Raw genomic sequence first — 72,089 nt, 5'->3', positions numbered from 1 at the left:
CTCTCTCTGGCTCGATGTTGCCTTCAGGTCAGCTTGGCTTCTACTCTCTACTCTCTGCTATTAGCTTCCTGTGTCTCTTCGCTGTCTACCTCTCTGTATGCTGCTTTTCTGTATGTTGCTTCTCTGTATGTTGCTTCTCTCTGCTTCTATTAGTTTATGGGTTTAAAGCCAGTCTGTTCTTTTGACTGTTCGTTTCCGCTTCCCAGCCTTCTAGTTTCCTTTCCTTTGTCCATTCGAATTCCTCTACTCTGCGTCATCATCATTGGGTGATGCCTCACAGGGAGGTGGCCACCTGTTTGATAACGAACTGGGTGTCAGATTCCCTGAATCATATTCGAATGGTTGTTAAATCTGTTTGCTTCAATATCGCCTGCGAAAACGAATCATTCGCCAACTCATAATCCACGTCGGACTTCAAATCCCCTGTCATCTTGCTTTTTAACCTATCAAATCCGGTCAGTCATCAGGACGTATCTCCGTCGTCGATCTGGGCCCCCCAGATCCTATGGTCGTCCTTCATATCGGGCGGACAAGTCGCACGGTGTTTACCCATCTGATGCGGGCGGTTTTCTCTCTCATTTGTCGGACGCGTGTCGCTCGATGTGTGGCATCAGGCGGGACTCAGTCAAAACTGCTTACCGGCTCGAAGCCTTCCGATATCCTACTGGTTTTGGGGAATCCCGCACTACGGAACCGAAATAGTTACTTTTCCGAATTTTATAGCGATTTCGAGTCCGGGCGCTTCGGGGCTTTCCTTCACTGAGGGGGACGCCCTGCGCGCTAATCGCGTATCAGAATCCACCTCTATTCCCCAAATTAGCCTCGGTTTTGCCAGTTTTGTGCCATTGCGCTTTACCATGGGCCAACGGTCTGCGCGCTTGATCGAATGTCCTCATTGCTCCACTCTGGCCACAACTGCAATTGTTACGAGGATCCTTCTGATAGCTTCGATATTTTCTAAGACATGAATCTTTTAGCATAATTTGAAACAGTCATGAAAACTTAGAGAGTTTCTAGGATCCAATTCGAATCACAGCCTTCCCACTGAAAAAGCTTTTGGACCACCAAAAGTTGGTTTTCTTTCAAGCATCAATCAAGTGAGGGTATTGCTTCCTCACTTGCTCAATTTCTATCCATTTCGCACTGCTTGGCTTTGAACCTTTGAGTCTGATCCTGAGGTACTCAACATCCCCTCTGTGTGTAGTTCTTAGTTCTTACCTTCCTGTCCAGAACTGTATCTTCCTGCAACTCATTAAGATATTCAGGTAACAGATCATCAATAGAAGGCAATTGACTCTGCTCTTCAAGATCTTCAATTAATGAAGATTCAAATAGTCTCAAGTTGCTTGCATTAACAACTGAGTAGATGTGCATGTAAGCTGGTAGATCAAGGCGAAAAGCATTCTCACCAATTCTCAAGTATCTTGAAAGGTCCATACCTTATTGGCTTCAGCTTCTTACCTTCTCCTTGCATTCGGTCTTTGCTAATATACAGCAAGACTTGATCACCAACTTGGAAACTTTGCTCCATTCGATGCTTATCATGCCTTGCCTTATACTTGGCTTGGCTCTTTTCTAGCTGTTCCTGTACTGCCTGGAGAATCTCTTGGATTTGTTCAATGAACTTGGTTGCCTTGTCCACATCATTGTGTCCATCAACTGCTATGTCTTTACCAAAGACAAAATCCAAGGGAGACCTTGGTGTGAAACCAAAACAGGTCTCAAAAGGAGATCTCTGTGTAGAAGAATGTTTAGCTCGGTTGTAAGCATGCTGCACATAACATAAATGTTCATCCCAAATTTTGGGATGCTTGCTGCAATAGCCTCTGAGCAACTGGATCACTGTCCTGTTGACCACTTTTGTTTGACCATCTGTTTGCGGATGAAAAGTTGTGCTTTTCTTTAGCCTGGTGTCCATCAATTCCCACAAACTTGACCAAAATTTCCCAACAAATCGAGTATCTCGATCAGATATTATGGAAGTGGGTAATCCAAAATGAACCCATACATGCTGAAAGAACAACTTTGTAATGTGTTCAGCTGTAATATGTTTGTTACAAGGTATTAAAATACACATTTGTCTGATACCACTTGATCTGGAATTTATCCACAACAACATATAAATAGTCATGACCTTTCCTCGATTTAGGCAGTCCTCCAACAAAGTCCATGCAAACACTTTCCCAAGGATGAGAAGGAACTAGTAGTGGAGTGTACAAGCCTAGTTTTCTATTGTTGGGCTTGCTTTTAGCACACATGGTATACCCTCTTACATATCTAGAAACTATCTCATTCATTTTTGGCCAATAACAAAATCTTTGCAGCTATGCAACCATTTTACTTACCCTAAAGTGACCTGATATTAGAGAAGTGTGTGCTTCTCGGATTATCTTTACTCTTTCAGTTTGTGGAATGCATAGCTTCCCACAATGATACAAGAGTTGGTCCTTAATATGATAATCCAATTCTTCTACTCGTTTGCCTTGTCTTAAAGTTGCATATACATCTTTAAAATCTATATCTTGAGCATATTGTTCAATGTAGCTCTCATGCAATACTGAATTATGCTTTAGTAGATGCATTTATAATTGGTCTAGATAACATATCTGCAACTTTATTGTGTATGCCCTTTTTATATCTGATGACTAAATGAAACTATTATAGAAAACCCATCCATCAATAGTGTCTTGATTGCTGCAACTTAGTTTGGGAGTGTAGATATTGAAGTGGTTGATGATCAGTATGTATAACTATCTCTTTGTCGTTAAGTAATGTTTCCAATTTTTCACACTCTGTACTAATGCATACAATTCTTTATCATATGTGGGATAGTTAACCACTGCAGAATTAAATGTCTCAGAATGATAACATATGGGTTTACCGTGCTGCATCAACACTACTCCCATGGCATAGTCACTGGCCTCTGTTTCAATCTCAAATGGTCTTTGAAGATCGGGCAGTGCTAGCACTGGTGTTGTACTAATCTTTTCTTTCAAGGTGACAAAGGCTTTCTGTTGTTTGCGTCCCCACTGAAACACCTTGTTCAATCCTATTAAAGCATGTAAGGGAGCTGCAATTAAGGAAAAGTTAGAAATAAACTTTCACCAATATTGTGCTGCTCCTAAGAAGCTTCTAACTTCTGTAGTAGATTTGGGTTTAGGCCAGTTTACAATGACTGCAACCTTAGAGGGATCTATCTTCATTTCACCACCCCCTACTATATGTCCCAAATAATTCAAAAATGTTTTGCCAAATTCGCATTTTGAGAGTTTAACATAAACTTTTTCTCTTTTCAAAACATCCAGTGTTTGCTTAACATGCTTTAAATGTTCTTCCCACGTTTTGCTAAATATAAGAATGTCAACCAGATATATAATAACAAAATCATCAAGAAAAGGTTCGAGTACATCATTCATTACTCTCATGAAAGTAGCAGGAGCATTAGTTAAGCCAAAAGGCATAACCAGCCATTCATACAGTCCCTGCTTTGTTTTGAAAGTAGTCTTCCATGCATCTTGCTCTGCAACTCTGACCTGATGATAACCATTATGCAAGTCTAACTTGGAAAAATAAACAGCTTCTTTCAACTGATCTAATAGATCATCTATGTGAGGAAGGGGATAACGATTTTTTATCGTTATCTTATTCAGTGCTTGGTAATCAATGCACATTCTCCACAAGCCATATTTCTTCTTCACCAAAACAATTGGAGACCCACATGGTGATGTGCTAGGTCTGATGAACCCTTTCTCGAGCAGCTCCTGTACCTGCTTCTTCATTTCTGCATTCTCTAAAGCGGACAACCTGTACATTCTGATGTTAGGCAATGGAGCATCTTGCTGCAAATTAATATCATGCAATATTTCCTTTTTGGGTGGCAGACCTTTAGGTTCTTGAAACAATACATCATATTCTAAAACAACTTTTTCTAAATCAGCTTGTTGTTTAGCATCACAGCCCTCAAATACATTGGTTTTATCAAGTTTCTTTTCCTTTACAACCATTAGTAAAAAATTGTTTGCGTGAATTTACAAATCGTTTCATCTACCCTGAGTTTATGAAAGTATAATTATTTTTGAGCTTATGAGCTCTTACAATATATTTGATTCCATATTTAACGAGTAGATACTTGTTCTCAGCTCTATAGAAAATAGCGTTTCTATCATACAAGTAAGGAGTTCCTAAAACAATTCCACATATATCCAAAGGAACTATATCTAACTCAACATCATCAACAAATGTTGACCCAAAAGAGAACTTAAGTTTACATAGTCTAGTCACTTGTAGCTTTGCTTTATCACATAGCCAACCTAATGGATATGGTTTCTTGTGAGGTGTGGCTAGTAATCCCAACTTCTTTACAATTGCTTTAGAAATTAAATTTACTTGTGAGCCACTATCAAACAAATTATCAACCTTTTGATGATTGGAAATAACTCGAATATGAAAAAGCTCACGTCTTTTTCTTTCATTTTCTTCATTATCAGTAGATTGTGCAGAATTACTAGTAGACGCTTCAAAATTTTTACCTTTTATACCTGTGGTTGTGATTGTTGCTTCATCCCCTGAGTCTGACCCCAAATCCTTTTGAATAGTTGCAGTGGTATTCTTCTTCTTGCCCTCGAACTTCTTAGGTTTCAGCTCTGGATGCAGAATCCAGCGGTGTTCATCATCATGCCCATCCTTCTTATAGTGAGTGCATGAAGACTTGTTTTTTTGTACAGTGTTTGTCTTCCTCTCTTTCCATTTCTGTTTTCTTTTCTCTTTATTTTTGCTTGCAGTGGGTTTGGATGATCCCCCAACTTCTGGGTTCCCATTCTTACCTCTAGCTTCGAGATGCGTAGCCTGAACGGATACCTCATCTATGCCGGTGGGATTAAACATGAGGATAGTGTGCCTCATGTAGCTATGTAGACCACCTATATACTTCAACAGAGTCTCAGGTGACTCTAGAGAAATTCCTAGAATCAAAGCTCTTTTCCTAAATTCTTGGGTGTAACCTTGTACACTTTGCCCTTTTAGTTGTCGAAGATTTTGCCAGCTCATCATGGCTTGCTGCATGTAGGCTAGTGGATAGAATTGCTTTTTAATTGCAGAAACAAATTCACTCCAGACAGAAAGAATCTTACCATGTTTCTTCATGTCAGCTTGTGTCCTGCCTTCCCACCATACCAAGGCAGTGCCTCCAAGGCGTAGGCTGGCCAGCTGAATCTTACTCTTGTCTGAGTCAATGCTCTGCACTCTGCAATAAACATCAATCTATCTAATCCAATTATCCAGCTTCTTTGCATTCAACTCTCCATCATATATTGGTAAATCAAATTTAACATCTAATTTAATCAAAGATGTCTTTTTTTTATTTTCAGGGCTATTAGGAGGCGTGAGAAATTTTCTTCTTTCCCTTTGCCTTTAGAGTGGTCATGGAGGAGAGATTCTTCTACTCCTTTGTCTTGTTTGGAGCTTGATGAATCTTCATCTCTATGTTTCTTAAAGTCGCTATACATTTCCTCCACCATGGATCTCAGGTTCATAAAACTATCCATGAACTGGGGGTCCGATTCCAAGGGATTTTCTTCTGACATTTTCCTCTTAGAATAGACTCTTCCAATTTCCGGGCTACTTTCAGCCAATTCTCCTTCTCCTAATTTAAGCTTTGATCTAGTTACCATTCAACTATAAGATCGAGTACAAGCTTGTCTAACCTTAGTAACCTAGAGCTCTGATACCACTTGATCTAGAATTTATCCAGGCCAAAGAATTAAAGGTATTACAAACTCATGTGCATAGATGTGCCTATGTTACTTATGCAACGGATAGATAAGATTGCTAGAATACATAGACACTGAGGCAAACAGAGAAAACATAACAATCAAACATGTAAACAAAACAAGTTTAATAAGGAGTTCACCCAATGCTCCTGGGCTACGTCTCCTAGTCCAGCCTTTCAGTGGTGGCCTCTCTATTATGTTTTCAAGCAGAGTTTTTACAATAGTGAGTTTGATTTGAGACTCACTAAACAGAATGGAGCCAGTAGGAATGGAGTGCACAGACTCTCCTTACTGAAACTCGACCTCTGAGGGTCACAGTAGTATGACAGGCCTATGCCGAGGAGTTTGCTTGAACCTCTCAAGCCTTCAATGGAGTACACAGACTCTCTCTGACTCTCTCTGGCTCTATCTGGCTCGATGTTACCTTCAAGTCAGCTTAGCTTCTACTCTCTGTTCTCTACTATTAGCTTTCTGTGTCTCTTCATTGTCTGCCTCTCTGTATGTTGCTTTTCTGTATGCTGCTTCTCTGTATGTTGCTTCTCTGTATGCTACTTTTCTGTATGTTGCTTCTCTGTATGCTGCTTCTCTCTACTTCTGTCAGTTTATGGCTTTAAAGCCAGTCTGTTCTTTTGACTGTTCGTTTCCACTTCCCGACCTTCTAGTTTCCTTTGCACTGTCCGTTCGAATTCCTCTTCTCTGCGTCATCATCACTGGATAACACCTCACAGGGAGGTGGCCACCTATTTGCTAACGAACTGGGTGTTAGATTCCCTGAATCATATTCGAATGGTCGTTAAATCTGTTTGCTTCAAGATCGCCCGCGAACATGAATCGTTTGCCAACTCATCGTCCATGTCGGACTTCAAATCCCCTGTCATCTTGCTTTTTAACCTGTCAAATCCGATCAAACATCGGGACATATCTCCGCCATCGATCTAGGCCCCTCAGATCCTACAGTCATCCTTCATATCGGGCGGACAAGTCGCACAGTGTTTACCCATCCGATGTGGGTGGTTTTCTCTCTCATCTGCCAGACGCGTGTCGTTCAATGTGTGGCATTAGTCGAGACTCAGTCAAAACTGCTTACCGCCTCGAAGCCTTTCGATATCCTGCCGGTTTTGGGGAATCTCGCGCTACAGAACCAAAACAGTTACTTTTCCGAATTTTATAGCGATTTCAGGTCCGGGCGCTTCGGGGCTTTCCTTCACTGAGGGGGATGCCCTGCGATACGCGATTAGCGCTAATCGCATATCAGAATCCACCTCTGTTTCCCGAATTAGCCTCCGGTTTTGCTAGTTTTGTGCCATTGCACTTTACCATGGGCCAACAGTCTGCGCGCTTGACTGAGGGTCCTCATTGCTCCGCTCTGGCCACAACTGCAATTGTTATGAGGATTCCTTCTGATAGCTTTGATCTTTTCTAGGACTTGAATCTTTTAGCATAATTTGAAACAGTCATGATAGGATACAATTCGGATCAATCTGTCCTTATCAGCCATGCATACCCATCCTCATGCAACCTATAGGCAAATGATAAAACTTTAAAAGTGCTATATAAGTTCAAACATGCGCATTTTGAAGGAAATGGTTAAGAAACAATGGACAATAAAGTTGGTTGGGGAGGGATGTGTTGCCACAAAATCTAGCAGGCCAGTGCAAAGCCCACTAGGCGGAACCAGACCTTATGGCAACATGAGAGGGTTGCCACTGTCACCTCAGCAACCGTTTTCCTGCTCTTTAGTGGTTTTGGACTACAAGGGAGGATTCCCTAAATAATCTCAAGCATATTCAATTACTATGGATCAATGTGATATATGAGAGGTTTATAAGATGGGGCAATGTACAGACCAATCCTAGAAGGCCTAGATGCTCTATGCCGAGTTTCAACTACTCTTTTCGTAGACCAAAAAGATGGTTGCTATAAGTTATGGTTTTGCTGATTTGCAATGATATTGTACTAGATGTTATAGCAGCCAAAGAAAAGGCCCTTCAAGGGATAAGCAATGAAAGGAAGTAAGGTCATTCAATAGACACCAAGGGTTAATATTTATTAATGGAATTCTATAGCTGAAAACATGCATAAAGAGCAAATTCATAATGACATCAGCCCTAAATAGGAGGGTTTTATCATGCAATAATGATAGATTTTGCCTTTATATAATTTATTGATGCAATTCTTACTTTATGAACCATAACTATCAAAAAAATTAACTTTTATGAAATTTTCCACATGAAGCCCTAACCGCTAACCCTAAACATCTAAGAAAAAGGTAAAGCAGAAGGAAAATAATTAATTTAAATAGTGATCAACAACACTTATGATTAGTGTCGTATACAAAATGGGATATGTTGCCACACAATCTAGTAGGGTTCCTAGGAGGGGAGCCCATGGGACAACTACTAGACCAAATGACAACAATTGGACAAAGACCCACTGTCACCTTAGTCAGTGTCCCCTGCTCTTTATAGACTTTCATCGATGGGAGGAGTCCCGATATGGAGGAAATCACTTGTAATGAAGAAATCAATGATAAGGTATGAAGTGATTCCCAAGGCCCATTCAGAGAGAGACTCGAATAGGGCTCAATGCTTCAAAAAGAAGCTAGAGGCTCTCCAAAAAAGACCTAAGACGAAGATATAGACCTAGGATTAGATATATTCAATGATGATGAGTAAGCCTAGGTTCAAGGCTTCCAATGTGATATAGGACCTCCCTAGAAGCTTTGCAAGGTAATTTATCACTTAAAAAGGGCTTTCGCTTCACTAGGGAGACCTAGAAAGGGCCTAAACAAGACCTAGGGTTTATGAGTAATCGTGGGAGGAGCTCCTCCACTATGCTCACTAGGAAGGGAAAGGGTCAAGAATGATCAATTCCTTTGAATTCTATTGTGCAAATGACCCTCAAGAAGACCACCCAACCTAAGACGTTCAAGAAAGACTTTCAAAGTCACAACTAGGGCACAAGTTTTCTTGCAAACATGAGAATTCCTTCAAACTTTGGGATTCACTAGGGGAGACACCAGGGCAGATTCCTATCTAAACGGATTCGAAAAATTTCTCCTCTAATGAATTTTGTCGGGTGCTCTAACTAGGTTGTCTAGGAAAGAGGCCGAAAATTTTAGGGGAGAGAAAAGAGAAAGAAAGAAGTGTAACCACCAATTTTCCTTTGACTCCCTTCGCTACGGAGTCAATGATGATTCAAATTTTGCTAAAATATTCCTGAAGAAGGCTAAAAAGTGATGCCTTAACAACCACTTTTCAACAATTACCCACCAAAGATCTATGGACTTTCATGGAAGGAAAACAAATTTCAGTCCGCTAGGAACATTCATCTACTTGTTATTGAATTAATAACATGTGCAATCTACAAGCCAACAATCGTCACAATGATATTCAATATAATTAGGGCACAAAGATCCAGCTAGTTGCAATGATTCCACACATCAAACGTTACTTCAAGATAAAATTTCAACAGATAGGACTTACAAGATAACAAGAGATATATCCAACCAAACATAGATCAAGAAGCAACTCCAACAGATATCAAAATTAGCTCCCAAAGATATTGAAATGCATCAAAGACATCTAATTTCATCCAAGAAGAAGTTTGAAATTCTTTACAAGAGAGATCCAAGTGTGATGATGTTGATCTCTCACAATGGGAGAGATCTCTATTTATATGATCCTCTATCTAATTCGAATAAGCCCAATAATGTGCAAATAACATGTCCTTGGTGACAAGCCCACCACATAGCTCATAAAGTGATGAAGAAGCCATCCATAAGAGAGCCAAAACAAGGAAACCATAGTGTAGAGGGGTCGTTGGAAGTCCGAAATGAATCCCCTGTAATAAGGGTAATGATCCATGAGAAGAGTATATTGCAACTGTTGTTCATCTCCTATGGACCCTACCCAAATATTTTTAACTCTGGGACTAAGGCTCTACACTGCCCACCTCACTTCTGGAGGTATAGCTGTATACATGGCGAAAAATACCTCTAGCTTGTAGAGATTTTTAACTTGAACACCAATTTGTTTTACTTGTCCAATAGCAACATGCTTAAGATATCCCTTCTCTATACTGAACACTACATCATATCCTCTGTCTTCAAGTATAGCTACAGAAACTAGATTTTTCTTCAAGCCAGGGACATATATTACATCTTTTAGCTGAAGATGAGAGTATGACTCCCTCTTAGAGGTGATAGTGCCAATCCCTTTGATATTATACCTTATATCATCTCCAAGCTCTATGTGTAACTGTAGGCCCTTCTCCTCTAAGCTACTGAAGAACTCCTATTTCCTGTCATATGATATGAAGTACTAGAGTCTACGTACCACTCACTCCCTCTTACTGTGCTTGCCATGCAAGCAATGAGGGTGAAATCCAACTCGATTTGTTATGTGAGAGCATCTCCTCCGACAACTGTTCCAGGCTCCTTACTGGATTTCTTTTGTGGACACTTGGTTGCATAGTGTCCATATTCATGGCAGTGAAAGCATTTAACTTTACAGAAGTCTTTCTTCTTGCCATGGTTCTGGCTGGATTCTGCCTTGCCTTGGGCCTTCTTACCCTTGGCCTTCTTTCCTTTGCTTGCCAAGGCAAAGTTTTCTTCCTCATCAGTTCTGGATGTGACACCATCTCTAATGTTTCTTCTGATCTCCTCCCGCACCAAGCCAGACAAAAGTCTCTCCCAATCTGGGTGCTTGTCTCTTCCATTAACCAAATCATGATAGTTGTGCCAAGACTTCGAATGACCAAGGAGTGTTAAGCTCATAAGCTCAGATGGTGGCACAGTCTCTCCTACTCCTCCAAGTTCATCTTTGACCTGAGTGAATCTGGATAGGTACTGAACAATGGTTTCATTTTTATGCATTCGAATGTTCCTGAGCTCATCTTTTAATGCCAATTTCCTGACATCACTGTTGCTTTCGAATAAATATGTGAAAGTTTTCCACATTGCATAAGCAATCTACTTGCCATGCAAACTCGAAACCACATGATCTCTGACTCCCTCCAAGATAATCCTCCTGGCTTTTGCAATGTCTTTCTTCCACCGAGTCAATTGTTGTTCATCTCATGTTGTTAGGTCCCTATAGTACTAGTGTAACCCTTTATTGTTATTAGTGCAACCCCCTTATTGTATTATTGTGCGCATATAGTCCCCATGTTGTTATTATTATGCCCCATAGAACCCCACTATTGTTATTGTTGTGCCCCTACAATATTATTGTTATGTAGACTCTGATTGTATTAGGACACCTTAGACTCCTATATATAGAAAGGAGGTCTTATCATTTGTATCATCCAAGAATTGTTCATTTGTGTAATGTAAAGGAAGTTCCCCCCTCGAAGAGGCTAATTTCTAAGTCGTTGATCTACATTTGGTATTAGAGCTTTGGATTCTAGGGTTTCGTTGCTCCAAACAGGTCATTGTAGCATTTTGCTATAATTTTTTCACTACGAAGTTTCAGAAGCTAAAAAAAACCCCATTTGAGCCAAAATCATTCTGAACCTCGGGTACGAATTTCAGATCTTGTCTCGCTGTATTTTTGGAGATATGATTTGAGGAAGTTAGGGTTTTTGCAAGCTCCAGAATTCCATCTCAAACAGGTCATCGTGGCATTTTCGCTATAATTTTGTTTCTATGAAGATTCAGACTCTGAAATTAAAACCCATTTGAGCTGAAATCTTGGTGAAGCTTGGGCCCGAATTTCAGATCTTGTTTCGCTATATTTTTGGAGATATGGTCCAAGACATTTAGGGTTTTTGCAGGCTCCCGAATTACATCCCAAACAAGTGACCTTGGGAAAATCATCATAACTTTCTCTCTGAGCATCAGATTGAAATTTCATAAGAAGTTACAGAAAGAGGATGGATTGTACTTCTTTGTGTATCATTTTTAGGTTCGAAGGTCGAAACAATGACACGTGACACTTTGTACAAGTTCACTCTACTGAAAAAGTATATAATCAAGTCATCTTGGGAGATTGGGCATAACTCTTTCTTGGAGAATCCAATTTCGATCAGACTTGTGGCATTGGAAGGAGGATGTAGAGGGCTACCGCAGGTCACAATTCCAAACCTTGGAGATCCGAACTTTCAGAGATACAACATATTCAAGATCGAGATCCTAAAAGCAAGAAAAAGAATGACTCGAATCAAGAAAATAGAAACACCTAGTAATCAAAATTGGATGGATGATTTGAAGAATGTGATCGAAGCTAAGATAAATAGTTTTATCTATGCCATGGAAGCTGATATTGATGGTATGGAAGCATATTGGAAGAAAGGCATGGAAGATTTGAAGAAAGACATGGAAGGTTTGAAGGAAGGTGGGACAAAGCTGCTACAAGAAAGGCCTCCTAATGGCGAAAAGGTAGTAGAGGAAACTCATGATGAGAACAAAAGTAATGTTAATCATGATTTCATAGAATCTAACATTGGATTGAAGACCCACCATATTCCAAAGATTGATATGAGGAAGTTTGATGGCAAGGATCCCATAACATTAATACTACAGATGAAGAAATATTTTGATCTACATGATGTGCAGCTGTTACAAAAGATACGTATTGCATCTTTATATTTAGACCCGAATCAATTTTTATGGTATAAAGGGATTTGCTCTCGTAAATCACTTGTCACTTGATCAATTTTCACGGAGGAAATGATAGCAAATTATGAGGATACAAAGAGCAACACCTTCTTTAGCCAATTGATAAATCTCAAACAAAAGGGTTCAATGGCAGAGCACATTGAGGACTTCCAAAAATTGAATATAAGGTTAAATGATATTCCAGAGAAGCAGAGGATTGATGTCTTCATAGGGACTTTAAAGGATAACATTCAACATGAGGTTCGCCTTTGAGACCCTGATTCATTAGAGAAGGTATACAGGTTAGCAAGAAAAATTGAAAGCAAAATTATGGCAACAAGGAAGCCTACCACTCATAACTATAAAGATGGAACTGTTGTTGCCCCTAGCCTTTCACCACCTACAAGGTTGACACCGAAACAATTGGAAGAAAAAAAATCAAAAGGGCTTTGTTACAATTGTGATAGAAAATACACTAAAAGTCATAAGTGTGCTGAGAATAAATTAATTTACATAGATGGGGAAGAGGGGCAAGAAAAGTAACAGGAAACGTCGAAATAAGAGGATATACACCAGGAACCAATCCCAGAGAAAGAAAAAATAATCTCACCATATCTTGTAATGCATTGACAGAAATTACCACTCTTCAAATTCTCAAGATAGAAGGACATATCAAGAAGAAAAAGGTAATAGTGTTGATTGATTCGAGTAGTACCCATAATTTTATTCATTGTAAGATAGCCAAGGAATTCAATTGCTTCCTATATCCAGCACCAGAGTGTCAAGTAATAGTTGCAAATAGAGAAACCATAAATTGCTCTGGAAAGTGCCATAATATCAAGTTATCCATGAGAGAATATGTCTTGAATAGTCCAATGCTTTCCATTCCAATGGGTGGTGCAGATGTTGTACTAGGAGTTCAATGGCTACAATCTTTGGGTACGATAGCTTTTAATTTTCAAGAACTTTTCTTGAAATTTTTTTGGGAAGGAAAGGAAGTTGAATTAAGGGGTATCGCAAGGAAATCGGGAAAGATAATCAGCTCTAACAACATGAAAAAGCTTATAAAGAAAGAACAATGAGGCGTAATTGCACAATTATGTTCACTAGAGGTTCCCACATCGAAATCATCTATTTCTCTAGATCTCCAAAACATTTTGGACAATCATTCCAAGGTATTTGAGACTCCCAAAGGCCTCCCACCTATTCATGATCATGATCATGCTATTCATTTGATTCCAGGAAGTGTTCCCCCAAACATCAGGCCTTACAGATATCCATATGCCCAAAAGAGTAAAATTGAACGTATGGTTGCAAAAATGCTAGAGGTTGGTATAATTCAACCTAGTCAAAGTTATTTCTCTGCTCCAGTGGTATTGGTACACAAGAAGGATGGATCATGGCACATGTGTCCAGATTATAGGGAGTTCAACAAGCTTACTATTAAAGATAAATTTCCCATTCCTGTCATTAATGAATTATTGGATGAATTACATGGAGCAATTTACTTTACCAAGTCAGATCTTCGTTCAGGATATCATCAAATCATAATGAAGACTGAAGACATTCCAAAAACAACATTTAGAACTCATGAGGGTCATTATGAATTTTTGGTCATGCCTTTTGGCCTTACCAATGCACCTTCTACATTTCAAGGTTTGATGAATTCCATTTTCAAACCCTTCCTTAGAAAATTTGTGTTAGTATTTTTTGGTGATATACTAATCTACAACAAGTCTTGGAAGGATCATGTTCAACATGTTGACAGGGTGCTCAAACTATTGGAGGAGAAACAATTATATGCAAAAAGCTCCAAATGTTTCTTTGGAGTACAAGAGGTGGAATATTTGGGTACTCAGTTAGCTCATAGCTCATCTTATCATCCTCAATTTGATGGGCAAACTGAGATAGTGAACAAATGTTTGGAAGGATATCTTCGTTGCTTTGTATCTGATAAACAGACACAATGGGTCAAGTGGTTGCCTCTGGTTGAATGGTGGTATAACACTTCCTTCCATACTGCAGCAAAAATGACCCCATTTATGGCACTTTATGGATATCATCCACCGTCCATCACATCATCTTTAAAAGAAAAATCTAAGGTTCAAGCAGTGGAAGATCACATCGAGCATCAACAACAAGTTCTCAAACTCTTAAAGGATAACCTCACTTTGGCGCAAAATAGAATGAAACAACAGGCAGATCAACATCGCAACAAAAGAAGTTTTGATGTAGGTGACTGGGTATTTCTACGACTACAACCATACAAACAAATGTCCCTCAAGCAAGCTAAGAAGGATAATAAATTATCACCAAAGTATTATGGTCCGTACAAGGTGTTACAAAATATTGGTATTATGGCATACAAATTGGAGCTTCCTGCATCTTCCCGAGTGCACCTAGTTTTCCATGTTTCATGCTTAAAGAAGGTTATAGGTGAGAAGATCCCAGTTCAAACAATATTGCCAGAACTTGATGAGGAAGGAAAAATCATATTGGAATCAAAAGCAGTCACAAAAACAAGAAATCGACAGCTACAAAATCGATCAATTTTAGAGTATCTCATCAAGTGGAAGAACTTACCCGCTGAAGATTCCACATGGGAGGATGAGAATTTTATATAAAAGCATCCAGAACTACTCAAGCGTTGAGGACAACACTTTTTGAAGGAGAGGGGCATGTTAGGTCCCTATACTACTAGTGTAATCCCTTATTGTTATTAGTGCAAACCCCTTATTGTATTATTGTGCCCATATAGTCCCCATGTTGTTATTATTATGCCCCATAGAAGCCCACTATTGTTATTGTTGTGCCCCTACAATATTATTTTTATATAGGCTCTGATTGTATTGGGACCCCTTAGACTGCTATATATAGAAAGGAGGACTTGTCATTTGTTTCATCCAAGAATTGTTCATTTGTGTAATGTAATAGAGGTTTCCCCCTCGAAAAGGTTGATTTCTAAGTTCTTGATCTATCTAATTTCTAAGTTCTTGATCTATCTTTTTTATATTTTTATGAGTTGGTTTCATAACAGATGTTGTTGGTTTGAGAATATCATTTTGTGTGTACTCCGATACGCCATTGTCATCCAACACTGCTTCCATTTTGTTTTTCCAAGCTATGAAATTTGAAGTGCCCTCCAATGCATACTCAAGCCCCAATCCATAAAAGGTCAATGTTCTTGCACTGAAGAAAATTCCTACAACACAAATCTATTATTCGAAATTTCTCTGAGAGAAGATCAAGAACTTGGTTTCTATGTAGTTTTCAATATCTTTGATACCATGTAGAAATAACTCGAAATTTGCAGCTACTAATGAATTTAGACTGAAAACAATAAACACAAATTTATTCTACTCAATCTGCAGAAGAAAAAACATACAATAGAAACACATGCAATCATTCAATCACAATGAACACAGTTTTTTTCCTGGGGAACCCAACTGAGAAAAACCCCTCCTCTGTTTGTATTATATCATATGAGAAAATGATCAATTACAATGACAACTTCAATCCTTGAAGCTCAATTTGCACTGCAATATTGATCTCCTACTTTTCCTGCTCTGACCAACACTTAGCCAAAATAGGCCTCCAACTTCCTCCTATTTCCTTGCACAATTCCTGAGGAAATTAGCTCCTAAAAAATAGGGAAATCTCCTATTTCCTTGCGCAAATCCAAGAGAAATTGCTCACCTGCTCCAATGCAAAACCTGTACACTCAATAATATACATTGATAATTACAATGATGACTTTTCCTCCACTCAACTAGGCAATTCGAATTGCATGCATGACTAGGGCTATTTTTAGTAAATTGACTAGTTAACTGAGAGATCAATGAGTTAACAACAGTTACAACTACTCAACTGAACTCCTACTGACTCTATTCATGACTAGAGCTCAGATAACTGAGTTTCACTAATTATAACTCCACTAGATTTCTAGATCTTAACAATCAACTCATGCACAGCTCTACTTCTAGCCTACAAACTTGAATTGATTGATTTAACTAAGTGACTTGGCCATGTTACTCTTGCTAATTACAACTCAAGTCATCCTGCTGATGTGGAAATTCGAATTTCTCCATTTAACTTGGGCACAAGTCAAATGAAGTCTTTTCTTGCCACAATTTAACACATTGCATCTTAATTTGTTGAGAAATCAAGATGCTAGTAGATAAGGGTAGATTTCTCTTAATTTGATAATTACTTGTGAATGTTTGTTAGATTCTTATTAAATTTATATTCCCTTCATCAAGCAATTATCAAAAATGTACAAAAAATTAGGCTCCAAGCCAAGGCAAAACCCCACAATGGGAGAACCCAAGAAATCCTCTTCTTATAGAATCATATCAAAGTGAAATATCCAAGACCAAGACCAAAGACTACTACAAAGACCCAAGTCAACCCTCCTCCAAGCCATTTCCAACAAAAGTCAACATTGGTCAAACCTCTGAAATCGGGTCATCTCTTGAAATTTTGGCCCTTGAAATTTCAGGCCTATGGTAGCACAAAATCTACCTTAGGAAAACTCGCACATGTGAACAGAAGTAGGGCAAACTTCTCTCTCCTTTGACTTCAACTGGTTTTTTCTTCATCTTGCACAGAAATCGATGTGAGTGAGTGAGTGAATGATCGAGATCGAACTACGTTGTATTTATACATGTCCAAGAGGGCGAATAGTTGCCTCTTTAGACCAAATTGACCAAGGAGGACCGACCTGGTCTTGTGGATGACTTTTTGACTCTTTGACTCAAATAAATTAATTTTTCCTTTTTTCGTACAACAAGTCCAAATGGGACTTTCACTCAACTACATTTCTAACTCATAATAAATTTTATTTTGACTCAATTGACCCTATAAGCATGAAGAACATGCTTTGACTAGAAATTAAATAATAAGAACGAATATAATAAATGAATAAATACATCAATAGTACATTTAAGTTGCATTATGAACACTGATACTACTTACATTTCCAACACTCCCTCTTAACTAGGGAGGTATTCATAATGACACAATAGGATACTCTCAAATTGAAATATTCATATAAAAAGGGTTCAGATTGATAAGCATCATCATAACCAACATTGTCAAAAATAGCAAGGCCTTGACTAACAAGCTCTATCTCTCCACTAGATCAGAGCACAATGCTAGGAGGCATAAATTTTGGACACCACCACCTCTCTAGGCACATACCCCATCTAGATGTTCACTAGGTATGTCCTCACAAGACTATTCTTATCTTGGATACACATCCTCAAAGAATATCAGTCCTCAAGACTATTCTTATCTTGTATTCAAATCCTCAAAGAATATCGGTCCCATATGCTTATCCAATCCACCATTCTCCCTACTAGTGCCTTCACTAGGCTTATGGTTGTCCTAGCCATAGTGCATGATACATGGAGAATACGATGTCCATCCTCACTCCCTCTCAACCAGGAAGGAGATTCCCATTCCCTCTCAATAGGGAGAAATAACCACAAGCCTAAGCTTGTCAAAAATACTCATCAATGCATCTATTACTTGTTCTTCCATGAAGGCTCCTCTTTGCATCACGTCATAACAAGCTTCAACCTTCCTGGTTCTCTGACAATCTTCATGTAACTTTGAATCCAACATGTCATCAAGTAGTTCATCAAATACCTTATGGAGCCAAACTTCTTCACAATTGATTGCACAAGCCTTCACATCTTTCTTCATAACAGAGTTTTGCTTTTATGCTCTTCCAAGAAATTATATTAGCTTCTAATCATCAGTAATATCTCTATTAGCATCAGTATTGTCAACCCAATCAATGTGTTCCTGGATTGAACTAATCAGCTGTCGATACAACGATATCTTCAACTTCTTGCTACAGGATATTGCCCTAGATCAGTCATCTTCTCTTTTTTATCACAAGCTTCTCTGAGTTTTCTGTCAAACTTCAATTAATATTGTATCCATCCAAGATCTTATAGCTCCCTCTTTCCAGCTGAGATAAGTGAACTTCTTGCCACCTAATTGACTTCTTTGATGCATACTTTAAACTACTTTCTCCTTCTTCAATTGTGTCTATTAAGATTCAAAGAAGTTTTCGTGCTTTGTTGCATTCTTCCAATTCTTCCATTTGTTAGTCAAGTTTAGATAGTTCTTGTCTTGACCTACAAGCTTTATTAGAAGACCATGAAAGAACAAAAGGAAAAGTACAAAGATAATAGCATTAGTAGTAATCAAGGAGATGTATAGTACTTATCTTTTGACGAAGGTCAACTCCCTCTTGATATTGGACTTTGTTCCCATATCAGCAAGATGTCATTGACTTCCTCTCCAGCTAAATCGAACTACTTTGTTGAAGCTTTTGCACAGGTCCTACGCAGCCTCAATGTGGAATACTTTTGTCACTTGTTGCCTCTCTGGAACTAGAAAACTTCCTTCGAACTCACTATCTCTACCCCTCTCTGTCTCTGTGTCCCCTCTCTGGCTCGAACTCTTCCAGTTGAATGCTGCTCTCTAGAAAATCGAATTGCCAAGGGAAACTCGCTCACCCAATGTGTTTCTCCATCGACCTCCTCTTATAATCTCCAATTGAGTCTTCAACGGCCGCAATTAAAACTTAATCGATGGTTGAGATCATCTCGAAGTCAAGTCGTGTAAGTTTCTAGAGAATTCTCACCTTTCTCAATTAATTATTATTAATTAACTAGTTTTCCTAAGTTAGACTTAGGAAAAATTTAAATGATGGTCAATTAATTTAATTGAGCTATCTCTAGGTGGAATTTCCAGAAACGATTTTTGGGTTTTGGAGAACTCGTGTGTTTTAGCCTCTCCACAAAGTTTGAGACTAGAACACCATTCGAATGCTACAAAAACTAACATCCAACTGTAAGTTGTGGTTTCCATTATATTTTCAATTGTCATAAATTTTCTCATCATATTTGTGTGCATGTGATTAGAGTAGCCAAGAAGGGTAGCAATCTATGTACAGGTCCCAGTTAGAGTAGCCATCAAAACCTCCCTTGCTTACTAATGCAATGAAAAGCAGCGATGAGTAGACTCACGAGTACAATGAGAAATATCAATATATTAGCCCCATTGAATTATGGATCAAAGAAGTCTGCAACATCATAGAGAAACCTTGTCCCTTCTTCGATTTGTCTTCACATGACGAAGACTTCCTCATAAATATGGTCCAAGCGATGGGGGAGTTTCCAACAGACATCTACTACAAGTTTGACGTTTCATTATTTTGCTTAGCAACAAAGTGCAAAAGTAAAACCAAAGGTAATGAATTAATTTGTTCGTTGAATTGGTAACATGATTTCACCTAACATGTTTTAATTCTTGTAAGAAGATTAAGATGGGATGAATGAGCTCTTTAGCATGAGCATTAGATTAGATTAAATATTTTTGTATTTTCAAAATTTTATTGTGATTTCACTTCATTGATGCGATGTTAATTACATGCTCTAGTTTAGTGATACATTTTGCCTTGTTGTTTTTATTTATGCCAATTATTTTATTTCCTAGATTAGTTGTCATTTCAATTTTAGTTTTGCCAAGTTAAGGGATAGGACTTCAGACCGACTCTCTCCCTGTATTTTACATTGTAATGATTGATCTTGCAAGTAAAAGGTGAAAAATTCTAAGGTTCTCACATCCACCCAGGTAGAGCACGTGTCCTATAGTTTGAGCCAATTGTTACTCCTCATGTCAGCAAGGGTTTATACAAAAAATTTGCAGCATTTTACCACCACCATTGTATGCCCAAGGTCATAAGTCAAAGCATTGTAACAACCATGTGAGGTTTTGTATTAGGTATCCCAAGTTGTATCATGTTCTTGAATCTGTATCTTCTTGTCTTGGTCAAACCATGGTTGGTCCCTTCAATCTCCCTTGTAGTTCACCTCGGTGGTCTCTCGCCTTGTATAGGTTTGGAGGGCCTTAGGTGCGCTTAGTTGAGGACTCATGGTTTTATGAGAGCCTGATTTTGTAGGGTGATCACCGGCATATGGGCCAGTCCAGCTTGTTAAATTTCCTTGAAATTAGCACCTGGCAGTATCTCTCAGACAAACCCTTGCGCAATTTATTACTTTATGCACAACTAAGTTCATAACGAAAATGCACAGTGGAAAAAAAGAAATCATCATTACACATTGGACACACGATATACTCTAGAAAACCCACAAAGGGGAAAAACCAACAAACTTGTTCTATTAAGAACTTGGGCTCCCGTACCAGGGATAATGACCCATCAGAGGAAAGATACAAACAATTTGAGCAACCATGTTGCTACTCCCTATTGCTCCTTGCTCCCTTTCCCCAGGCCCCTCCTCGATTTGCACACTTGAGTGAAATCACTCCACTCAACCATGTACAAGGTGTCTTCACCTCTCCCTCAAATCTCCTTTTATAACTTATTAATGACTAAAAACCCTAACCCTAGATCTCAATGGCCAAGATTAAATCTTGCCATCTCAAGATCAACAGTTGTGACTTAATCTCTCATTGAGATCACTTAAATCACTTAAGTGACTCAACTTTATAATAAAGTCACTTTTAATCATTAAATACAAAAGGTACTTTATAAAATCACTTTACAAAGTTTATCATCTAGAGACACAATCTTCCACATGCTCAAACACCAATCATTATGGAAGTCTTGTCGAGCTACACAATCTAACAATCCCTCTTAGCGAGGAAGGTACTTCCATAACTCGGATATGTCTTTAAGTTCATCACATCCACTGTAGTTGCTCCCTCTAACACAAAAGCATGACCTGCTACCTAAGATGGAACCTGAGCTGAGAACCATGCTCCTAGAAGCCTCTCGCTCTTGAGCATCCTGCATGGTTATCCCGAACCATGACTTCCCTGAGGCTGATGACTCTCCCTTTGAGCCTCAATATCACAGGCCTTCCCAGTGCTTACACTCCAGGTTTCACACTTGGAGTTCTAATGGTTGACCATCCTAGTCTAGCTATCTCAGCCCTTTCTTTTACGTTTCCCAAGCCTATTGCCCGCAGTCTAGAACTTCTTGCACACTCCTTGAGGCTACCCAAAGCCTCTGCTCGCTCCCCAAGAGTCTCATGTGCTACCTGGAGCCTCTTACTCCCTGCCCAGACACTTCAAAAGTTTAACAACAATTTTTTTTGTGTGGCCCTCTACTCGAACCTATGTCGGTTGTACTTTTCCTTGACGCTAGCTAGATGTTGGCCTCTTCTTATGCACAACTCGACTACCCTTTCCTATGTCCAACAGTTACTGAAACGACAGTTTCTTGCTCCACATTCACGGCTATGTTACGAATCTTGCAGCCCTTGTCTTGTTGTCGTCTATCCCTGGCTTGCGTGTCGATTTGGCCTTGATCTTTGTTCCCTTGTCTCAGTCACATTCATGCTCGGCCTTGTCGCTAGTTTCTTATGTGTTGTTCTCGTCGCCCTCCTATGCTCAACTGTGCGCAACCCCAAACTAATCTTTAGTTCTTAGCTCGATCTATTGTTGTGCGACCAGAATGCCTCAATGGTATTCCCTTGTCGGCCTATTGTGGCTAATCTTCGCTGCTCGACTATGCGATTTGTCAAAACCCGCAACCCTCTGTTCGCCTAATCGCATTCAGCGCCTCTTTTGTTGTGCTAGTGTCGTTGCTGTGACTAGTTGACACTACCTTGGCAACGGCTATTCCAACAGTTGTTGCTGGCGGCTAGTGGCCCTAGTCGACAGCTGGCTAGCTCGGTTGTCGGCCACCACCAGCGAGATCCTTTCTGCAATTCAATATTCCTGTCCTTAGCTTGCCTCCAATGCCTAAGTTTACCTAATGCTCAACTAGTCCTTCTCTCGAACTTTGTCTATATCATGGCTTATCGACCATCAATTCCTCGACCTACGCCCTATATCTGTCGTTGCTTGTCTCAATCTCTGTCAGCACTCGATCTCCCTACTAATTGTGTGCTCAACGACATCTCACATCCACAATCATATTCACTCAGCATCATACAACTGCAACCTCTTCACACCATCAATTGGTCGAACTTGATGCTTCTAGGAAAATCTAAAACTAGACAACAAATCCAACCACACAGAATTTCGTGGATACTTCCACACGAGTCACAAGCTAGCTCTCCATCTCTGCAACCAACCTTATGTGTCCAAAAGCGTCATCACCACGCCGTTATTGGTTCTAGATCCGCATAGATATAACAAATCTTCTTTCACGCTCACTGATTTTTCCATCCACCTTTGACTCTAATACCATGTTAAGTTTCCTTGACCCTAGCACCTAGTAGTAAACCTCAAACAAACCCTTACACAATTTATTAATTTATGCACAACTAAGTTCATAACAAAAAATGCACAGCAAAAACAGACAAAAATCAACATTACACATTGGATACGTGATACACCCTAGAAAACCCACAAAGGGGAACAACCAGCAAACTTGTTCTATTAGAACTTTGGCTCTTGTACCAAGGATAATGGCCCATTAGAGGAAAGATACAAATAGTGTAAGCAACCTCTTTGCTACTCCCTAATTGCCGCCCCTTGCTCCCTTTCCTCAGGCCCCTGCCCGACCTGCACACTTGAGTGAAATCCCTCCACTCAACCATGTACAAGGTGTCTTCACCTCTCCCTCAAATCTACTTTTATAACTTATTAATGACTAAAAACCCTAACCCTAGAACTCAATGGCCAAGATTAAATCTAACCATATCAAGATCAACTGTTGTGACTTAATCTCACATTGAGATCACTTAAACCACTTAAGTGACTCAACTTTATAATAAAGCCATTTTTAATCATTAAATACAAAAGGTTCTTTAAAAATCACTTTACAAAGTTTATCATCTATAGAGGCAATCTTCCACATGCTAAGACACCAAGCCGTTGTGGAAATCTTACCAAGCTACATAGTCTAACACAACTCGCACCTAGGTACACTTATGTCTTTACCACATTCTTAGAGTCTTTCGTGTCTGTAGGTGGCCTTGGCTTTAGTGCAGTGTCTCTCAAATAGTTGTCATGCATGGCAGTCTCATTTTGACAACGTTCACATTTCTCAAGGCAGTACACAATTCCCAATGCAAAGTGGTCCCAGTGGTAAAAAAGTTAACTTGGTCTCAAATTGTTCAGTGTAATGAGGAGAGTACATGCCATGTTCTGTTTTTCTATCAGAGGTGGCAATGGCTAGTTATAGCTTGGTCAAACTTGGTCAACAAGTCAAAACAAGTTTGAAGTGGTAGAACAAGGGCAGCATTGGGAAAAATCATGCATGTTTTCCATCAAAACAAGTTGGTAGGAGAGGAACAATACCCATTTGTCGAATTCTCAAGCTTCCTCAAGGCATTATGGGACTAGCATAGGTGGCAGATGATGTGGCCAAGCAAGTGATAATGTGGCAACACTAGGCAAGATTTGAAGATTCCGAGACAAACCTAGTTGTGATCATGGCCAGTTTAGCCAAACCAATGTGTTGGAGTTGTCTAGTAGTCAAGGGCATTAGAGAACCACTTTTCAGGTGGTCAAGTCGAGTTAGTAAAGGGAGAAAGTCAATTAAACTAGTCATTGGGTGGTCTAACTAGTCGTTGGAGATCTCATGGACCAAGAAGTTGAGTAATGGACCAAGACAATAGCCGTCAAAAGCGAAGTTATTCCTCCAAATGGCCAAGTCGAACCTCCTAGTCAAATCAAACCTCTCAAGGGATCAAGTCGAAATTCCTCCAAGACTAATAAGTGGAATGTTGAGCTACTATTGTTTACTATTCTTCATGGTTGACCATATTAAGCCATTAACAAAGGAAAGTGTGGACCAAATTGGGAAATTTGACCCAAGTCAACCCCTTAGTGGGCAAGCAATGACTGTAATGTAATATAGGTCTCAAACTTGTGGATAACTCGTAAAATATTATTTTGAGTCCAACTAGTCGTTATTTAGCTATTAAGAATTGTTCTATAAAAGGCTAGCCACCCTTCATGTAATAGTTGTTGCCATCATTTGAATAAAAGAGCTCTCTCTTTGCAAAACATTGTCCATATATTTTATGTTTATTGTGTGGAGTTGATTTAATTTGTACTTTTTTCTTGATCATATTACTTTTGTAAATATAATCTAATAATCTCAAAAATAAGTAAAACTACACAGCAATTAACAGGGTGAGCCACCAAGGAGCTACTTAGTCACATGGAGAGAGCGAACTAGGGGGGAACCCCACTTGGTTTTTTTGTCTTCCAAGTGGATCACTCTAGTCAACTAGACCATTCCGAAGGGGAGATTCAAATCGTGCAGGGGTTCGTATTCATCACACACTCAATATGAAGACCAGAGATTTCACGCCAAAGGGGTCGCTCCTAGTTGGCTTTGAACACTTTTGAGGTTATTAAGTCAATAGTGTAGGCTACTTCTCGTAGAAACCAAATCCACTCTCTTAATTTATTGGCAAGATCAACTTAAGAAGGTATAGACTTCACACTCTGGCAAAGGTGAGGTAAGTTGGTGTTTTTTTCCTTGAATCCAACACCTAGCAATTCATAATGACAATTATCAAAATCAAAATTTCACATAACCAAACTCAATCATAACGACACAAACATATCATGCCAATCAACAGTTCTATATTAATATTCAGAACTTACTTGGGCTCTTGCCTTGGGATAATGTTCTGACTAAGAATATTACAGATACGTGATGCTTTGAATATGATCCAGTAGATCAGGCCCTAGATCGGTCCTCGATCTCCTTGTTGATCTGGATCTCCAATGTTGCAGCCCACCTGCAACATCCTCGCACTTGGCACACAAGAGCATCACACTCCTCACTTGAAAAAATCTCTCTCACAAAGGCTAGTGCCATTGTATGGTATCTTCTCATCTCATTAGCCTTGCTTTTATAACTCTATATTTAGTTAAATCCTAACCTTAATCTTAAAAGTGATTGGCGGCAAAGATTAGATCTCGCCTCACTTGAGATCAACAGCCAAGATTAAAACATAATCATTAATGTAATTTACTTTACTTTTCCTAAGTTTACTTTAGCTCAATTAGCCAACATTATAATTATGTGTTTTTCTTAAGTTTAAACTTAGGCTAAGTTATAGTAGCAACTTGGACACACTTGAACAAGTGTCCTAAGGAGATTTGTGGGTGACTTCTGCATGCCTAGGCACTTAGGTTTATGCAGAAGTACCTGCCCAAGCTGCAAAAATCAATAGTTGGTCACAAGGTACTCACTCAACAACCACTCTATTCTTTCAAAAATTCATAACTTTTTGACTTTTCTACATTAGTTCAGGACTTTATTTACTTGCAGATTGTAATTGATATATCTTACTAGCAAGTTAAAACCCTTGGAGGAATTTGAATTTATTGATAGATCTGGTCCAATGGTAGATACATGTTTTCTATGAGCATATTTTACACTTGTATCTAGCTAACATTTTGTAGATATGAGCGTATTTTTATGGTTGTACCTCTATAAATCTACCAATAAAACCTGAGCTTTCCAACATTTTACAAGTCATATTCAAGAATTCTCTTTTGCAATTCTATTTAGCCAAATATTGTCTATTTTACTTGTTCGGAGTGAATTTCATTTAATTTCCAGCTATATTTAAAGATTATATTTAGATCTGGAATTTTTGGGTAATTTCCCCAATAGGGTTTCAACCCATTTTCTAAAAATCAAGCTGGAAATTGTCTTTTTCAGCTGTCATAGGTTGGGGAAAGGCCTCTCAAACCTCAAATTAATTTCTCAAGCCTTCCCACCCATAGACATAATATCTACGAGTGTTGTATCACTTGTAGGGTGGTTGATCTGGGCTCTACAGGTTGTTGTCCCTGTGCTTTATGCAGACTTTTACAGTCTATTTTACATGATATCAAGTTGTTCAAACTTACGAGTCCTAAACCAATACTCCAAACAGCAAACTAATTGTATATTTGGTTAGGATAAATTCCATACACCAAAAACGAATGGTCATACGATATACTTTTAGTGATTTGATGTCTATTAATCCATTAATTATTTTTCTACTACACAGTTATCTCATAAACAGCTTGATAGTTTTCTGAAAGTTAACACCTCCACCACCTCCATTTTGCCCCATATAAGGCACTAGTTTTGTTTGTGATTAATCGAGGTTATGTTTGGGAGTCCTCCCTTGACCATCTAAGAGGTTTGTGAGTCTAAACAGTGGGTCAGTGTGCCCATCCAGTAGGCTTGTCAGGACCTTAGTGACCTTGCTAGTCGGATAGGTAACAGTTCCACTTGTTATTTTTTGATTCCTAAGGAGCAAAGAAACAAACTTGGTGCAAGGAGTCGAAAGTGCATCTTCTTGGGGTACTCAAATGCCACCAAGGCATATCGTCTTTACCATGAGATAAACAAGAAGTTCATTATTTCCAAAGTGTGATTTTTCTTGAATCCACCAAGAATGACAAAACTATTGTGCTATAACTTGATCATTTGGATAGGTTTACCCATGTAAAGACATATCATGAGTTTGATGATGAGATTCCACATCTTGAAGGGGGGGATCCCTATCTTGGATCAATCTCTGGAATCTCCTTTTGAAGTGCCATCTCCCTCTCATGTAGAAGACCCAGCCACTTCATCAAAACAGGAAGTTCAATTAGATGCTGTGATTGAAAGGATTGAAAGGCTGAAACTTAATGAAAATGCAGCATCATCAGATTCAATAGAGCAACCTAGACCATCTCAAAAAGGTCTAAGGTGGCTCATAAAAGCACTTAAAAGTGTTCATCTTGATGAGGTTGAGAGGACAGGAACTAGAAGCTCAACAAGACAAGATGATGGAGGTGATGTAGATAGTTCAAACTCAGGCAATGTAAATAATATGGATGTTTCATATGATTGTGAAATGAATTTATCTACTAACATTGAACCTACTTCATTTGAAGAAGCTACTTCTCATATTGAGTGGAAACAAGCCATGTAGGAGTTTGTTGTTCTCATCAAGAATGGGACATGGAAGTTGGTGGATCCTCCATTTGGAACCAAACCAATCAGCTGCAAGTGGTCTACAAGAACAACTATAAGTCAAATGGCTCACTTGACAAGCACAAGGCAAGGCTTGTGGCAAAAGGATATGCACAGGAAGAATGCATAGACTATGGGGAGACTTTTATCCCCACAGCAAAATGTGATACCATTCATGCATTGTTGGGTTTGGCAATAGAAAACAGGTGAACAATCCATCACAAGGATGTGAGGACAGTCTTCTTGAATGGAAACTTGAAAGGAGAATGTCTTTATGTCTCAACCAAAAGGATTTGTTGTAAGAGTGAAGAACATAAGGTGTGCAAGCTCATCAAGTCTTTGTATGGCCTAAAGCAAGCACCTTGTGCATGGTATGAAAATATAATTGTGTCTTTTGAAGATCAATTTAAAGCATTTTAATCTTGACAATGCAAGTTTGTTTGTCGAGAAAGTTAGTGAGATTATTTTATACCTTATGATATATAAAGATGATCTTTTGATAACAAGGAACAATGAAGCATATATTGCATCCATAAAGAAAGAATTGAAGAAGGGTTTTGAGATGATAAACATGGGACATCTTCACTACTTGAGTATTGAAGTAACTCATAATCCAAAGCATGTATTCATTTCCCAAAAAAAGTATATTGGAGAATTGTTGAACAAATTTGGCATGATTAATTGTAATCCTCTACTCCAATGGAAAAAAATTTAAAGCTAACATCAAAAGAAGGGAATGAATTTGAGGATGCAACTAAATATAGATAACTAATGGGGAGTCTTATCTACTTTACCACTACTATACTAGATATTTCATTTGCAATTGGGATTCTTTCTAGGTTCATGCAAAAACCTTGTGAAGGACATTGGTGTGCTACAAAGAGAGTTCTAAGGTACTTGAAGGGAACTCAAAACTTTGGGCTCAAATACTCTAGTTGCACATACAAATGCAAACATTGATGGCGATGAGGAGAATGGGGTGCTTGCTTCGAGATATCTCATGAGTCATGGATCAACAACTATCTCCTAGAGGTCATGCAAATAATTTGTACCAACTGATTCCACTACAGAGCTTGGGTATGTGGTTGTTGCAAAGGAACCAAAGGAGATTGAGTGGCTCAAGAAGATATTAGAGGATTTGCTAGAGAAAAGAGTGAATCCTACTCCATTCTTGATTGATAGCATTGGGGCAATCAAGTTGGCCAAGAATCCTAGATTCCATCATCAAAGAAAGTACCATTTGACTCGACATCATGTAGAGACCAAGACCACCATTTGATTCGACATCATGTAGAGACCAAGACCATTCAGCTAGTACATTGTTCCACAAGTGAGTGAATTGCAGACATCTTCACCAAAGTGCTTGGAAGAGAAAAGTTTGAGAAGTTCAAAAATATGCTTGGACTTACAAACACCCCTTCGAATTAGGGTGGGCATGTTAGATACCTAATCCTTGGGATTATGGTATATTGTAAATATTAATTTAGAAGAAATATGAAAAATCATAGGTGAGTAGGAAGGGTCATTCAGACTTCTTAGAAGACCAAACCAAAAGTCACTTCTCGTTGTATTAAGGTACAGCTCACTTTAAGGAGATAAAATTCAATCAATGGAGTTACTCATCCCTGACCTAGCATCTTTGGCCCAAGGAACAGAAGTTATCCAAGGAGTTGCAGGGACACGAGGTCAACGTCATCAATGAAGCAAGGAATTGTTTGCTGAAAACAGGAGATAGTGCAGAAGGATCTCAAGCATGGGCCGATATGACTTCCATTAAGATAAGATAAGATAATTTTATTAATATCCAACAGATGAACTAGCTTACCAATGATCAAGACTCTTGCAACCAACATCCAGGGGTATGCAAGACGTTCACACAATTGGCATGGCTACCAAGAAGTTGTTATGCCAATAAGCAAATGGTCCTAGCATAAGAATGAAACCACGCGATCTCTTATGGAATTGTCGTGTGATGGCATGGCTTGTTGGAGTCGCACTACACAAGAAGACCAGCATTCGACTTAGCTTCATTGACTACCAAGATGGACAATCTCCAAGTATGAAAAAGATGGGAATGAATTTTGATTGCAAAGTTTAGATCTAAAGATTGGTCAAAGTTGAAAATCAATGAGCAAACTTCTACAATGTGATAACAAGAAAGCCAGGAACCTGAGTCAAAGCCATAATCGACACTGAACCCAGTAGCCAGAGCCAGAGTCAAAGCTATAGCCAGGAGCTAGAGTTAGAGCCATGTTCCAAAGAAGCAAACAAAAGATACATTGATCTAGATGGGTTTTCTTTAAGCTTTTGGAGACCAAAAAGCGTCTTGATGGGGAGGTGTGATTCAAAATGGATCTCAATCAACAAATGGTTGTAAGAACCGGTACTTGTAAGTTAATTCGACAATTAATAAAGGTGAGTGAACTATGTAAAAGACAATATAAATGTAAAAGTGAATGAGACAAGAAAGAGGGAAAAAAAAGAGAATTAAATGAAAAGAAAAATAATAAAGAAAAGAAGAGGCAAAGGAATGGGAAGTGAAAGGTCATGTCTATTGGCCTTCCCATTACCCCAAATACCCCTATATCCATTTGAATTTTCATTCTCAAAGGGTTTTTTGGCCAAGAAGAGGAGGATGGATAGAGAATCATGAAAGCATTCTAACCAGAGATTACCGAAATAGATTAAGCATCCATTTGAATCTAGTTTTCCCATTTGAGTTTCCAAAGTAAATATCGCGTCCATCATGTCTTGAATTACTTTGAGACTTATATGTGATTGTACCCTATGTATTCCTATTTTGGTTCTAATTTTAATTTTTAATGGCTTCCAATGACTAGTGGGAGTGTAACTAAGAATGATAAATAACCAAACTTCTAGATTTATTGCATTGATGATTTTCTTTGTCTAATTGAGCATACAATAGCTCAATTGCTACCTAGATATTGACAGTTGTCATCTCAGAGCCATTCCACATCTATAGGAGTTTATGATTTGGTTCAATCGTGGCTATTGGGTGAATTTCTCTTTCCTCCGGCTCATATCTCCTCCACAGTGTACAATTTCACAGTCCCTTTCCCACTTGTCTAAGTCGACTTCACCGTTCCCTGCTCAATTCCTTATCTCCTTAGGCATTTATTGTTAATGTAATCGCTGAGAGGTGGAGCATATGGAACCACATGGCCGTGTCCTCACTCAAGGAAGTGAATATTGTATGCAGTTCCCTTATTTTTGGATGTGTGAATAGGACTAATTCTGATCATAGACTAATTCACATCATTCTTTGGTGTGTTTGTTGATAGTAAGTACAGATTCCCTTATTTTTGGATGTGTGAATAGATTAATTCAGATCATTATTCTCAAACATTTCTGTATATTAGTCCCCTCACAAAGGTACCACTATACTAAAGGGGGGAGAATTATAGCGTATTATGGTGTGTCCTAAATACCATCATGTACAGCATCATCATTCCCCAACATTCTTATTTTTAAGCGACAGCCAGAGTGTGTACATAAGGTATTCAAGGAGCTGAAGAAATTTTCATCCTTTACAAGCCTGAAACTGCTATCCACCAAGGTTTACAGGTCTCAAAACTCGTTTGCAAGGGTTTTGATTAAAAGATGATTGTTTCTAGGTCGAAATTTAAAACACAGGAAAGTAGGACTTCCTTTAACACATGATGTACTCTGATTTGCATAACAATCACATCTTGTCATGCAATTTGTCAAAAGCTTGGGCTACCATCTTCTTTTCACAAAGGAAATCACAAGTTATTCCAATTTACGCAAGCATTGGATCACAAACTGAGCTAGCATATGTTTCTCATTCCAAGGTGATGCATTGTGTTGAAGCAACAGGCAAACAGTCTGCCAGATCACAAATACCAGCCAGTGTTCAATAAGCATCCACTTGGTAATTGGAAGAAGATTCCCAACATAGTAGTGGAGCATTAGCTTTCTATTCAAGAATGGCATTAAGGGCATGGTCTAGGTTGAATCTTGGTCTATGCTTCGTATCATTTACACAGTGTGTTCCAATTGAACCTTCTGCATGTGGTTGATAGAAGGTTCAACTGGACAAAATAACCTTGCTCTAAACACAACTATAGAAGCCTGGAGATTGGTATTGGCTGGAAAATTTCAATTGCTTCATTAGTGTTGTGACTTGTACAGGAACATTCCCAACATAATATCTCCAAGGATACTTGGAAACAGCTTCTAGAATTCACTCAACATAAACCCATAAATCTCAAAGGCTATGATCCTCAGGGCAGAAGATAAACTCAACTTCATAACAAATATGGAGTGCCTCTGTTAAATACAGCTCTGTCTACTCAATTAGCATTGCAAGCAAGCAGCCAAGCAGTGGACCAATCTAGAATGGAGGCTTTGACATTGCCATTTCTAGTTTCTACAAACAACACCAACTTCACATGCCTTCAGAAGAATGGTGAGTATAGAGGTGATCGTAGAGAAGTTGCACTCAGAATTGCATTGAACACAAAAACTAAAACTCAAAGACCTGATTGGCATACTGAACAGCAAAGGTACATCTTGTTATTCCATTGCCCACTAACTGTTGTGCAGGCTACACTGAAGACAGAGATCTTTGTACAAGACATAGAACAAAGGTCAGAGGTTAACTTCTGCATAGCATCCGCGTTGGTAAAGCAAGTGGACTATAAGTCCCAGTTTTATGGATCACACAAACATTTAAAAAAAAAAAATTGGAGAAATTCTTCTAAGAAATGTATTTTATTTTTTAAAGCATGTTTTAAGGGTAAAAATCAAGAATGTGTTTTAAACATATTTTCAATTTATCTCAGTGTAGGTTTACTAAATGTGTCTAGTGTAGGATTTGCATCCAACAAATACCCACAGAATTAAATTATATATCAAATTTCAATTGAGTATTTTGCATCCAACGAGTACCCATACCTATACTTTAATGAACCTACAAAATCTGCATCCAAAAATTACCCACACTTAATATTTTTAGTGCCAAAAAGTACCCACACTCAATACTTTTAGTGAATATCCAATGAGATAAAATGAAAATACATGAAAAAATGTATTTATATTTTTCCTACAAAATAGTAAATACTGAACATATCTAAAATATTATTTCTTTTTTTCTCCTAAATGCATTAATAATATACAATACTCATCATATTCCAAGTGATCATATTCCTAGTTAAACCCCAATATCATTGTATAAACTTGTGATTTATTTTTTTAGGAATTAGCGATAATAGAAAATACCCAAATTTATTATTCCAAGGATATTTAGCATATCTCAAAAGATCGTAACCACTAAGGGGTTTATGCGCAGTTAAGTATTGCTGAATAAAAATAGGACACAGTCACATTTGACATGTATAGCTCCAACCCAATTATTAGATTGATCCAATCTCTTGAAATTCTATTGGTTATCGAATTTCCTACTCAACTACATCTTTCATATGAAGCCCATTTTAGACCTCAGATTTCATCTATTAGTGACATTTTCTACTCAAATTCTGAGTGGATTCCTTGGGCCCTACACTAAACCATTCTTTTAAACTTGGGACTTATGATAGGTTCATTGTTGAAAATCAAAGATTTAATTCCTGAATGTCTTTGTTTTAAGCTTGGTGTTGCTTCCCCATGCAACTGGTGGAAGGACTAGGCTTGGAAATGTAGGAATCCCTTTATTAAATATAGACTTGTTGATGGTTATAAAGGGCTCAATCCAACGCCATCACTGGACCTACTATTGAATAAGATTTGGAGGCTCCAAGAAATATGGACAATGCCTATGTCGCCTAAAAAAGGCAATATTTGCATAAATCATTAATTCATAGCATCCATTCAACGAACCAAGCAATTATATCATTTGGACCTAGCCCAACCATTGTGCTTTTTTGGTGGAAAGGTCAACCCTGCAAGCATGTTTTCTAAGTTCGCTACAAAAGAAAAGCCATTTGGGATTGTGTTAATAGTTTGTTAATATAATCAGATATCTCATCTTATTAGCAAGTCACTTTACTAGGAGACAAAAAACAATGGATACTTAACAAGGCTACCTAGCATGTGTTTTAAAGGTAAATGCTCAATTTATTTGGAGCACCTCATGCAACTTCTAGAACAACAATAATCACTTGATAAATTTAATTATAAATAAGATTGGAGAGTTGTGCTAATATTCCTCGACATTGGGGGTTCGACTGCTAGGGTTCAGTTGCTAGGGTTCTGACCACAACTCAGACGGCACAGTCTGCACAGATCAGGTTACCATCACGGGCCTGACCTCTAGCTCTGATTCGACTAAGCAACTCAGGGTTCTATCGTAGGACAATGGACTCACCCCAGGGGGGGGCGTCAACGCCCTCCCCCAAAGCAAACTCCTCGCAGCAAGGACCTGAACGGACGATTCTGTTTGGCTCTGTTGATGAGGAAGTGATCAACAAGGAGAACCCGCAACAATACGGGCACAATGAGACAGGCAGTCAGGGAGACAAGCCTGGCGTCACGCACGGAAGGAAGGACAAACCAGAGGAAGTTTCGAAGGTCTCTTCCACTACATGCAAACCAATAGCCACCGAACGGCCCAGAATAGAGCTGTCGGGACAGAAGATTGATGAACGAATCCAATACATGAGGGATCATGCCCTCATCGGGAAATTTATAGGGTTCTGGCCGACAGAAAAAGCCCTATATGGTTGGATTGCAGCGAAGTGGAAACCCAAAGGAGATGTGACTCTGCAGCTAGGACCGAAAGGATTCTTCACTGCGATTTTCTTTTGCCTTGAGGACAAATACAGAATCCTGGGTGAAGGGCCTTACTTTTTCAACTCAGTTGGTCTGTATTTAAGGGAATGGATAGCAAGATTTAATCCGGACAAGGAAGACCTCACCTGGGCGCCAGTCTGGATAAGAATGTACTCACTTCCAGATGAATACTGGGATGAAGACATTCTCAAAGACATTGGAAATGGATTAGGGGAATACATAAAAGCAGCAGAAGAAACAAAAATGCGTAGATACACTTCCTATGCTCGCATCTGCGTCTTTATGCGCCTGGACAAAGCCCTGCCAGAATCGGTAAGTCTCTCTCACCGTGACAATGAATGGATTCAACCCTTGGATTATGAACATGTCCCTTTTCGATACCAAAAATGCCATGCTCTCGGGCATCTATTCAGGGACTGTCCCCTAAATGCCAAAGCTAATGCTTCTGAACCCTCTGACTCCTTGACCCATGATGGCTTCACAAAAGCTCCTAGCCGCAAGCGAGCGCACAAAAAACCTTCAACCGTGAAAAAGCCCCAGCAAGACAAAGCCCCCAGCCATGCTTTGAGGAATAGCTTTGAAATTCTAGCTCAGACCTCAGAAGAGCAAATCCAGTTCTCCAAGCCCAGCTCTGCTCCCCCTTCCTCCTCCTCCCAGCCTCCTCTCTCAGCCTCCCACTCTGATCATCAAACCCCCAAAGTTGCACTGACAAACCCCAAGGAAGGTCGAAAGGAACCGGCAGAAAAAGACAATGAAATGGACGTAGATGGAACTCCAAACCCCCTCCAAAGCTTAGATATTTCCACTGAAGGAAACAGCCAGGTGCAACAGATGGATGAAGAACCAGAAAGTATAGATCTGAATGGACTAGACATTTTAGAACTAGAAGTAGCATGCAAAAAGAAGGCTTTCGACAGTATCCCTGAGCTTCAGCTCAACAAACTGGAAGTGGTCATCTCAAGGGCTTATCAGCAGCAACAACTAGGCATCCAGCCAGGAAGTCTATGGGATGGAGGCCTTCCCCCAAAAGACTCCAAAAAGAGGGGAAGAAAAACTGATCTCCAGCGAACAATAGCGGTAGGAAAAATGCTGGTGGACTCAAGCAGGTATGTTAAATTGACGAAGAACTATAAACCCTCTACTAATAGTGAATCATGAAGCTCATCTCATGGAACCTAAGGGGGCTCAACAGCCCAGGAAAACGTAGAATGCTAAAAAACATGATAAAAATGGAAAAGCCGCAACTATGCTTTCTCCAGGAAACCAAGTGTAACAGCTCTACACTAGGCAGTATCCTCTCTAAAGCATGGCCAGGTTGTCAATCGGTGGCAGTGGATGCATCTGGAGCATCAGGGGGGCTTGCCATTGCATGGAACACACAAGCGCTTACTCTCTCTAAATTCCACGCCGCTCACCACCTCATCCAGGCTTGCCATTGCATGGAACACACAAGCGTTTACTCTCTCTGAATTCCACGCCTCTCACCACCTCATCCAGGCTGCCTTCCACATTTTAGGCACCAATATTCATGGAAACCTCTCAAATGTCTATTTCCCACAGGAAGCAGGAAACAAAATAGCTCTTCTCAACACCATAGAAGCTCTGAACAACAATAGGAGGCATCCTCTTTGGATTATTGGAGGGGATTTCAACATGATCACTAAGTTGGAGGAAAAGATTTGGGGAAGAAACAGATTGGAACAGGAAAACACCCATTTCAAAGACTTCATCCAGAACACCTCTCTTATAGATTTACATTTCTGCAATGGCATTTTCACTTGGAGCAATCGAAGAGCAAGAAAGCATCAAATCGCTTCCAAATTGGATCGTTTCCTCATATCAGATAATTCGGTTCACTTAGGAGGAGACATCACAGCTGCCATTCTTCCCCACTCAGGCTCGGATCACTGGCCAATTGCCCTCCAGTGGCAACGACCAGGCAACTCCATCAGAAGACCCTTTCGCTTCGAAGAGTTCTGGCTCACTCATCCATCTTTCAAAGACTTTGTAAAAACAACTTGGACAACCTTCACTCCGCCTGAAGGCTCCAAGATGTTCCAGTTCCAACAGAAACTCAAATACTTAAAAAGCCATCTAAAGCGGTGGAACAGTGAGACCTTTGGAGACATCTTCAAGGCGCAACATAACTTAAATAAGGAAATGGCAGAACTCCAACAAAAAATAAGCACAGAGGGTCACACTGAGGGGACCCTAGAGCAGGAGCAGCGCATCCACAACCAGCTGGAGGAGAGGAGAAGGCAGGAGGAGATATACTGGAAGCAAAAATCCAGGATCAGATGGCTGAAAGAGGGCGAACGAAACACCAAATTCTTCCATCGAACCACGGTTCAACGAAGAATGCACAATAACATCCCTTTCATTCAAAAACAAGGAGGGGCAAAAGCAGAACAACATGAGGAAATTGAGGAGGAGTTCCTTCATCACTTCAAGCAAGTTCATCTAGAGCCCGATGCAGACAGGCGACCTGCTATAGATAGAATTACACATAATGTGCCAAAGTTAATCACGGAGGAACATAATGAACTTCTCCTCCACCCTATCCTTATTCAGGAGGTGGATACGGCCATGTCACAGCTCAAGGATGGAAAAGCCCCTGGCTCGGACGGCTTCACCACAACTTTCTTTCACGCGTTCTGGGAGCTGATAAAAGAGGAGGTATGGCAAGTTGTAGAGGAGTCGAGAGCTCTGCATTGGCTGCTTCCCTCACTCAATTCTACTTTCATTGCCCTTATACCAAAAGAGGCGGATTCAATCACCCCGGACAAATTCAGGCCGATTGCTCTCTGCAATGTCATATACAAAGTCATCTCCAAAGTAATCGCCAACAGGTTAAAGCCCCTCTTGCCACTGCTCATCTCTCCGGAACAATCGGGATATGTGGAGGGGAGACAGATAATGGATGGCATTATCCTCTCGCATGAGATCATCCCTCAAGCAGTCCAAACAGGCAGGTATGATTCTAAAACTTGATCTTTCAAAAGCTTTTGATAAGCTCAGCTGGACCTACATACAGCAAATGCTAATTGCCTTTGGATTCTACCCATGTGGATCCGATGGATCATGAGTCTCATTTCCTCCTCTTTCTTCTCCATTCTTGTGAACGAGATCCCTTCACGCCCCTTCAAACCATCCCGTGGAATCAGGCAAGGTGATCCCCTCTCCCCTTTCCTCTTTGTTTTAATTGCAGAAGGCTTAGGACGTCACATTAAACAAGCCCTCCTCTCTCAACGGCTCAAAGGTCTCTCCATCCACCACTCCCCAGCCATATCCCATTAGCAGTTTGTTGATGACACCATGCTCTTTGGCTACCCTTCTGTCCAAGAAGCCTCCTGCTTTAAAGCCCTGCTCAATGACTTCTCTAAAGCCTCCGGAACTAGCATCAATAGCTGCAAATCGCAGATCTTTTTCTTTCACACCTCTTCGGTCGTTAAGACAGTTGTTGCTCGAATCTTGGGTTTCCCCATTGCATCTCTCCCCTCTCAATACCTTGGAGCCCCCCTTTCTGCCTCAGCCATCAAGCACTCCTCCTGGCGTTCTCTCATTGAGAAGCTCGAATCCCGTCTCAACCTCTGGACGCACAGAGCTCTGAACTTGGCCAGTCGTGTAGTGCTCATAAAGTCAGTTCTTCAGGCAATGCCGCTATACTTATTCTCAATCCTAGCGGCGCCAAAATGGGTTCTAAAAAGAATTAGGGCTCTTCAGCGAGGTTTCCTATGGGGAAACACGGCAACAAATCGCAAATGGGCCCTGGTAAAATGGACCACTGTTTGCACGCCCAAAGAAAAAGGGGGCATTGGTCTTAGAGACCCTGAGCATAGCAACACTATCATGAGCGCAAAAATCTGGTGGCAATGGCTCTCTAACCCAGAAAAACCTTGGGCCACAATCTGGACGGCCAAATACGCCAATCACAGACCCCAGGAGGAGCTCATCAGGTTCACTCCCAATGACAAAGGCTCGCTAATTTGGAATGCGGCCAAACAACACTTCCAGCTGATACAGCAGCATAGTTTCTGGGAAGTAAGAAATGGCAGAACTGCACGATTCTGGACAGATGCTTGGAACCAAATGCCACAGCTCAGTCGTATTCTTAATCCACCTCCGAACTTCATTGGGGAGGAGCAGCAGCAAGATAAGATTCGGCATTATTGGACCCAGGAGACAGAGCAAGGCTTCAGGAAATGGAAACAAGGTAACCAGTTAATCACAACTGAAAATCACCAAATCGTTGAGGAGCTGGAAAGGGAGCTGCGTAAAAGAAGCATCAGACTTGACGAAGGCAGAGACATTCTACGATGGGGGTATCAGCCCAAAGGAGCCTTCACCACATCTGAGGCCTACAAAATCATAAGCAATAACCCTGCTCCCCCTGACCCAATTTGGAGCAAAATCTGGGGGTTAGGATCATGGCCCAAAGTCTCCTACTTCCTTTGGTTGGTGGGACATCAGAGAATCCTCACATGGGATAAACTCAGGCGCAGAAATTTTCATGGCCCCTCCATCTGTTTTAATTGCAATTCCCATGAGGAAACTCTCCAACACCTCCTGGACTCCTGCCCCTTAGCCAATCAACTATGGGAAAAGGCTAGCTTTAGATGTCAAAGAAGATGCAAACTTGAGGACGACATCACCAACTCTTTACGTCATTGGCAACAGAATCCTTACAAAAGTGAAATTCTCAACCATTTATGGAACATAATCCCCGGGTTCCTCCTATGGAGCATATGGAAGGAAAGGAACAAACGCATATTCAAAGATCAGCGATCTTCGATAGATAGTATCTGGAGTACGCTTTGTGGGAATCTCAAAGAGACGTTGTTGCTCCGCTCATGGACTGAGAAGGACTTTCCGACTCTAGACAATGAGAAAGCCATTTTAGAAAACTGGCAAATGCATCTTCCTCAAGGACTTCACAATAATAGCCCTTCTAATGGCAGCAACCTTAAAAAAGTCTCCTGGACTGCCCCCCCAAAGCATACCTTCAAGCTCAACTTTGATGGGGCCTCAAAAGGAAATCCTGGAATTGCAGGCTTTGGCGGAATTGTAAGGAATCACGAAGGCACACCCCTACTGCTCTACTTTGGGAACATCGGGTGGGATACCAATAACTCGGCTGAGTTAGAGGGACTCTGGCAAGGACTCCTTCTCGCATGGAAACACAATTTCCAACCCCTGGAAGTGGAAGGAGACTCCCAGATTCTTATAAATATGGCCAAGCATCTCCTAAATGGATCTCATGCAAGGAAAATAGCTACCAGTTGGAGGCTCGAAGCGAGATTGGAAGCCTTAGAGCAAGCGCTCCACAGCAACAGGGCCATCACCTTTAATCACATAAAAAGGGAAGGCAACAAGGTCGCTGACCTCCTGGCCAATATAGGGGTGGAAAATGAGAATACTCTACTCACAGGGAAACTGGATATCATATCAAATCATGATCAAGCACAGGAATGCACTCGTCTGGTCCAAAGAGATGCGGCTCCCCCGGATGCGGGTGACAGCTTGGATGGGACGCGCGTTTAATTGCGGCCACATGCCAGCCATGCGCCGTCGCAAGGGAAACACATGGGCGCAGGCCTGTCTTTGGCCGCGCGGGAATGAAATGTTTGTTATTCTCCAGAAGCGCTTAAATGCTCTGTCCGGCACTTCAGCTCGCATGGAGGTCGCAGTAATGGCGGATGGGTTTCGAGGTGGAGGCAGCTATGTCAAAAGCAATGGGGGGTTGGATCTCACTGCGCCGGTTCAGGGTATGTTCATGGTTCTTCCCCAGGGTATGTTTATGCAACCCCTGGAGCTGCGAGCAGCTCCAAGAGGCTATCTTTCCGTCTGGGTCAATTCACCGTCGGTTTGTGGTATCCCCTGGTCTGGTTTGTTCCTCAATTACGCGCTGTGTATTTTCCATTCGGACCCTGCAATTATGGTCAGGCCTAGACAACGTATGCTCAGCCGTCGCGGCACCTCCCGTGGGGGGTCTTCTCGCCCTCCTGCAGAAGCTTCCTATCCCCATTGTTGTCGTTGCAATTGTCATCGTTCCCTTGATGCCAACCCCCTTCAGTCCAGTCAATTCCTGGACTCAAGTGCTCCTGATTCTGCTTCCACGCCCGCCTTCGGCTCTGCCATTTTCAACTTCAATAGTTCTATGAACTGCCCCCGGATCAGTGCCCATGTCTCGGTTCTCTTCATCGAAGCCTCCCAGGATGGCAGCGACTCTCAAGATGATCGCGGGAAGCAGCCTGCTGACAGTTCAGAGACAGTCATGGAAACGCCTGCGGCTACACCAGAGGATGTCTCAAATCGCCCTTTGGCTCAGAAGGAGATGATCAGCAAAGGCGAAGACGTCAACATGGAAACTGCTCCCACTGCAACGGAGGTGGAGGAATACGGGTGGTGTCGGGTGGTTGAGGAGGAACCGGACGAATAGCAGCGCCATCGTTCCAGGTCTCTGCGGCACTTTTGTTTAGCCTTTCGACCTCTCCCGCTGCTCTGATTATTTTTTTTGGTCTCAAGTTTTTGTTATGTCGGCAAACTATCTTTGTGTGGGTCTTGGGTAACGGGTTCTTGTTTTATGGTTGGGATGTGTCTGTTTTCCCCTGCGCAGGATTATCCTGATATGTTGTTGGCGCCCCTGCGAGGGCTGGTTTATTTTTGGTCTGGTTAAGTCCTCGGACACTGCAGTCTCAGTTGTTCCAAGCTGCCATTACAGGCAACTGGTTCTTTCTGTCTTGAAATGATGTAACTGAATTCTGTTTATGTATATAATAGATTAGTTTTAACTAGAAAAAATATATATATATTCCTCGACATTGTCTTGTCCTGAAGATGAATTGTCAATGGGCAGGTTCAAAACGTTAACCTCGAAATGGATCTAATTATGGATAATCCAAAAGAATTCAATATCAACACCTAGAGCATTAGGGAGGGGCCCCCTGTAGGTCAAGCCATGTACCACATAAGCATTCACAATCCTACAACCCAGCCTTATCCCAAATGTCAAATAAATGCTCAAGATATCAATAGCCCCATCACTAAGTAGTTAGACAAATTCACGGGCTTCAAAACAAGTTGGAGATGACCACATGGTCAGCAAAATGAGATGTCATGTCCTCCTATGGGCAATAAAATCCCTAGCATACCCCTAGTCATTTGCAACTTGACCAAGCCCCAAGAAGATAAGAATGATGGATGGGTGCCTTTGATTGTCAATAAGCCACCTCAAACAACTAGTTTCCCCTAAGCCTAAGGATGATGACCACCCAACTCTTGCAATAGCAGCTATTTTATTTCCTTGCACATTTATGACCTTATGCATGTTTTAGATGCACCCTTCTAGCCAAACTTAAATAAATTTTATGGTGTATCCTTCAATTGCCTTAGGCCAGTGATTAAGAAGTTGCAACTTTATACTGTTCAGGATTTTGCATTAATACTCCATCTTAGTTTCTAATGTTTCATCTTTCAAGTAGTTTGCTTTAATTGCCTCTTTATGACTCTGTAGCAGTGACCTTTACTGTCACCTAATTTATTCGTACAATGCTTCATGTAGCTTTGTTTATCTAATAGAAAGATTTTACCAAAAAAAAATACTTCATAGCAAAGCATAACTTCTACCACTTTCCAGTATTTGACACAAAAAAGAACAAATAACAAAGACTATCATAGAGTCCAGTCATTACAGAATTAGCACCCCAACAACTCTACCTGCTTTACAATGAGTAAGGTCTTCAAAAAGCACTGGATAGATCAACCAAAGAAAAATAGGGCATAAAGGGAATAACTAAAGTTAACCTCTTCAACAAGTAAAAAAAATTGAAAACAATTAAGTTAGAAACAATGCACACATTACAAACCATCAATGCTTACATGTAGCTAGATCATAAAATAAAATTTGCTCTTCCCAATCCAATTATGAAGGAATTGGCTAATTCATCAAAAGAAAATCAGAATTAGGAGGTGTTACGCCTCAAGTCAGTAGGGATACATAAAAAAAATTTGCAGTATATTTCCCCACCATTGTAAACTCAAGGTCACAAGTCAAAAGCCTTGTGAAAACAATGTGAGGCCCTATATTAGGTGTCCTAGGACCTAGACTTGTTTGGTCAATCATGGCCGGCCTCTTTGGGTTCATCTTTGGTTCCTTTCGTCTTGAACATGAATGGAGGGCCTAGGATGGTCTTATATGAGGACTAAGGGTTCTAGAGGAGCCTTCTTTTTTAGGGATGATCAATAATGTATGGGCCAATCCAACATGCATCAAGGTGCACCTATGTCTTAACACATGGTTATGGGTCTATCGAGGATGTAGGTGGCATCAGATTTGGTGCAATATCCCTCGAACAATTCTCATACATGGTAGTGTCACAAAGACAACTTTTCACATTTCCTAAGGCAATTCACGTTTCCCAATGCAAATGGTCCCAGATTTCAAAAATTCAACTTGGTCTCATATTGTTTAGCTTAATGAGAGGATAACATGCCACGTAAAACTTTTCCAAAGAGAGAAGGAAGTGGCAAGTTACAACTGGTCAAACGTGGTCAAACAAATACACCAATTTTCAAGTTGGAGATCGGGGTCAATATTGGATAGTTTTGGGCATGCATTACGTTAGAAGTGGTCTAAGAAGAAGACAAACAAAACCCAAGTCTCAGACTCCTATGATTCCTTAGGGCATTAGAGAACCAACACAGGGGATGACATGGACAAGGTAGATATGATGTGGCAATGCAGGGCAAGATATAGAAAAATGGAAAACGACCCAGTTCAAATAAGGGAAGGATACAATAACCCTAAGTGTCAGAATTGGATATCTAGAGCACAGGTGGCTCAATGAAGTTTACTCGACAAGGAAAGTCAAGTGAACTAGTTGTTTGGTGAGTAAACTAGCCATTGGAAGGGTCTAACTAGTCGTTGGAGGTATCTTTGACAAGGAAGTTAGAGAAGGGACCATCAACTAGCTCTTATGAAGTCAAAAAAAATTGGAAGGGTCTAACTCGCCAGTGGAGGTATCTTGGACCAGGGAGTTAGAGAAGGGACCATCAACTAGTCCTTATTAAGTCAAAAAAAATCTCAAGGACCAAATCGAACCATTTCTTTGCCAATCCAAACTCTTTGTGGCCAAGTTGAGTTTCCAAAGGACATTGAAGTGGAATGTTGCAAGTCAAAGGGAACATTAGAGATCTATTGGACCATTACCAACCTTTGAACCACAAGAAAAGGGGTCACAAGCTTTCCAAGGGAATTGTGAACTAATTTGTCCCCTTTAGTGGACAAAACGCATTGTAATATAATATTTTATTAAAAAATTACTAAGTCTCCAACATGTGGATGTCTACCAAATATGATTTTAAAGGAGTCCAACTAGCCGTTAATTAGCCATTGGAAAAAAATTATAAAAGGCCAAGCTCCCCTCAAGTAAAGTTTATTGTCGTCTTCTGAGATCGGTACCATTAATTAAAGAACTCATTTGCAAACTTGTGTAATTTTCTTTTACATTCGTGGTTGGCTCCTAATATCTCTTTTCTTCTTGGTTATTTGTTATAATCATATTAATCTAAGTTATTTTCCATTTAGTAATTCCACACAAAGCCAAAGGATCAAACCATTGAGAGGCTACATAGCCACATGGTCGAGACAAACTAGGGAGAAATCTTGTTTTGTTACTTTGTTGCAGGTGGGTCATTCCAACAAGGGTTGAACCATTCTAGCAAGGAGCTTCAACTGAGAAGGGAGCTTGCATTTCACCACATACTCGAACTGTAGGTCAGAGAACATTGCGCTAGGAGCCACTCCTAGTTGGGTCTAAAGAGTACAGAATACCTTAAGTCACAAGTGGGTGCAATTTCTCTTGTAGATCAATCCCACTTCCCTAGTCAAGTGCAAAACCACCTTACAAAGGAGTGTGTTTCACAACCCAACTCTTAAGATAAGTTATGAAGGCACAAGGTAAGAATTTCCAACTACCATCTTATTCAAAAAAAACTTCAAAATTTTTATTTTTTGTTTTAGTGTAGGACATTTGGCTTGTTGGTTTTTAAGTTTTATCTCAAAACAGCAATAATTTACCTTCAATTGCTTAAAATTGAATTAAATTTTAGCCAAGGTTGTGGTGCAGTTAATTTGGATTACTTTGCATATCGTTTACCCCTGTGTATCAATTATTTTATTGCAAATTTGCACATTCAAGCAACTGTTACAAAAGAAATCTGTAAATATTTTCAAGGTTCCCTGCACAAAACATGTACCTTTTGGTATCTTGCATTTAAGACCCCGGTACTATTTTACATTGTTGATTTATCAATTTAGAGTCAAAAATATTAGCTTTTCAGTTGTTTCAATTTCATATCTATTGTTGGAATTTTTTTGGGCATAGTACCAAGTCAGACTGCATCCCAGGTCCACAAAAATACAATTTCTAACTTGCTGGAAACTGATATTTTCTATTGTCCAAAGCTTGGAAGTGATCCCCCAAGATCTATTTAGCGCCTCCATGCCCTCCCGCCTTTAGATCTGTGATCTATGAGTGCTTTAGCACTCACTGGGTGGTCCGTTAAAAGGAAACAGGGTGTTGTCCCTACAATTTACTGCAGATTCTGAGGTCTGTAGTTACAGGGTAGCAAGTTGATTTTCTCTATAACCCCTCTAACCAGTGACCCAAACTGAAAAATAACTTCTTAGCTGGTTAGTATATTTTTTCTACATCAATTTCAAGTACTTATATGCCATATTTAATGTTGTTTGGTATAGCATTTCGTTGGTTTTAGTTTTTGTCGGATACTTATAAAAAAAATCAGCAAGACAGTCCCCATAATTAACTCCCCCACCTCATTTTTTACCCCATTTAAGGCACTAGTTTTACTTGGGTTGGTTGGGGTATTGAATGAGAATCCTCCCTTATCCTTTCAGGAGGAAGTTGGGCCTAAAGGGCAAGGCTTTGGGCCAAGGGTGACAGTGGACCTTTACCCTGTGTGTTCCCATCCTAACAGGTTTGCATTGACCTTTGCAACCCTGCTCATAAGATTGATAACATTTTTGGTGCTGTTGCCAAGTAGAAGGTCAAATAATCTGGCATTCAACGACAACGTCTTGGTAAGATTGTTTCTGTTTTGTGTATTTGATGAGATTGATATTATCATTACAAGATCTCACCTGGCAACTCCGCTTCAACAAAATCTAAAGAGGTACAACACAAGAAACTTCTTTCCAAGGTAATAAATAAGCTATGTATTGGTGACTCCATTGTAGTATTTTCATTAATATTTTTCATCTTATATTTTCATTTTAGCCTCATTGCCAAGTTTTACAACTAACAAAGAGATGGAGCATTGGAGATACTTCCATGGATAGCACCATTTCTACATCTAGTTGACTTTTCAGGTATGAGGGGTTTTCCACATGGTTATAAATATAGGTCACATGACGGACCCATGTTCTGTGAATATGGGGAATCAGTTGTAAATCATATATCTGCATTTATCAAACACTGTAAGAAAGATGACTACCTCCATGAGGATGCCATGATGATGTTCTTCACAATAAGACTGGAAGGACCTGCATGGATTTGGTACAACAGCCTTGACAAAGGCATGTTTGCGTCCTTTTATAGAATTCCTGGAGGCATTTTGTGCAGGATGGGATCCATAACTCAAAAAGTTGGCTTCCATTCATCCAAGAAATAAAAGGGATATATTTGGCATAAAAAATTCTAGAAGAATGGCTCCAATCCCAAAAGGAGAACACTAATGAAGAGTCCTATCTTGTTGAGGAGGACCAAGCGGCAGAATTGAAAAAAGACAATCCTACTTGTACAAAAGAAAACGAAGAAGAATCTCCTTGTTCTCCTAGCAGGATTCAAGAAACAATTGAAAAATAGGAATATGAGGGCAGCCTTGATATTACAATAATTCAAGAACCCACCCAACCTCCTCTAGATGAAAGCACAAGTTCAACAAGAAGATACCATAGGTGGGTGGCCATCAATATCCACCTAGATGAGGGACAACGTTGGACAGTTTTGGGCATGCATTACGTTGAAAGTGGTCTACAAAAGAAGAGGAACAAACACAAGTGACAAAATCCTAAGATTCCTTGGGGCGTTAGAGAACCAGCACGAGGGCTTGATGATGTGGCCAGTGTAGGAATGAAGTGGCAACACATGGTAGGATATGAAAAGATGAAGCAAGACCCAATTCATATTAGGGCAAGTTACCACAAACCCCAAGTGTCAAAAATGTAAAATTCATCAAGTCATTGGAGACCTAGAGCATAGATGCCTAAGTCAAGTTCACTAAGCTAGGAAAGTCAAGCAAACTAGTCGCTTGATGAGTTAACTAGCCATTAGATGTATCTTAGACTGGGAAGTAAGAGAAGGATCCATCATCTAGTCCTTATGAAGTCAAAAATTATCTCAAGGACCAAATCAAGCCATTTGTTTACCAAGTCAAACTCTTTGGGACCAAATCGAGCCATTTATTTACCAAGTCAAACTCTTTGGGGCCAAATCGAGTTTCCAAAGGACATTAAAGTGGAACATTGCAAGCCAAAGGGAACATTGGGAATCTATTAGACCATTTACTAACTTGTGAGCCACAAGCAAAGAGAGTGTGAGCTTTCCAAGGGAATTGTGCACTAATTCGACCCCTTTAGTGGGAAAAAAGTATTGTAATGTAATATTTTATTGAAAATATTACTAAGTCTCCAACATTTAGATGATTAGTAAATATTTTTTAAAAGGAGTCCAACTAACCATTAAAAAAAAGTTATAAAAGGCTAGCCTCCCCTCTAGCAAAGGTTGTTGTTGTCTAGTGAGATCAATTCCATTAATATCTAGTGAGATCAATGCCATTAATAAAAGAACTCATTTGCAAACTTTTGTAGTTTGCTTTTACATTCATAGGTTGGCCCTTATTGTTAATTTTAGGTATGTTCTATGCTTAGAGCAATTTATTTCAATTTTCACAGTTAGCTCAATATCTTTTCCAAATTAGCAATCACATCAGCATTAAGGTAAATTGCAGATAGAACATAAACATAGATCACAGAAGACAAGAGGACACAAGATGTGGCGCTAGCCAAGGACAAACACCAATGTGGGGAAACCCTTGATCAATTCTTCTTATATGTTCTTCAATAGTTCAGCAGAGAGAGAGAGATAGTACATTTACAACAGAAGTCAACACTTTGACTTATCTAAATAAGAGCATAGATCATCTCTAAGTAGATGATACATGAGGTAGCTGAACTCAGTTGAAGTCATGTTGCTTCAACTGATTCTCCCAAGTTACTCCATCACCTTGTTGCTCCTCATCATCATGCTACACCTCACTATGTTGCACCATGTTGCACCCATCATGACTATGCTGCATCTCATCATGCATCATCAATCATGATTGTACCCATTGTTGTACTGCATCATGTACCATCATGTGCCATTGCTACACCATGTTTGCCATACTATCCCATGTGCTTGCTGCACCATGCTTGCCACCATGTGCTTGCTGCACCTTGCTTACCATATTGTTCTTTCATTGTTAGTATGCCTTTGTTGCTGACCCATTGTTACATTGTTGTACCATGCCATCATTGTAACATTGTTGTACCATGCCATCATTTCTATCATGTTACCCATGCATCTTACTGCACTATCATGCATTCAAACTTCATGGGTCACCTTGCTGTCACATTCCTAGCACTGTTCTCCCACTGTTAGTGACTGTTGCTCCTATGATTGCTTGTTGTCCCGTTTGTGTTTGCAGCACCATGTGACTTTGTTGTCCCATCTTCCTTTGTTGCACCATGTGACCTTGTTGTCCCATCTTCCTTTGATGCCAACACACCATACAAACGTTGTTGTTTGTCACTTCATTACTGCTGTAATTTCAAGGACTGGTTAGGGCACACAACAATCCCTAACTGTCCTCAAATCTGGCCCAGAATTTCCCTTATGAAATGCGGCCTACCCTAGTGTGAATAGACCTAATTTAGATGACTGCATCTAGGGTATTCTAGGACTGCAGCTAGGGCTTCCTTAGGACTGCGTCTAGGGCTTCTTTAGGACAGCGTCCAGATCCCTTCCATAACTTCACTGGTTTGTCTTCTTTGTTGCGGCTAGGGCAGCCTCCTTTCCTCCAACGTCTAGGGCTTCCACTCCTAGATTTATCATCAACTAAAACCCAAAGAGAGTGGAGAGAAATCAAGAGAGAAGTGTGTCTAAAATGACTCTCAAGTCATCTCCTTTTACACTAAAACATTGAGCACATGTGGGTGTTATTTAGTTGTTGGCCGACCTTGACGAATTGTCTTATAACACAAATAAATTCATAACTCCATGAATACTTATCGGAATCGGATGATCTTTAGATCAATCCTACACCTCTCGATGAGAGGGATCCAAGAAAAATATCAGCTACCATAAATAAGATAACCCACATGGAGTTTGGCCCTAGTTGCCAATTTTAACGCTTATTATCTCTTTTCTTCTTAGATATTTGTTGTAATAGTATTAATCCAAGTTATTTTCCATTTAGTAAGATCACAAAGTAGAGGATCGAGCCATTGAGGGGCAACATAATCATGTGGACGAGGCAAACTAGAGAGAAATCCCACTTTGATTCTTTGTTTGTAAGATACCCTCTCAAGAATCTCTGTTTTGCTAATAATTTTCTGAGTTTTGCTTGATTTGGTCTTTGTGAGATTTTTTCAAACAACTATAATGCAAATTGTTATAGGTGCACTTTCTTACTTTTTGGTTTAAATAAGCATTCGCTACCAAAGATATGTGCTCATAAAAAGACTTTAGAACAATAACATAATATTCATATTAACTCAGCAAGCAAAAACTCCAAGAGTAACACTAATGACAGCCCACAAAATCATTATCATCCACTGAAATACAACTTAGAAATTACACAGTAGTCTCAAGAACGAACAACCTTGCGTATAACTGAATGAGGATAAACAAACTCAAGAAATAATGTGACCTGGTATAAATGTTGCCCAAAAGAGAGTTCCAAGACACAGTCAGCTCCAACAAAGGATATTCCAGTGGTTCGAACCAGCTTCAAAGAGGATAATCGACCCCTCCTCCAACATTCATTCAATAAGGAACTCGACCAGACTTAGCCACAAGTCATACTCAGCCAACCAAAGCGTAGTACAGTCCTCTTTTCTCAGGTATATTCAGCCAGCAACTGAAAGGAATATTTGTCATCAGCTAACAATGCAACTCAGCCCTCATAACCCCAAATCGGCCCACAAAAAGAAAGAGATAACCAACCAGCAATATGATAGATCTCAGTCCACCTTCTTGACAGTGGCCACGACCTGCAATTGGAGAGTAATCTCTTCCTTTTCCAGTGTATCAATCCAACTCTGGAATGGTCACAACACTGCCCACAAAAGATGATACTTGGCCCCTATGTAAAGCAGAACTCAACTCATAAATATTATTGATGTCCACAGCCAATCCCAACAAAAGTATTTGGCCTCTTTAATAGCCAACTCAACCTCAAATTTGGTTCTCTATCTTCAAGAAGCTCAGCATGCAAATAGATATGTAGAGAAACCATATTAGAAGATAAAATCAACTAATAACACCTTTTATCTCAATTATCTTCTACAAATATTCTTCTTCCTGGTAACACAATGGCGAAATTTGAATGATTTTGCTCTCTAAACCAACTAGGGTGTATACTTTCAACACCAAAGCTAGCAAAATCCATTTTTTCTCAAATGGCAAATGAGAGAATAAGGAAATACTCCTAACATTTTCCCTTTTTATAACTTAGTGGCCACTTCAATGTTGCAGGGGAGTGCCCTGCTCCTCGCTCCCACTCCCAAAGTGCGCTCCAGACAGAAGTGCTCAGGGAGCGACCTCAGGAATGCGCTACCGACTCACTCTCGTTTGAGAGTGATTCTCAGGAGCGCGCTCCCACCAAAAAAAAACTCTCCCTAACTTTTCTTCGCAAACAAAAAAAAAAAAATCACGAAGACATTCCAAGTGCAAACTTTTTTCAAAGAAACAAAAAATTTTGAGTGCGGCAACCTAATATACAAGCCTATGGCCCTGGTATTGATATGCAATTCATGGTAATATTAAATTCTTAAAGTAAAAGTGACATTCTCCTTTATCTTTCATTTTTATCCTTTTACTTAAATTTTTAACATTATCATGAAATGACTCAGAATGATTGAGAGTGGTTCTGACCTCATTGGATTTCACTGGAGAAAGTAGAATTTTAGATCTCACTCAAAATCCAGCAGACTTATCAATTTTTAAGGGTTTCAAGATTGGGGGGATTGCAATGTTTCCATTGGATTTTGTCATGTACTAGGGCATGGAATTCGTATTTAATCAAGAGCAGCAAGCCTTCTATGTACCTTGATGTTAGTGACATTGGTTGTCAAACTCCTCTATCATGACCCCACTAAAAATGTACCCATCACTCCTTAACACGGGCGACCAACTCAATAGCTCTGCTCTAAACAAGACCCTTGAAAGAATAAGAAAGATGACTCAAAATTTCACTTCCTGCTCATTCTACCATGTCCTGTGAACTCTGAACAAGGAAGCTGATATAATGGCTAACAAAGGATGTCTTCTAGCTCAAGGTATGCTGGCAAAGAACGATGAAGAAGCTGAAAGGCACCCAATTCCTTAATAGAAAAGGAGAGCTGAACAAGGACAGGTTAGACAAGGCAGTGGACCTAAAGCATAAGTCTTGTCGCCTTGAAATTGTAAATCTAAAAGACCATAGCATCCACCAAATTCGCATTTGAGTGTAGAAGAATTACGTGGAACCAAGGCTCTGGCACAGGCTAACATTTGCTGTCGAGAAAGAGTGGGAAACTTCTTGATGGTTTAACATCGCACGGAGTCAACATGTATTTGGTTTATCGCATGGGCCATCAGTGTTGGGTGTTTTAACAGGGCGCAGAATTGAATTCAAACGGAGGATGGTTTTAAAGGACGCGGGGAGTGGTAAGTGGGTTTTATCGCACTGCTTTTGGCTGCTGGGCAGTATTTCTCAAACAAACGCGATGTACCTGAGGGACTGACGCGTGGCAGGTCAAAACCGCCCATATCACACGCTTCTAAGGTGTTAAAGGTTGGACAACGAGGGACACGAAAAGCGTCGGATCTGGGCAGGGGAAGATCTGACGGTTATCACGCATTGAAAATGGTGGGGTGTTAATGACGCAGGGAGTGGTAAGCGGTTTACATCGCACCGCTTCTCGCTGTTGGGCAGTATTTCTGAAACGGACGCGATGTACCGTAGGGTATGACACGTGACAGGACAAAACCGCCCATATCACACGCTTCTAAGATGTTAAGGGTCGGATAGCGAGAGACGCGAAAAGCGTCGGATCTAGACAGGGGAAGATCTAACGGTTATCGCGCATTCAAAATGGTGGGGTGTTAATGTCGTGAGGAGTGGCAAGCGGTTTACATCGCCGCTTCTGGCTACTGGGCAGTAATTCTTAAACAGACGCGATGTACCTTAAGGTCTGACACGTGGCAGGTCAAAACCGCCCATCTCGCGCGCTCCTGAGGATTTAAGGGTCAGACAGCGAGGGACAAGAAAAGCATCGAATCTGGGCGGGGGAAGATCTGACGATTATCGCGCATTGAATATGGTGGGGTCTTAACCTTAACGTGGGGTCGGGTACAAAAGAGTAGCTTGATATAATGGAAGTGGGGACATGATATATATTAACATAGTTTAATATATGCAGGTTTGTATAATTTGGGCTAGGGATTAAATTATATGCGGGAATTATTATAAGTCAAGTAAGTTTCAAAGCAACAAAGAAAAGCGGATATGTAAGACAGGATATTCAAAAGCCAAGAGCAAAGCAAGGAACACTCAGCCATTCCAAAAGATTCAAAAGCAACAACTAATCTCTGATACAAAAGCCAGAATATGAGGACTCTAAAAAGCCAAAAATCGCTCAATTTACTGTAATCGAGGTTGTTTGGCCATGCCCAACCTCTTCTTATAAATAAAACTCAATCGTCTCTGTTAAAAAAAAAATGTACCCGTCACTCAAATAAAATCTTGACTTGACATGCTATGTCTTTTCTATCTTATGTTAATGCTTAGACGGTGATATTAATAACAAAGACCCCAATATAGGCAATGATTTTGATGATATGTAGGTATGTAGGTATTTCTGTAGCATGATCTTTTTGGATGCTAGAGACCATCTAGAGCCTATTTGTTGATGTATTTTCGGTTCAGAGATGGATTCCAATCGATGTTATTTTGGTTATGTGCACCCTTACAAGCTATATAAATGAGAACTTGTAATTTGTGGACCTGTGGTTGATTAAAATTATAACTACTAGCTGATTGATGTTATATGGTTTAATCCATGTTTTTATGTTTTCTATAACTAATTCATCATTCTACATGTTTTTCTTGACATATATGCATCAAAATATATATTATATAGAATTCGCTCCCAACCCGAAAGCTTCTGAAAATTTTTGCTCCCCGCTCCCTCTTCCAAGTAACCATGGGCCACTTTTGTCGCCATCTTGCCTTTTTAATTTTATAAAGTCACTTTAGGAACTTTTCACTTTATAAATTGAAAGTGATTTTCATTAGCCTAGGATATGACCCATTTTTCACCCATTTAACATTTATAATGTTTTTCCTAGGCAAATCATGTTCCCTTAGTTAAATTTCCCCACCTTAGCCTACGGGAAGGCTAACGAAACCCCGTCTTATGCCTCCTAAGCGGTTGGGGACATTACATTGTTGCAGGCAATTCGTTCCAACAAGGATTGAACCATTCTAGCAAGAAGCTTCAACCGAGAAGGGAGCTTGCATTTCACCACACAATCGAACCGAAGGTCGGATAACACCACGCTAGGAGACACTCTTAGTTGGGTTCGAAGAGTGGAGAATACCTTAAGATAAGATAATTATATTTATGTCCAACTAATGACCACAAAGTAGGTCAAAGGGATTGTTGAGTACACTGATGTATATACAAAGTGGGAGAACCAAACGGTCTCCTATAAAAGATACAATGCATGAAGTAAATGAACATCTGGCTCTAGCGGAGAAGATCCAGGACCTAATAGGTCTAAGGATCAGACCCATCTCTTCTAACATCTGAGGCTGAATGAATAACGCTGAAGAAACTCAACAATGTCTATTGGCCCGATGAAGAGCTGATGACAAGTGCAGACTGTCCACTAAATCGTGTCCTGGGGGGTTCACACACTGTTGAATGCTGGAGGACCTAATCTGTCTCACAGGAACGGATCTGAGACGGAACTATCGTTGAGATCTCATGTAGCAGGGTGAGGTCCCACGGATCCTCACTGATCTGGAGTCTAGATACGTACTGGTATCAATTGATCTCTTGGTGCCCCTGTCTGAAGGTAGTACCCTAAAAAATGTTGTGATCCTCTGTGTGGGGTCTGGTCTAATGGGAGGCTGAAGAATATGCGCTCGAAACCTAAGAGCCTCCTGCATATATAGGGCCAAACATCTCTGATCGGGGTACCTGAAAAAGTCGGCGAGGGTCCAAGAATCTCTGAACAAGCAATGAAACCTTCCTCTGATCTCGTAGTAGACAGGGCATCCAAGGATGAAGTGCACCTTGGTCTCCACTTCCTGTAAATGACATACTTGGCAGAGTCTGTCTAATCTATCCACCTGGTGGTCTGTCTCTACCCAAAGTCTATGAGAACCTACTTTGAACTGGCCTAGAGGAATGCGAAGAGCATGCATCCAATGGTGAAACGTATACTGGGGTCGAATAATGAGCCCGTCTCTCAACTCTAAGAAGTGCTCAGCATAGAAGGCCATCTTTGGGCGCAACCCTCCTGGAGGATTAACCCAGGTGACCTGGACGAACTGCCTGTAGATGTCCTCCCTGATGATCTTGTGTAGTTCCTGTCTAGTAGGTAAAAGGTGACCAGGAGCATCTAAGGAATATTGGAAAGGAGGGAGACGATCCAACTGAATTCCCACTGACTCTAAGAGGTTTGAAACTCCTGTAAACCAACATTTGGCTCGGCCTGAGGGGGTAGAACGGGCAATAGTCTCAGAAGAGCAATATGTCAAGTAAGGATAACGGTCCCTACTCTTTATCGAGTCTGCCAAACCCTGGACACGATGCAAGAATGAAACCAATCTGAAGACTGTCTCAAGCTGAAAGGGCTGAGCTCCAAACTCTACAAGGATGATGTGTTGCGAAACTGTCAGTTTGCACCTAATGATGCGACGAAGAAGAAGAATTTGGACTCTCTTAGTTGAAGCCCAGTCTGACTCAAGTAAAGACGGTCCCCAAATCTTTGAGCCATATAGAACAATGGGACGAATCAAGGTGTCCATGAGGCTCATATTGGACGAGATGTCCTAGAAGTGATGTCGAAAGCACTGTCTCTCGAGAAGGGCTAAGGATCCATATCCTTTTTTGATCTAAGGCTGAAGCGCTAGTCGCAAACTGAAGCGGGGACCTGAAAATTGCACCCCCAAGTAAGTATATGTGTTGGTGATCTCAATCTCCTCCCCTCTGAATAGAAAGTGAAGGTCTGAGGTTTTCTTCACCCCATTGAAGATCATAACCTTGGTTTTACCCAGGTTGACTGTCAACTGTCGATGGTCATAAAACAGAGCTAAGGCATCCAATTGCCTCTGTAATCCTTCTGGGGATGAGGAGAGGAGGACCACGTCGTCAACAAAGAGTAGAATAGATATCAGAACCTGGTGAAGAAGGCAGCCATCAGTGTCCTGGATATGCTCGTGTAGAAATGCTTCCAACTCATCAATATAGATCCCAAACAGGGTAGGGGACAGTGGACAACCCTATTTAACCCCAATAGTGCTTCGAATGAAATCAGACATCCCATGGGCTGCGTGAAGACGACCAAGAACAGACTCATATAGGCGCATAATAGCGGTCAATAAGGTTGCAGAAATGCCAATATCTCTGAGTCTCTGGAGCAAGGCCTCCCTCGGAATAGAGTCAAAAGCTTTCCGAAAATCTACGAAACAACAGTAGACTTTCAAAGAGCGGTGTCATGCCTCCTCAATCACGGCGCGAAGGGTGAAAATGTGGTCAATGGTTTGATGATCCGGTCAAAAACCTGCCTGTCCCCTAGCTCTGAGTTGTCTCTGCTCAAGGTCACTGGAGAGCTTCTTATGTAGAACAGTAGCATACAACTTTGAGAACGTGTGACCCACCATGATCGTTCTGTAGTTATTGGGATTTGAGCTAGAACCTAATTTGTGGATCAGATGGATGATGTGGTGTGCCCATGTCGATGGAAAACCTTCACGAACTACATGGTTGAAGAGATCAACCAAGTAGCTAACCAAAGCACGGAAACCGTGCTTAAAGAACTCTGCTTGGTAGCCTTCCTCATCGGCTGCTTTGTTGTTGTTCATCACCCAAATGGCCTCTCTAATATCTCTGTCTGAGAATAGATAATAGGAAGAGGGTGGGGAGGTAACATGAATTTGGGCCTGCCCGGGAATATCATAAAGGTTGGAAGTGTGAGAGAACATGGATGTAGCGTCGAGGTCAGGTGGAATAAGGGATCGTCGAGGAAGGATGGTACACCAAAATTGTTTAGGGGAGTGGACAAGGAGAGCAGAAAGTTCCCGTCTTCCATGGGAGACAAAGAGTCGTTTCTTGTGATGAAGGAGATGACGATAAGAAGCTTTGAGTTCGGAATAGGAGGGTTGAGAGTGGGTGAAAGCATATCGAATGTTGAGTCTTGCATTCATCATCGTACCATTTTTTCATGGGGCAAGATCCAACTTTAGGGGAGATGGAAGTGGAACAATTGGAGTGGGGAAAGGATTTGAGTGCTGCTTCCCAAATGGCAGCTGAAAGACAGGTGTATTTAGTGGAAGCAGAGTCAAGCAAGGAGAACTAGGTTTTCGATGGGAGTATCTTGTGTAGGGTAGAGGAGAAAATGTCAGGGTCTCCTTTGTCAAATCGGAAGGTAGTTCGGGGTGGGCTTTCTCTTGTAAACCAATTTCACTTCATTGATCAAGTGCAAAAAACATCCCAACTCTCATGGTAAGTTATTGGAGCACAAGGTAAAAATTTCTAACAACAATCTTATTCAAAAAAAATCATTTTCTGTTACAGTGTAGGACATTTTACTTGTTGGTTTTTTAAGTTTTATCTCCAAACAACAAGTTCATTTACCTTGGATTGCTTAAAATTAAATAATATTTTAGCTAAGGTTTCGATACAGTTTATTTGGATTATTTTGCATATCATTACCCCCTGTATCAAATTATTTTATTCCAAATTTGAGCATTTAAGCTATTGTTACAGAAGAAATATACAAATATTTTCAAGGTTTCCCGCACATATCAAGTAAATACCTTTTGGGAACTTACATTTAAGACACTAGTATTATTCTACATTGTTGATTTATCAATTTAGAGTTAAAAATATTAGTTTTTCAAAGGTTTCTATTTCATATCTATTGCTGAAAATTTTTTGGAGATAGTACCCAGAGGGACTTGATCCCACGTTCCCAGATATACAATTTCCAACTTGCTGGAAATTGATATTTTCTGTTGTCCAAAGCTTCAAAGTGATCTTCGAGATCTATTTAACACCTTCCATGCTCTGACACCCCTAGATCTATGATCTAGGAGTGCTTTGGCACTCACTGGGTGGTTTGTTAAAAGGAAACAGGTTGTTGTCCCTGCAATTTACTGCAGATTTTGCAATCTGCAAATACAAGCCAACAAGTTGATTTGCTCTATAACCCCTCTAACTAGTGACCCAAATTGAAAAATAACTTCTTAGTTGGTTACTATATTTTTTCTACATCAATTTCAAGTACTTATATGCCATATTTAACGCTGTTTGGTATAGTGTTTTGCTGGTTTTAGTTTTCTGTTGCAAATTTATACACAGAAATCAACAAAACAGCTCCCATAAGTAACTCTACCTCATCTTTGACCCCATTGAAGACACTAGTCTTACTTGGGTTGGTTTGGGTATTCAGTGGGAATCTTCCCTTGGCCTTTCAAGAGGAAGTTGGACCTAAAAAGCAGGGGTTCGAACCAAGGTGACAGTGGGCCCTTGTTGAAGAATGTAGCTATGGTCGTCTTCATAATCCTCGATGTATTTATAATACTATGTAGTTGAAGAATGTAGCTATGGTCGTCTTCATAATCCTCGATGTATTTATAATACTATGTATAAACACAAAATAAAATTATATGTTAAAATAGAAGAAAGGAAATCAACAAAAACACCTAAAATTAAGATTCTTGAAAATAGCTCATACTCACGTAAATAACATATTTACCATAAGTTACTACCCACCATAATTTAAGCAAATATTTGCGTAAAAGATGTGATAAGGAACAAGATGTAAATAAATATATTTACCAGGAATTACTGTCCACCATTGTTTACATGTTCTTCAACACTTTAACAAATATGAATAAAACTGTAAATGTGCAGACTTGCTAGAATTTAATTTACAAAGAGACGTGATCTAATTCACAAAGAGATTGTCTCTTGGATATCTTGAGTATAAAAACACTTGAAACTTTTCATTTTATACACTCACTTATCACACATGTATCTCTCTCTTACATGTGATCTCACATATCCTAAGTTTTCAACATTGTGATCTCTACTTTCCTTTCATAGTTATTGGTTGAATTTCTGAAGTGTGATTGCTTGATGAAGATAAAAGAACTATCATTCATATTCACAAGTAATGACCATAGTTCAGAAATAGTGTTTGTATCCATTGCACTCTATTTTTTCAACAGCCCTTACCCTGTGTGTTCCCATCCTAGCAGGTTGAACAGAACTTTGCAACTCTGCTAATTAAATCGATAATAGGAGGTTTTGTTAGATATGATCTATTATTAGGGAACTTCTTACAATAAGACATAGAAAAAGGATGGACCTAAATTAGGCTTGTTAAAAACAACTCTTAATTTTACCCAATGCATACAATGTTATCAAAATATTTCACCTCCATGTAGAAACATCATTTGTCATATAAATATCCCATGAAGATGTCCTAGAAATAAAATACTAGATAGGAAAATGACAATGGCAAATTACAACAAAAGCCAAACATGTACTTAGTCCTAGATATATTCGAAAGCTTGAAGCAAAAGAACATAGTGACAGAATCAAATGTGTAATTTGTTAATTGGGTTTAACTTGGGTGGTGATGAGGATAATTTGTTATCCTCCCAAACTAGGTTCAAATCCCACTTGCAATATGTTTGCCCCTCATGAGTTGGTTGGCAAGGTGCCAACAATCTCACTCATGCTGGAGAGTGGGACAAGATGTTTCAAACATTTTTTAAGGAGTTAGCTCAAGAAGTTGCCAGCAATGTTATTGAGCGTTTGGCTTGTTCCATGTCGACAGGTGCCTGGTTCAAATCCCCCCAACTGAGGAGCACTAATCTACAATAATGGGTTTACTAGGGTTGGCATCTACAAATGTGGGGATGAATCCCTTGAGTTCCCCCACAAAATTTTCTTTGGGAAGAAAAGAATCAAACATGCAACAGACTAAAACCTTCACCCTAACAACAATGCTACTCACTAGGTACATTTTAGGGTAATATACTTAAACATTTATGTATGTATTTATCAAAAGATTGGCCACACTTTAGGCTTTGGGCCCACAGCCTATCTCATTGCTTGAAGCATCCCCTTATAGGAGTTGGCTCACCAGATATCCAAACTTGCTTAACTTAGGTTAATGAAAGCATGTAGGTGGGAAAAAGGTAAGGCCCAGCTTATGAACAACATGCATATATATTCAATTGGATTCCCTAATGGCTAACACATCTTCCAGCCCCAAGGGATAGCTCAATCACCTGAACCATCTGCCCCTCGCAAGTTGCCAACAAGGAGGCCATAGATCAGAGGTTCAATTCTGGTTGGGTCCCTCAAGGTTACCAGCCACTTTTGTGGCTGGCAGTTGAATCACCCTCCCCATCCCAATATTCTGGGGAGGGGGGGAATCCTGCAATGATTTCCCTGTTCCACATTCCAAATCTGCCCAAGGTCATTCCCAGAAGTAAGTGTTTTTTTTCAGTTGGAGTTCAATATTTCACAGTCTTTGTATGCAAACCGCTGTTCGTACTGCAGCTACAAACGCATGCTCACGTTATCTGTCAACATCTACAAACCTCATGCATGAACCCCAACACTAGTAACTGCTCCAGAACCAGAAAGAACTGTCAAAGTCTTATTAGAACACTGGATACCTTTTACACAGTGCAGAACATATCTGATTCTCTGGTAAGGGCAGCACTGAACATCCACTGAAGAAACAAAACATATGCAGTTACTTAACACTGAACATCCACTGAAGAAACAAAACATATGCAGTTACTTAACACTGAACAGCTGCCCCAAGCCTTCCCGATCCTCCTTCACCAAAAACCCCTAAAGGTTATGTTCCTCCGGAATAGAAAAACTTAGGAAACTAAAAGCAGGCTTACTTATAGCCAGCTCTGCCGACAGATAAAGCAGAAAAAAGGTTCATACTTCATACAGGTCCTGAATTGCCCTTTAAGGTCTTTGGTGAGGTGAACAAAGATACCAAACATCTGTGGTACCTTACGTGATGCCAAATCTCCGTTGTACCTCTTTTCGACACCAGAGGATTCTCCACAAGGAGGCCAAACCTCTAGTTAGCAATATACGCTCCTAGGGTCCATTATAAAGTAGGGAAACTTAAAAGCATTCTGTAGAAGCGATTGTTTGAAATCGTATAATACACCTACCTCTGTTTTTAAGGTATTTCGGGAACCTAGCTGAGACCCAATGTCCAACATATGAGAGCTAACTTCATCCACTCAGGGGCCAAAACTATACATTTTACAAAATCCAACCAAACTCCCTAGTGCACAGCAGCCTTAGCTCTTATTGGAGGATCCTTCAAAAGCTTTGAACCCCCTTTTCAAAAGCATTACCAGTGATTATTTACAAAAATGGAACCCCATAAACAGAACAGCTTCTTAAGGTCATTTTACTTTAGTTCTTTCCTTTCTTATCAAACTTATCTAGTCCATAACAAGAAGTGTCAAGGTAGGAGGAAAAAACGATAAACCATTATCCGTCACCTCTGCCATAAGCTGATGTGCTATGATTTCAAACATGTGGTAAGCATGATAGCATAGAATGAGAGTTTCAACGTGGTTCGTTGCTTTATGAATCCAGTATGTGGACACCAATAACTTTACTGCAAAGGCCTATTTGGAAGAACCTATATCATAGTGGACTTAAACAATTTTCAAGAAAGGTATCCATTAGGATATGAATAGGCAAAGTTATTGCTTATGCACACCATAGTAGCAACCCCTTAACTATTCATGATCATAGATTGCTAAGACCAGAACAAAGGGTATAACAACATAGTAGACATTTTTTTGAAGAATGACCACACAAACATTGTGCCAAATAAATTCAAAACTATGACACATAATGGATATGTCTAATGCCCAAACCTTTTTCATATGTTTCAACTTTCTACAGAGTCAGTAATATGTATTTGTGAAAAGATATCAATTTGTTGAAAAGGGAGTCAAACGCAATTCCTTGTTATGTTAATTATTACGTGATTCTAAACATATGATGTAAAAAATTTATGATAATTGATATTTGCCCTTGCTTGGTCAAGAGCCTCGAACCCGTATTTATGTAATAGCAACAAGTCCAAAAAATAAACGCAAGTAGCCAGGTTGTTTGTGGACTATGGGGCTTCCAATTCCAATTCCAATTCCATGCTTATTTGTTTCGAAAGAAGTCCATATTTATTACTGTAAGCCCATACCTATTTTCCTACTCTTATGATAACAAATTTAATCAAATTCATAACTCCTCGCACTTCCCTTCCAAATAGAGATAATACATTCATATTAAAAGAAACAGATTTTATGACATCTCTTACTTTAGAGCGTAAGAGAAAAAATCTAGTAGAACTCATAAACATTATATGAACTTCTATGTGGGCATTACATAAAAAAAATCTTTCGCAAAAGGGCATCCAGTCCTCTCCTCTCACCATTCAAATCTTACTCTCTCACTTAAGTTGTCTCTTCATTGCTTGGAAATATCATGCAAACCTGGTAACTTGGATTCATAGAGTCTATAAGCAAGTTCTTCCCGCAACGCACCTTGACCGACTTAAATAAGATTCCTCCTCCCCATTCCAAGGATGACGATTATCCATATTAAAACCCCTGTGCTTCTGTTCCTCTTTCTTGCTGAATTCAGCTGGTATCAACTCCTTGTCTGAGTTGTTTTCTTCATCTCCATTCTTATCACTGTATTCATCGTTATCGCCACTAAATCTTTGCTCCCTCCCAAATTCTCTGCTCCTCCTCTGACCACTGTATTCCTCGTCACTAAACCTCCTACCTCTGTCCAATCCCGTGCTCCTTCCAGAACGGGCTGTGAAACCTCTGGAAAATAAAATCGACCCTGAGCCATACTTTCTCTGACTGTCTTTAACGCTCCCCTTCAAAGAATCTTTCTCCTTATTCCACCTATGAACTTCTGCAGTGTTTTCAGCTCCATCGCCATGAGCAGATGGTGGTGGTGGGGATGGATCGCTAGTCAGCGGTCCATCGTCTTCATTCCACAGATCTTCGGCACCCATCTTCATAAATCTATCAGAAAGTGCAGCAATTTGATCCTTGGGGGTCATGGGACCATGTGAAGGATCTTGTTTGGCGACGTTAATATTACGAGTGTTATCATCATCGTTTTCGAGTATCTTACCTCTAAGCTGGGACCTGATTCGGGCCAAGTAAACCTGCCTATCTTGCTGCAAGAGCGTTTTTTCTTTCTGTCTGGCCTTCTTCTCGTGCAATCTCTTCCATTGCCATTTGCTGAGCCCTCCCGGGAACGTCCTCGGTCCGCCTCCCATGTTCCGACATTGCTCCAATCGTCCACAAGTCGATGACGGAATACTAGAAGTGGGATAGATGGAGTCGAACCCGCGACCAAATCCATGTGCATTTGGGCTTTTTATTAAACTGTGAGTCGATGATAAACGATTTCTAACCAAACATAGTGCCAGAAGACTTCCTGACATTGCAGGATTTCGATGAAATCTGCTGCGAAAATATCAAACCGGAACAAAAATAACCGCTGTGGGACTTACTAGAACCTATTCTTTTGAGGAACTCAAAGAAGCGCTGTCAGGCACTGCAATTCCCCCCCACTTTTGATAAGTGAGAGAGAGTCGAGATGCCGGCTTAGAATGAGCTATACGCAACACGCATGCAGGTCGAACGGATGCTTGTAGCTTCCCGGGCTTACTAATGGATAACCGGTCGCAACCACTCCACAATGTTGAATAGTAAGGGCCCAAGTTATCATATAGAAAGCGCCGCTCTTTCGTTATTTGATCAATTATTCGATAGCGAAATTACATATATAATTGAAGTTTCGATCAAATCTCCACTTATACCTCTGCTTTCTCCGTTGCCCAAGAATTTGATCGCCGTGTTGTGCTAATTCCATACGAATTGGCACTGAGAAGCATGTGCCCATTACTCCAGCAATGGTACCGAAGATGGAGTGTGGAGTCCCTATATCCTTGTGGTTAGTGGGGAACGGCCATCGAACCAAATTTGTCGTAGAATTCAAATTATTTCGTTTCATTCCTTATCAGAGAGGGGCCGGCCTCGAGGAGCGGGTGTAGTGGCGGATTTAAAATGTAGGGTTTAGGGTTTAAGAAAGAAGTTTTTCGTTGGTCTTATTACTTTGTCCGCCTCTCGTTGGAATTTCGAATGTTGTGTCATGTCTCACATCTAAAGGGAGCGAGAACGCTGTACCGGAGTTTCAGGTGTTGCCTCGTGGTCATGCCATATATTGGAATTCTCAGGAGCTGCAATAATTGACATTTACTAAAACAGTATTTCATTTATGCATAGTATATATGACATTTGATTGATGATTATTGAAGCTACAATATGAGTGTCACTTATTTTATTTCCACAAAGAGAATTCTCATGGAATTCATATATAATCTACCTGAGCTAAGCTCTCATTTTTCCGAACCGTTAGTTCAATTAGTTTCCATTACAAGTGTGATATTCGGCCATATACGTTATTTAAACCTTTGCTTTGCTTTGCTGTAATTTCAAATCCCACCGTCATATTCGAGCATATGCGTTATTTATGGGTTGGCTTTGCTATTAGTGTATAATTGAGATATATATAGTTAATGTAGCGGTGACCTGTTTTCATAATTAAACAAATAATAATGGATAATTAAGGTAATAATATCGATAGTTATTTAAGCTTTTTATTTAATTTACATATTATTTTTGTAAAACATAAATATAATTTTGGTTGCACAAAAAAGTGGGTTGACAAGCATTGTAGGAAGTAGTCGGGTTTGGCCTTAGTACAACAAGAACCAATAAAGATTAAACATAATGTTGAACCTAAGTTTCAATTCTTGAAGTGGTGCATAATTGAAGGAAATAAGGAAATTTCTTAGCCTAAAAAAATATGGTCAAGAGATGGATCATGCTTCATAATTTAAAAGGGGGAAACAATTTTCATCCTATAATTAATATTATTATTATCTATTTTTAAGATCATGGTCAAGCCAACACCAAATTCAAATGGTTGCTCAGCTTTTGAGCCTGTGACCTCTTAGGAGGAAACACATGCTCTTAAGTATAAGGCCCAATAACATGTATTGTTTTCTTGACGCGATATTTCTACTTTTGATATTTTAAATGAATATATAAAAAGGTATATTGGTTTAATAAATATTTAGAAGTGTTTTAATATTTTTGAATAATATTGTTTTAATTGTGATTGATTAGAAAGTTTTTTTTAATTAAAAAAATAGATATTTATTTATTATTTTGTAAAATTGATAATAGTGTTAATAATATTTTTATATTATTAATAAAATTTAAAATTAAATTTCATATTGAGAAATAGTATTAATAGCATGTCATTTATTTTTTAAATTAAAATTAAAATTACTTATTATAACACAAGTTTATTTTCAAAATTAAAATTTGAGTTGTCTTTAGTGAGACATTTTGGAAGCTTTTCTGGTGGGTAACCCCTGCACAATAAAAGTGTCGTTGGGGTTTTTCAGGGTGTTGAATCCATATATACAGTAAAAAAACCAATTTAAATAACACAAATAAAGATTTCACCTCAAATTTGTCCACTAGATTCCGGAAAGTCCAAAAAGTCGCACTAAAGACAACTCCATTAAAATTACAACATCATGAGAAACAGCAGAAACATAGCACTGAAAATCAATATCTATGGATCAAACTATAAAAATCGCCCACAAATTTATTAATGTCATTCTCTCTTTTTGAATTTAAATTAAACCATTTTCAAACTCTTAACTTTGATATTATTTCCAAAAAAACTCCACACAAGTTTATTTTCAAAATTAAAATTTGAGTTGTCTTTAGTGAGACATTTTGGAAGCTTTTGTCGTGGGTAACCCTGCACAATAAAAGTATCGTTGAAGTTTTTCAGGGTGTTGAATCCATATATACAGTAAAAAAAAACCAATTTAAATAACACAAATAAAGATTTCACCTCAAATTTGTCCACTAGATTCCGGAAAGTCCAAAAAGTCGCACTAAAGACAACTCCATTAAAATTACAACATCATGAGAAACAGCAGAAACATAGCATTGAAAATCAATATCTATGGATCAAACTATAAAAATCGCCCACAAATTTATTAATGTCATTCTCTCTTTTTGAATTTAAATTAAACCATTTTCAAACTCTTAACTTTGATATTATTTCCAAAAAACTCCAAATTAAAAATAAATAATTCATATTTAAAATAAAATAAAGATAAAGAATATTATTACCATCCAATGAAAATAAAAATAAAAACCAAAAACTCCAAATTAAAAATAAATAATTCATATTTAAAATAAAATAAAGATAAAGATAATTGATATTATTACCATCCAATGAAAATAAAAATAAAAACCAAAAACTCCAAATTAAAAATAAATAATTCATATTTAAAATAAAATAAAGATAAAAATAGAGATAAATACCAAAAACTCCAAATTAAAAATAAATAATTCATATTTAAAATTAAATTAAATTAAAAATAAATAATTTATGATGATGATGATGATGGTGATGATGGTTAAAGTCAGCGGAGACCAAACATTGGTCTATCGCACCTAAAGAAACAAATTATTTATTTTGATTTAAGATTTTACCCTATGCTCAAAAAGCTTGGAGAGAAGCCTCCCGAGCTCACTATAATTTTGACATTGTAAAAGGCTAGGAAGGTCAGTATTGTAACAAAGATTGTGAAACTGAGATCTAATGTGGTTGTATGCGGGGCACTCTAAGAGGAAGTGATGTGGTTGTACGCGGGCACTCTAAGAGGAAGTGATTTTCATCCTCGATGTTCCTATTCTCACATATATGGCAGATCCTTTCCATCCATGGTGTTTCAGGAACTACCCAACGACCTGTTTCACTATGGAGCTCATGAGAATTCGTTCTAATCTTTGCTATATTAATTTTCTTCTTTGAGCTAGTTAAAATAGAGAGATACTTTTGATCTTCTAGGGTGGGGTTGATGACCTTCTTATAATAACTTAAATTTCTTTTAGCCGCTAAAGATAGAGATAAATGTAAGCAATACATTTTAAAAATAAAAAATAATTTTTTTTTTTAAATTGGAAAATAAATTATAATATATTTAAAAGTCAATTTCCAAAAATACTCCAAATTAAAAATAAATAATTCATATTTAAAATAAAATAAAGATAAAGATAGAGATGGAGACCAGGTTGAGGTGGGGATGGAGCTAGGGTTTCAGGGCCTAGGGCTCTGCAGGTGGAGGACAAGGGGTCTACAATCGGGTCAGGCAGGTGTATGGGAGGCAAGCAAAGGAAGGAATAGGGATGCAAGTGGTAGGAGCTGAGAACGGGTAAGGACAACTGGAGGGTCCGTAGACGGAGTTTCTGGGAACGTGGACTGCCCGATGGTCTCCCTCAGAAAATGGCAACCGGAAGTATCATGGGGTTTAGGAACCTGTTAGTTTTTCGTTGTCACTTTCCCCGAGCAACTCGCGACTGCAAGCATTACAACGAAGGAAACTAGAACGGACCATTTCTCCCTTGGGGTTTCTAGTAGTTATCAGCAGTAAAACTGTTAAAAAATGGTCAAACCCAGCGATGCCATAGATCTTGATCCCGAACCTAGAGACATTTTATCGGTTTGGGGATTGGAGGTATCTAAACAGAACATTGAAAAATATATCCGGCCAGCTGGACGCACTGGGAAAGAAAAAACAGGCTCGGAGGTGACCTGGAACCAAAAGAAATCATTAGGATTGTTGGAGGAGAGCTTAGGGCTAGCTTTACTGAGCGGCCAGGGAGTTTCAACGGTTTCTCCATTCCAGGAGACAAAATTCCAGTCAGTAGCGGTTAAGAAAGCGAAAGTTCCGCTAAACCCTCAAGTAAGCACTAAGATCCCTCTCCCACTTAATCAATTTTTCTCCCGGGGACTTGAGGATATAGTCTTCAGTTGTGGGACAGGACTTGGGCCAAAGGTGGATTTAGGGCATGCAGAGGTGGATCAGCCGCCGACTTCAGGGAAGGAACAAAATTTTCGGGGTCCAAGAAACCCCAGGACAGTATCTTGGAAGGATGAATCAGGGCTTGGAAGGGGTTCGGCCCTAAGGAAGGAAGACACAGACTCTGGAAGAGGATCTGGTCATAAGGGGAAGGAAGGAGGATTGGGGGTTTCAGAAGGCCTAGAGGAAGGGTTTGGAAGCGGGTCAACAGTAGTAAGGGAGGAAGGAGGGAACCCTAACATCGTCACAGGGAAGAATACACGTACATCGCAGGAGGGTCTAGCAAATGTTGCAACAGCTGCACAGAACAGGGAGAAAGGGCCATCCAAGATGCAGACGGGGGAAAAAAGGAAAAATAAAAAATAATCAAGAAGAAAGAGAGCGTCACAAACCTAGTACTGGGTATGGATGTACAGATTGATGAAGCCATCAAAGTGGCAGAGCTTACCCTGGTGGGAAGGGTAAGGGGGAAGAAACACTCAGCCTAGTTTATACAAAATTGGGCCATGCAACAATAGCAATCGGCACCCGATAATGGAATTCAGGTAACATCTTTGGCAAAAGGATGGTTTATGGTGAAGTTCGAGAAGAAAGAGACGGTGGACTGGGTCTTGGAAAGAAACTGGGCTTTTGGCAACCACCCAGTACTGTTGAAACGATGGAATCCTTTGTTCGATGCGCAGAGAGAGAAGGTGGAAGATATTCATGTTTGGGTATGTGTGCCTGGGCTACCACCATTATTGTAACAAAGATTGTGACACTGAAATCTAATGTGGTTATATGTGGGGCACTCTAAGAGGAAGTGATGTGGTTGTACACGGGGCACTCTAAGAGGAAGTGATTTTCATCCTCGATGTTCCTATTCTCACATATATGGCAGATCCTTTCCATCCATGGTGTTTTAGGAACTACCCAATGACCTGTTTCACTATGGAGCTCATGAGAATTCGTTCTAATCTTTGCTATATTAATTTTCTTCTTTGAGCTAGTTAGAATAGAGAGATACTTTTGATCTTCTAGGGTGGGGTTGATGACCTTCTTATAATAACTTAAATTTCTTTTAGCCGCTAAAGATAAAAATAAATGTAAGCAATACATTTTAAAAATAAAAAAATATTTTATTTTTTTTAAATGGAAAATAAATTATAATATATTTAAAAGTCAATTTCCAAAAAAACTCCAAATTAAAAATAAAAAATTCATATTTAAAATAAAATAAAGATAAAGATAGAGATGGAGATCAGGTTGAGGTGGGGATGGAGCTAGGGTTCGGAGCTAGGGTTTCAGGGCCTAGGGCTCTGCAGGTGGAGGACAAGGGGTCTACGATCGGGTCAGGTAGGCGTACGGGAGGAAGGCAACGGAAAGAATAGGGATGCAGGTGGCAGGAGCTGAGAACGAGCAAGGACAATTGGAGGGTCCGTAGACAGAGTTTCTAGGAACGTGGACCGCCCGATGGTCTCCCTCAGAAAATGGCAGCCGGAAGTATCACGGGGTTTAGGAACCTGTTAGTTTTTCGCTGTCACTTTCCCCGAGCAACTCGCGACTGCAAGCATTACAACGAAGGAAACTGGAACGGACCATTTCTCCCTTGGGGTTTCCAGTAGTTATCTACAGTAAAACTGTTAAAGAATGGTCAAACCCAATGATGTTGTAGATCTTGATCCCGAACCTAGAGACATTTTGTCGGTTTGGGGGTCGGAGGTATCTGAACAGAACATTGAAAAACATATCCGGCTAGCTAGACGCACTGGGAAAGAAAAAACAGGCTCGGAGGTGACCTGGAACCAAAAGAAATCGTTAGGATTGTTGGAGGAGAGCTTAGGGCTGGCTTTACTGAGCGACCAAGGAGTTTCAGCGGTTTCTCCATTCCATGAGACAAAATTCCAGTCGGTAGCGGTTAAGAAAAGCGGAAGTTCCGCTAAACCCTCAAGTAAGCACTAAGATCCCTCTCCCACTTAATCAATTTTTCTCCCGGGGACTTGAGGATATAGTCTTCAGTTGTGGGACAAGTCTCGGGCCAAAGGTGGATTTAGGGCATGCAGAGGTGGATCAGCTGCCGACTTCAGGGAAGGAACAAAATTTTCGGGGTCCAAGAAACCCCAGGACTGTATCTTTGAAGGATGAATCAGGGCTTGGAAGGGGTTCGGCCCTAAGGAAGGAAAACACAGACTCTGGAAGAGGATTTGGTCATAAGGGGAAGGAAGGAGGATTGGGGGTTTTAGAAGGCCTAAAGGAAGGGTTTGGAAGTGGGTCAACAGTAGTAAGGGAGGAAGGAGGGAACCCTAACATCATCACAAGGAAGAATACACGTACATCGCAGGAGAGTCTAGCAAATGTTGCAACAGCTGCACAGAACATGGAGAAAGGGCCATCCAAGAGGCAGACGAGGGAAAAAAGGAAAAAGAAAAAAATAATCAAGAAGAAAGAGAGCGCCGCAAACCTGGTACTGGGTATGGATGTACAGATTGATGAAGCCATCAAATTGGCAGAGCTTACCCTGGTGGGAAGGGTAAGGGGGAAGAAACACTCAGCCTAGTTTATACAAAATTGGGCCATTCAGCAATAGCAATCGGCACCCGATAATGGAATTCAGGTAACATCTTTGGCAAAAGGATGGTTTATTGTGAAGTTCGAGAAGAAAGAGACGGTGGACTGGGTCTTGGAAAGAAATTGGGCTTTTGGCAACCACCCAGTACTGTTCAAACAATGGAATCCTTTGTTCGATGCGCAGAGAGAGAAGGTGGAAGATATTACTGTTTGGGTATGTGTGCCTGGGCTACCACCATTCTTGTGGGTGGAATCGGTCTTCAAATCAATTGGAAACCATATTGGCACTTACTTGGAAACAGAAATGTCTTTCATTCAGATGAAGGACAAGGCGATGGCTCGGATACTGGTAAGACTGAACCCACAGGAAGGATTAGTGGAAGATATTAAGATTCAGTACAAAGAGCTCAACTATGTTCAACCTCTGGATTACGAACATCTACCCTTTCGATGCCATAGGTGTCATGTTTATGGACACCTGGCAAAAGACTGTCCTCTGGGGTATAGGTGAAGGCGGAAACAGAGGAAGGCCGAGGCTGAAGCGACCGGGATGGAGAAGTCAAGGACTCAGCAAACAAAGAAGGATCTGGGGATGGACCATATGGAAATTGATAGGCCTCAGGAGGATAAAGCCAAGGATGCAAACTTGCAGGAGGACCCCTTACCTGATTTCCTCCCAGCACAGTCTCAAGAACAAGAGGAGCGAGACGAGGCTACCACAGAAGCACATGCAGCTCCCTGCACAGAAGACTCAAAGGGTATGAGACTGGACTCAAACACTCCCTCTCATTCTCCATCTTTATCTGTAAAAGATGTTAGTTATAATTCTTGTGCTCAAAATATTACTTTTCCTATATCTGGTTCTGATTATACACATGTGGATAGCATCATAACTTCTATACCCAAGCTAGACCTAAACCGTGAGTTGGCTCTAGGCGAAGAGGAGGGAGTGAGGGGAGGTCCTCTCCCTGGTTTAAACCCTTATAACCTTCAATCTTGTGAGAGAAAACCGCCACCTTGGGGGGCTGTGGGGGGTTTGGGAATGGACCTATCTCTGAGTAATGAGAGGAAAGTCAAATTTGTCAAAAACTCAGGTTCGAGCTAAGATAGATATAGTTGATGGGAAACAAATGTCAAATTCTGGGGTGCTTAGAGCAGTGAAGCCCTGTGTGGAGGTTGATAAATGATCATTCTCTCCTGGAAATGTAGGGGTTTAGCCGGTGAACTGATCCGGATTTAAACAGGAACACAACAAATTACAGAGATAACCATATACACAAAGATGCCGCGGAATTAATACTTCATTTCATTAATGGAAAATACTGAAATATGCTTACAACCAGAAATGGAAATAAACCAGCTAGGGCGATGGTAGCTTATCTCTGAGAAGAGATGTGATGGCTACATGCCTCTGAACTGTGTTACAATGAGGCTCAAAGGCCTATTTATTGTTGAGAAACAATGGAAAACCCTTAACATTCCAAAACCTAACCCTAGGAGATGAAACGCCAAACTGTGGGCCCCGTTTGGGGTAAATTGGTACATCAAATTCTCGGGGTCGTAACTTTGGCATATGATCTCCGTTTGACGCATACAATAGCTCGTTAGAAAGATCTATCCGAGTACTACCATTGTTGGAACGGGCAACATCGGTCCATTTCATGGACCCATGTTGCCCCACGATTCCCCAAAAAACGTCGTTTAGGGCCTCAAAACGGCTCCGGAAGTTCAGGACCCGAAAAACTGTTAAAAATAGTAAGTTGTGCTACAATTAAGGAAACTGAAAACGCTGAGAAAGACAATGGTGGGGGTCCAGGTGGACTTGGCAGGTGGCCACCAATATCCACCTGGATCATTCCTCCCCCCTTAGGAAGCAATGGTCCCCATTGCGTTGAGCTCCTCCATGAGATGAGGAAACTTTTGCTGAACTTGTTCCCTGGTGAGCCACTTGCCCTGCTGAAGGAGTTGGCCTGCTTTGACAACTCGATACAGTTGGATATTTTGTTGGCGAGTGTTCTTGATCTGTGTGTCCATGATCCGATCAGTTGCAGCTTGTTCCCTGCAATCTGGATTTAATTCTGTGGGTTTGAGCTGTTCTGCAATGTCGGATGTGTCTAGCAATGGTGGAAAGTATGGCCGAAGGCGGTCCACATTGAACACTGGGTGCAGGCCAAGGAATGGGGGAATGCTGAGCTCAAATGCATTGTCTCCCATAGCCTTAGTAATGGTGTAAGGACCATATCGGAGTGGTCTCAATTTCCGATAGGCTCCAGTAAGGCGTTCCTTTTGCAAATGCAACCAGACTTTGTCGCCCACCTGAAACTTGTGTGGCACCCGATGTTGATCATGTCGCTGCTTGTACTTGGCATTTGATTTCTCAAGAATGTCATGGACCTGCTGGCGAATATGTTGGATGCGCTCAATGAAGTTGGTGGCCTTATCTGTTTCGGACTGGAATCCCAAACCCACCTGAAAAGGGCTATGGCCAGTGGAGCTGTGAAGAGCTCGGTTGTAGCTGTGCTGAACATAGGGGAGGCTCTCGTCCCATGTGCGTGGATGCTTTGAGTTATACATGCGCAGAATGTGCACAATCATCCTATTGACAACCTCTGTCTGGCCATCAGTTTGAGGATGGAAGGTTGTGGACTTCGTGAGTTTGGTGTCCAGCATTGACCAGAGACTGGACCAAAATGTGCTGAGAAACCGACTGTCCCGATCTGAGATGATAGACTGTGGGATCCCAAAGTGCACCCACACTCGTTCAAAGAAGAGTTTAGCAGTGGCTTCTGCTGTGATATTCTTCTTGCAGGCCACCATAATGGCCA

General features: G+C 40.1%; 1 protein-coding gene across 1 annotated transcript; it reads left to right on the top strand.

The window, feature by feature from the left end:
• The first annotated feature begins 35,446 nt into the window (after window positions 1-35,446).
• LOC149181753 (uncharacterized) lies at window positions 35,447-39,652 on the top strand. The gene is made up of 2 exons (XM_089414309.1): window positions 35,447-37,083; window positions 37,519-39,652. The coding sequence occupies exons 1-2, from the start codon at window positions 35,447-35,449 to the stop codon at window positions 39,650-39,652; spliced, it is 3,771 nt and encodes a 1,256-aa protein (XP_089270435.1).
• Window positions 39,653-72,089: the final 32,437 nt, after the last annotated feature.

This window comes from Pinus tabuliformis, chromosome 3_2, assembly GCF_031772625.1.
Source record: "Pinus tabuliformis cultivar Carrire ecotype Pingquan chromosome 3_2, CPIR1, whole genome shotgun sequence".
Taxonomy (NCBI): domain Eukaryota; kingdom Viridiplantae; phylum Streptophyta; class Pinopsida; order Pinales; family Pinaceae; genus Pinus; species Pinus tabuliformis.
This window is presented reverse-complemented; position numbering and strand designations above follow the sequence as displayed.

Excerpts from the sequence above, each read along its gene's own strand:
- LOC149181753 (XM_089414309.1), top strand. The coding sequence starts at position 35,447 with ATGCATCTGGAGCATCAGGGGGGCTTGCCATTGCATGGAACACACAAG. Across the intron at positions 37,084-37,518 it reads CAAGCAGTCCAAACAGGCAG|CTGCAAATCGCAGATCTTTT; the intron begins GTATGATTCTAA and ends TAGCATCAATAG.